The sequence below is a fragment of the Micromys minutus genome (assembly GCF_963924665.1).
Source record: "Micromys minutus genome assembly, chromosome: 21".
Lineage (NCBI taxonomy): Eukaryota > Metazoa > Chordata > Mammalia > Rodentia > Muridae > Micromys > Micromys minutus.
Genome location: NC_137956.1, coordinates 20665152 through 20737240, shown reverse-complemented (window position 1 = coordinate 20737240; position 72089 = coordinate 20665152). Strand labels below are relative to the sequence as shown.

General features: G+C 41.8%; 1 protein-coding gene and 1 pseudogene across 2 annotated transcripts; one reads left to right on the top strand and one right to left on the bottom strand.

Annotated features, from left to right (window-relative positions):
• Positions 1-29297: 29297 nt before the first annotated feature.
• Positions 29298-54669, top strand: TBX18 (T-box transcription factor 18; the record flags this gene model as incomplete). Its single annotated transcript, XM_080934754.1, has 8 exons — positions 29298-29607; positions 30469-30670; positions 32596-32697; positions 35552-35723; positions 44586-44753; positions 46437-46501; positions 52003-52097; positions 53945-54669. The coding sequence occupies 8 exons, from the start codon at positions 29298-29300 to the stop codon at positions 54667-54669; spliced, it is 1839 nt and encodes a 612-aa protein (XP_080790880.1).
• Positions 54670-66231: 11562 nt separating this feature from the next.
• On the bottom strand, positions 66232-71408 carry LOC308434206 (protein SET-like; annotated as a pseudogene). Its single transcript has 4 exons — positions 71353-71408; positions 70394-70461; positions 69707-69811; positions 66232-67074 (listed from the first exon to the last, which is right to left on the bottom strand). The product of its transcript is annotated as a protein SET-like (transcript).
• Positions 71409-72089: the final 681 nt, after the last annotated feature.

Genomic DNA, 72089 nt, shown 5'->3' with positions numbered 1-72089 from the left:
CCATAAGCTCTTTTATCTGGACTCAGAGTACTTACATTCTTGTTGTGGTTATTGAAATCTCAAGTTTCATTGTTTGTGCCATGATTTATTATTAAATTATAGATTCTTGCAAATCATACTTAATAGAACTGTTTTAAATAGCTCTTGAGGAAGAACGATATAGCTTTTGATTTTTGGACAGGAAACAAGTTTCTAGACATGGTATAGCTTTCAGGACTGTGGTCTTTCAATGAGAAAATTTCATGGTATCCTCAAAAATGATATACCACTGCTTGATACTCCTCAAGTTCTTCCTCATGCCTGTTTTTCTCTGTTTGTCTCCAAGATGCATTACAGTTTCTATTTAAAAATTCAAGGGTTGCTTTACCATGGCGCCTCTTTGATGCTATATGTATATACCAGGCTGATTCAGTGACGCTTGCTTACTGTTCCTCGAACATCCTCAGCAGTTTAGTACTTTACACTAGCAGGTCACCTTCTTGTATGACTGCCATTAACAAAGCTGTCTTCCTATTGGACTGTGAGGTTTTTTGAAGACTGTATCACATTTGTGTTTGACTCTCAATGGTTTAGCATAGCTCCTCATAGATGGTTGGCAGTTTAGAAATGATGAAATGGTAAATTTAAATATTGTGTTTTGCTATTGTGTACCAGATCTTTATGGATGATTTCTTCAAGAGCATATTAGATTTTTTTAAAGAATGTGTGTAGGCAATTCTCCAATTTGTCCTTTTGAACTAGCACAATGTCTCCTTCAGACCACACAGCAAGGACCAGTCCCCACGTTCACTGTCCTGTACCCAGACAGAAACACTAGCCTTCAGTCTCTTCCAGGTGGAATTCCCACCATGAACCATTGCTACACATGTGTAATCATAGAGGCAGAAGAGTTTTCAACAGTACTGAGCTACTGGCTGCCTTACAGAACAAGGGGTGGTAATGTCTAAGAACTTGAGCTCGGCTGGAGTCTGCTCTTGCCTCTCTTACTATAGAGGTACTGAGTTTGCAAAGAATCCCCTGAGATGACACAACTCTTCAGGACAGAGTACAGTGTCACTTTATCAGACTCCCTAGCATGGTGTGAGCCATATGTCCAGACAGAAGGTTCTGCCGTGGTATTATAGTCAGCCGCAGTCTAATCTGACCAGAAGTTATCTTGGGTCACCTCTTGCTTGATTTGTCAAGCCATGCAAACCTGATTTCATCATTTCAGATGCTGCTACCATCTGAGCTACAACTGGGATACGAGTACACAGTTAAAGGCAGCCAAGCACAACACCACAGCTGACCTAAGAGACTGAAGCTTCAAACGTCTGCCCATAGCAGCTGATAGTCAGCTTACTCTTTCTCGTTTGTCTTCACAGCCTGGTTTGTTTTTCCTATGCTTGATGCATAAAATTATAAGTAAATCCAGATAGACATCTTCACCAGAGAAGAAAGGAGTCAACACACATTAGACCAGACAACTTCAGCATTCCTTAAACAAATTGTTTCTTCTTAGGGGTGTGAGGAAAGGACTTGGAAACATTACCAATATTTGAAATGTCCTTCCCTAGATTCTCATTCTTTTCCCTTAATAAAATTGCTAGTCTTGGGAAAGCTGTTTCTTGTTATCAAGTCTGTTTCATTTGCAGGCAAAACTAAACTGAATAATCTGTTTAATTGTAATGTTTTTGTCTCTTCCAACATCTCATGTTCTTCTCACTTTGAGATGTCATCTAATACATCAAACCGAAGGAGAAAAAAAAAAAAGACAAAAACCCAACAGACAAATAACTAAAATACAACCTAAATTTTGCAGTTACTAAGAAATTTTAGGTCAGGTGTCTAGGAAATCAATACATATACAAGATTTAAAGAACAGTTTAAACCAATGTCTATCTCAGAGCTGATGGAGCATGGATCCATTCCGGAGCACTATGGGATAGCAATAACATTTATATTCAGTTTGGCCAAAAGTGTATGCTGGGTTACCTTCTGACCTTAGATTAATGGTTGTTCCTGAGAAATATCCTCCATACAACATGCCATCTGATATAAAAATAAGCCCATCACCCAGACCTGTGGCCTACAAAGCAATCTGCCTGCTCATGGACATGGATCACAAACTAAATCTTAACTGTTACTACCTACTACTGTTTTCTTCAGCTTCTTATCCATAGACTGGGCTAATTGTACACATCTCTCAAGATCTGTGAAGTGAAACTTGACAGCTGGTTCATTACAAACATCTCAAAAATAATCATCAGGTTGCTGCTTGTGCCCTCAGCGCTGTTGTTGCAGCAATGAATGAAAAACTCTACACACTCTTCAGGACTCATAATAAAGAACCATCCACAATGGCCTTTTTCTCTGTATACATGTATACTGGCTGATTTTGTGTCAACTTGGCACAAGCTGGAGTTATCATAGAGAAAGGAGCTTCAGTTGAGGAAATGCCTCCATGAGATCCAGCTGTAAGGCATTTTCTCAACTAGTGGTCAAGCAGGGAGGGCCCAGTCCATTGTGGGTGGTGCCATCCCTGGGCTGGTGGACCTGGGTTCTATAAGAAAGCAGGCTGAGCAAGCCAGGGGAAGCAAGCCAGTAGGTAACATCCCTCCATGGCTTCTGCATCAGCTCCTGCTTCCTGACCTGCTTGAGTTCCAGTCCTGACTTCCTTGGGTGATGAACAGCAATGTGGAAGTATAAGCTGAATAAACCCTTTCCTCCCCAACTTGCTTCTTGGTCATGATGTTTTGTGCAGGAATAGAAACCCTGACTAAAACAATATGACAGTTGGTAGAATTAGAATTCCTGGATGTTTTAAAGAGATGGCCAACTGCCTGTATTAACAAGAAGGCATGTTTCCCTTGCACCCAGAACATCATGTCTGTTCTAAAGTATTCCACAATGGTTTATTATTCTATTTTCTGAGTATGGGCACCTACAAAGACCATTGCAACATGTTTTAGTTTCACATCTCTCCAAGAATAATGTATACCAAGCCACACTGACAAGCCAACTCTGATGTCAGTTTTTGTTTTATATATATATATAATTTTGTAGAACTTAATAATAGAAGTAGTATTTGTTTCCAAAAATACCCTTTTCCCAGATGTGGGATGGGACCACTCATTACCTATGCATGGTTTTATATATATCAACCCATGCTGCACTTTATAGTATTTCTTCTGGCTTTGCTTCTGTTTTTCTCATTCCTCTCCAGAGTAAGTTATCAGACCTAATTTTGAAATATGAAAGCTATTATCCAAAATGTACCAATATTTCCAGGTGCAGTTTTATGGAACTGCACAGCGATTTCTCAGAAACATAAAACAGTTGTTGAAAAATGTTTTAAAGTGCCAACAAGTTAGAGGTCTTCCGAGTTGAGCAGGGTCACGCTCAGGCGAGAAGACCCTCAAAGTCTATTCCCCTTAGCATTTATTCATGACGAGTCTCACAGTCGGACTCTGGATGGCTTGTGGCAAAGAGAGAATTATGATAAGTTTTATTTTTGTGAGTTAAAAGCCTTCCTTTACTCCCTGTAAGCAACTGAAATTTACCCCAATTACTTTGGTTACATTTGGCCTTCCATTATTGCCTAGTGTACCGCAAACCTTAAAAAACAGCCCAGGCAGGCTCCCTCAAAACTATAGAAGACTTGGTGGAGAACAAAAAGCTTCAGACAGACTTGATTTTATAAAACACCTCATCTGTCAGAGCTTTACTGGGGAACATCATGATCATGCAACTCTCCACAGTCAGAAGGAAGGCTATGAGATGGATCTGCAACAAGGCCACAAGCCAACAATTCTATTAGAAGCTTCCACACCGGGTTCCATGCTTTTTCACTGAGGATGGGAAAGACCTCATGAACGTTTGCTTAGGGAATTTCATCATCATCAAAAAACAGTTTGCTGGTTTCCTTTTAGCTCTTTAGCAATAAATGATCGAATACCTAGAGTGTTCTGGGTAGTCAGGTGCCAGCCCAAAAAGAGTATGAAGTCAAACAAATCGCTCCAATGTACAGAGTGTTGACACTCTCCCAAACATTTGAAAAAGGCATTTTTTATTTTCATTTTACCTAGTTCTTATGAAAAGTCATAAATACAGACTCAGAAAGATAAATGTAACTTGCAGAGTTCTATATTGGTGTGCAACAGAAATAGGAATTAAGCCCAGTTAATATTCGGCAAGAGTCTGATACTTTGCATCATATTGGCTTTTGTTTGTCTGTTTGAGGATTGTTTTCTTCTCTTTTTTCTGACCCAGAGATTGGCTATATATGTTCTGGTTGACCTTGAACCACTGATCTTCCTGCCTTGGCCTCCCAAGTGCAGAGATAATAGGTGTCTTCCTCACACCTTGCCAATCTGCTTTTAATTTAATGCAGAAGTCAGAAAAATTGTCCACAACGTTCAAAATCTAGCCTCTAGTCAGCTTTTAGAAATAAAGTTTTATCAGAACACAACCATGTCTCTTTGTCTACACATTATGGTCTCTCTTACTGTACCAGTAGCATTCTTGCAAAGTTCCAACAGTCAACCACATGGCTTAAAAAAACCAAAAATTATGTATTATCTGACCTGCTCATAGATCAAGCTTTTTGAGCTCTGACATAAGACACGGTGTTTCCTCTTGAAAATATTAACCTAAGGTGGAAGAGACAGGAAAAAAATTAAAGCCTTCCTTTTTATACATTAGATAAGACTCAACACAAAACTTACTAAGACTATATTATTAAATACAATCCTCACAAAGCATGAACAAGAGAGAAGCCAGAATGAAGGAAGAAGGTGAATCCTAGGCAGTATGTTACAGAAATACAGATGTCTTTCTGCAGAAGACACATCTGACAATCAGTTGTGCCAGATAAGTACAAAGGTAAGGGAGATGGTTTAATCCGCAGCAACTAGAAAACAGAATGATCTTCATACCCGGGAAGAAACAGAGCAGTCAGGTTAGAAGACACATTCAAGGAAGTGATGGGAGTGGCAGGCTTGAAACTGCAGAGACAATCCACCACTGTGACCGCTCAGATTGGGAAACCAGACAGTAGCTGAGAATTGAGGGATAGAAAATGTCAAGCAACCCAGGCATGAGGAAAACACTAGTCCTTGGGACAGGACACCCGAGTTCATCTTTTACGGTAACTGATTTTACATGTGAACAAAAACTCTTCACTTGAATTGCCAACTCTGCTCACCCCACCCCACCCCTGCAACCTTCCCCAAACTCCAGGATAAGTGCACGTATCACAAGTCATTCTAGAATCCCCTTTTCCTTCCACAGTATTATGTTAATTTAGTGGAACTGAATAGATTGTCATTCCTAAAGGCACTGAGCCTCCAGCTTTGTAGTGCTAACCCAACAACAACATAGACTCCCCATTGTAATTAAGGTTAATTATTCCAGCTTTTGTTATTTCACTGAGTCAGGCAGACTATAAGAGCAGTTAAAACATAACTTGATCAGACCTGGAACCACCTAGAAGATAACTTTCCTGGCACCTATGACTGTTATCTAGATTAATTTGGCCTTTAAGTATACTTATAGATTTATAGTGGATTATTTTGAGTACATTAACATAGGTGAAAAAAAACCCACCCACCACTCCACATGACCTTTGGGCATTTTAGTTAGAGACTATAGTAGTTATTATGAAATTCCACTTCCCTCTTGATACTGGAGACATGAACTTCATGGTAAAATTTCTCCTTCCTAGCAATTTTCTTCAGAGAACAGTGCACGTTTTCCCAAAGATAAAAGGAGGAACTTTCACTGGGGTATTTCATACTAGGGTATTTATTATTCCTGTTAGAAAGGGAGGGGGAGTTTTGTTACCTCTCAGGATGCACAGGTAGCTGTTTCACATTCTTATTCCATCCTAAGATTCCCATCATGCTGAGCTTTCTAATGCCTATCCTAAAGGATTCTCTCAAAGTTCTGCCATCTGTGTCTCATGGGCATGGACAAGTTTTCAAGTTCTGTCTCATCACATTATTAAAATCAGCTATAGACATGCTTCCAGAACACTGAATTATTTGCATGATCCTACGAATTCTCTTACCCCACTCATATGCTGTAACTCACTTCCTCAAAGCCCATCCCACACATTCTCAGCTTGTATTTAAGTATGTGTTGTGTAACAAAGCTTTTCCTACAGCGTACACATCTACTAATCTTAAATAGGAAACACAGGACAGACCAAAGTACAGATACTACCCAGGACCAACTTGGGTGAGCCAGGGAGTTTTACTAAGAGGTTATATACAGAAATATGAGTGAGGGATTACTTAAAGGAGCAGAAATTAATTAAAGACAGCTGTGTTACTATTACCAAAGTCCACCCCACATGACTGACAGCTCAGAACCTGGAGCAGACTACACGGACTTCAGGCAGTTCAACAGACTGGAGAGTGTCTTTTTTTAGGTGCATCAGCTGCTCTAAACCTCTTTCAGGGAGCTTGACAGGTTTCTTCTTACAGCCAGCTGGTCTGGTCTCAGGGTCTTCTTGGCAGCTTTGCTTTACCCAATAGTCTGTTTTGCAGCTTGGCTTGTTTGAAAGTGACCCTCAATAGTCTTTATTGTTCACTTTGGGAGGGAGGGGCCTAGTGAATCTGTTCAGTTTCTGGGACTTCCTGGAGCTATTTTTGAATCATTCATCTTCTGGCTTAAAAAACTTCCCTGCAGGATGGAATGTCTTAGAGGAAGTTTGCTACATAACAATATGTCTTGGTTCTAAAAAGGTAATGTTTCTTATTTAGGCAGCTTTAAATTTCTCTGTTCAATCTGTGTAGAGATCTGAGGCAGGCTTATTGACTAGAAGCAATGAAAAGTGGCAAGGAAAAACCTTAATTCTCTATGTACAAGTTTCTGATCTCAAGTAAATGATGAGAACTTGTTCCTAATGATAAAGAGCTTCTAAGAAATTAAGGCTGAACGGTTCTCAGGTGCATTCTCCCAAAAAATCGGGTATCCTACATTTTGGTCTTTATCAGTGACTTCTAGATATGTTCCTAGATATTTCCCGTTTTTAGGCTCCCAGCTGATCTACTATCAGAAATCCTTATTTAGACAGAATTATTGAGTCTTCGTATCTGTTTTTCTTTTTTAGAATTGTCGTTATGATCAGATTAAACAGCTGCACTTAGACAAGAAACGTCAGAAAGGAAACACGGAGATCTGCCGGAGTAAAAGATAAGAATTAAAACAAAACAAAATATTAAGAGGTCAGCTCAGGTCTAACAGTAAAACAAAAGGAGTCTTAAATAAAAGAATAAAGAGTTAATATGGCAGGGAAAAATTGAGAAAGTTTTATATGCAAAGGACCTAAATTCATAAATTGAAAGAGCCTGTTTCATGTTTAGCAAAATAAGCAACACACAGATGTTCACCATCCACGTCGTCTTGATGTTTCAGAACACGTAGGACAAAGAAATAAGTGGATTTCTGTCAGCAGAGAGCTCTACATGCCCGACCTGAAGAGTCAGACTCACCTAAAACGACATGAAAACCAGAAGGAAGCCGATAATGAACATAAAGGCTTTTTAAAGGAACTCTATAGCAGCCAACCTTTCGATAAGACAGAAGAGTAAAAGAAACATACTTTCCAACGTTAAAGCTCTGAAAAGAGATCCTTTGCATGTGCACTTTAGCTGTGGAATAGAACTCCAGGCAGAAATGGGAAACTGAGTCCAGATGTCAAGAGATTGATACTGGGTAAGCAAAAGGAAACTTTCATGTGTCCTTCAGATCCCCGGACAGATGCCACTAAAGGACAACTGGGCATGAATACTCTAGGAATGTCTGTGTTTAGCTGGGCTGGAGGGTTGCCATTGATTGGTAAGCTTGCTCGCTGGCAGTAGCACTCAGGTGGCTGTAATAGCCGAAGCACTAGAGACAGTTCTGAAAGCATTGTAATTCAGTTTTTTTCTGAGGAGGGAAGATGGAAAGTGTGTGAGTGACGGTGAGGAAGAGGAGAAGGCAGGAAAAGCAAGAGCTATTCGTTCCTCTCCCACAATAAATGTCTCTTAAAACTAAACATATGAGACACATGCTTTATGCGGTATAAGCCTTCACTGTTGGTCTTTATAGCCTTAATTATGCTGCTATTAACTTTCTGGCATCATCTGGACCCACTTTTTATTAATCACTAGATTGGAGCATTTGAACAATAACTTATGTTTAATTACTCAAAATTCTGGCATACTTATCTCTCTTGTGGAGTTCAATTATTTAAATGAGGAGAGTCTTCACAAAATCCTTGTGTTTAATTGGGAATTCTGACAGTGCTAATTCCCATAAAGATCCTTAGAATGCATTCCCACTTTTTATTATTGGAAGCTTTTCATAGTGTTTCCTCAAACATGCTGTGATGATTTATATTCACTCACTCATCACACTCATGAAAGACATGTTAAAAGATTAATTAAATGTTTATTTTTTAAAAATGACCAGAGGGAAATACTTTGGGAGTCAGAACTGTCCTAAATGGCACATACTAAAAGCAGAAGAATGGGAAATTTTTTATAGAATTTGGTATTAGTTTCATTGTCTCCAAAAATGGCAAGCCTCTTTTATTGGCTTAATTTATAGTCTGTAGACAGCATTAGAATGACAGTCACAGAGCCATTTTTGGAGGGTTTTAGAGAGTTAGAAAAGTTAACCAAAGGCAATCATCATTGCTATCACTAAACAGATCAATTTGCTCAACCTATTTTGCTCTTATACAAATATGGCATGTGCTCAGATTCAGCAATTGTTTCTTTGAGCACCATGCTCTGACATGAATGCTGTCCCATCTCTGTCATATTTTTTCATTTCCTCCTAAGAACACTGTGTAGAAATAGGTTTTTTTAAAGTCACCGCTAAAGAAAAAGGAAATCCAAAGAGATTATAAGTCTAGGCAAAAATCCTTAGCTTCAAATTTTTCAAAATACCTACTCCATTCTGTTGCACACATCTTTCATATCACAGCTGGGTATAAAAGGCTTCAGTGGTGAGCAGAGGGTCCATCTTTTCCCTTTAGCTACCCTTGCTTTTAGTCCCATTTGACCCTTTTGTCCCTAAACAATCCTGCTATTTTCCAGCCTCCAGGTTCTCAAGTGGTGTGGTTCTCCAAGCCTGGAACAACAAGACTAGAATTACTTGGAAACTTGTCATTCTGAAGTTTGAGACTCTCCACTCTTATGTGGAAATTGCATCCTACAATTATTATTGTCAAGATCTTAATTCTGAAGTCGTTGGCCTGAGTCCCGGGATGGAACTTGCCTCTACAGTAACTAATACTTCATGATTTTGCCAGTTACTCCCTTCTGAAACTGTCTTTTGTTATTTTGTGGGACATGTTTTTATCTGATTACCACCCTGAGGTGCCTCCATTTATTCTCTCCTCTTACTACCTACTGTCCTGGTTATGTTTCTGTTGCTGTGATGAAAACACAGACCAAAAGCAACTAGAAAGGGAAAGGGTTTATTATATTTTACAGCTTATAGTCCATCATGAAGTAAAATCAAGGTAGGAACTCAAGGCAGGAACAGCAGCAGAGACCATGGAAGAGTGCTGCTTACAGGCTTGTTCTTCATGGCTGGTTCAGTCTGCTTTCTTATACAACCCAGGACACCTGCCCAGGGGTAGCAATGCCATAATGGGCTGGGACCTTTCATATTACTCATTATTAACAAAATTACTCACTGGGTTCCATACAGGTCAATCTGATGGAGATAATTTCTCAAGTGAGATGCCCTCTTGACTGGAGCTTGTGTAAAACTGACAGCAAAGCAAAACAAAAACAAAATGCAACTAACCAGCAAATCCACAGGAAGAAAATTCCTAAAATTTCTATGTTCCCACAGCCTTGAGCATCATGTGTGGACATCAGGGACTTCCAAGATCCTATTTTCTTCCCAGAAGGCTAAATTTATGATTTGCTACAAAGAAGTAGGCACAGTTAATCAGTAGGGTAGAAGTGGGGGGGGGGTGAGGGAGGGAGGAGGGGCAGTGTCTCTGAAGCCAGAAGAGAAATTTACAAATGCCTTTGGAGCATTAACCCTTCATGTTCAAGGGTGTTATCTAATGATGCCTTACTAAAGTCACCCTTCTTCCCTAAGTTGAGTGTCAAAGTATCATCATCATTAAAGCTATCGGGCTCTCCCCTTTTCCTTTATTCCTTTTGCTAAGAGATGGAACCTGCCCTCAAACCTTCATGTTTCTTTAATTGCATGCATCACCCATTCCTTGTGAGCATTGCTGTGGTGGACTCTGTTCTCAGAGATATGGTGGCAGACTGCAGAACATGCTCTAACTACTACGCTAAATAAAAACACTCTACCCGTTTCTTCTATTCCTCTCCTATCAAATACATCTGCTTGAAATCCCTCAGATAAATACCTGACTGGTCCCCAATTGCTCATAGAGATCAAACTCTACCCACAACACTTAAAGTCCTAAATGCATCTTTGAATTTAACTGCCCTCATTACAGCTTCCCGGGGGCTCCTTGCTGGGCCCTGTAGGATGATGTCATTATACAACAGGGCAGGCCCAGCCTTTCACTGGATGAGAAGGAAAAGTAGGCAGGGAAAAGTCTTAGAAGGAAGGAGCAAGAGGAGGAACAAGGAGATTCACAGAGTAGGAGTTAACATGCAAGCAGACATGGATGTTTTTCTCAGGGCATCTCTAAATGATAAAGGTTGTTATAATTATTTCTAAGGGTTTCTATGAGTCAGTTATCTAGATGGGCAGTTTATATCTTTGTCAACTGGCTGTAAGCTTATTGTGTAGAGGGATTGTGGATTGAGAATTTAACATATAAACCTGTTTGATAAGTTAATGATTGTTGAGTCGTGACTTTACTGGGCCCATAGAATGAGACATGTGAATACCAGGCTTGGGAACTAACCACTTAGGGGATTGAACTAACCACTTAGGGGATTGTACTTTGGCTCTGCACTGTAGCAGCTCTAGGGGAGTGAGACCACGGGGGCTGGTAACAATATAACAAAACTCTATTTAATAACTACTGCAACAGGGCCCCAGCATACTATGCTGTCTGGAGCTGTGTCTGGGGATGGAGGGAGACAAGTTCATAATACTTCTCCACCTGGAGCTGTCCCATATCTGGGCTAAGTTCTGATCTCTCCTTTCCCGTCTCTTTTAATGCGGCCTCAATTCCCTTCAGAAGCAACAGCTTTCTCCTTTGGGCTCCTAGACTATTGCGGTGATTTGAGTAATAAGCCCTGGTGTAGTTTACTCACCTTCAGAGGAATGTGTGTAACCTTCCAACTTGCCTGGAGAGCCCTGATAAAACACTTAATTCTTTGCACACCAATAGTTATTTAATAAACAGAGGTTGGATTTCTGGTTTAATCAGTTTGGTTTCTGGAGTGTGCAACTATCTGGAAGTACTGATTATTTAAAGAACAGTTAGGCATCCTAGACAGGCACATTGCAAGTCTGATGTAAAGCGGACATGGAGAATAGCTACAGATACCATTCTCCCTGGCACAGCATTTGGGGGAGCCAGGCTGTTGTCTACAGATCTTCGGGGTCAGGAAATGCTTGTTTACTTACTCACATTTACAACCCCCCTCCTTTTTTTGATTGAAGCAATGCCATGTTTTCTTAAATATTTTAATTAAATTTTTAAGGAATTTAAATTGGTATTTACAACATCTGCAACTGGTAAAGAAATTAGCACCAAGATAAATTGTTTTTAAAATAACAAGGAGCAAGTGAGGGTTATAGAGGTTAATGTGGTCAATGCACATGATACCCTGGAAGGAAGCTACAGTATAGAACTCATCACTTCTTGTGAACATACTCTAATACAAATCTTAAAACACACAAAAACACTGATTTTTTTAAATGAGATTTTTATTTGCTAGTCTGTTTTGTTTGTTTGTTTGTCTTTTGAGACAAGGTCTCTATAGCTCTGTCTGTCCTGGAACTCACTGTGTGGACTAGGCTGGTTTTAAACTCACAGAGATCTACCTCCCAAGCTCTCAGATTCATAGACTACCCATCCTGAAAAAAAAAAAGTGGAATCTTTTTATTCGTTAGACAGACTATGAGCCATAAACACACATGAAAAAATTCTGAGAATGAACATTTAAAATTTACAGAAGTTTCACATCTCTATGGCAGCCCAGGCCTTCCCCTGTGTATTGACCTTCCTGGACAAACTACAGAGCAGTACTGGTGTGATTTGATCTTCATGGTCAGTCATATGGTACACAAAAATATGAAGTCACCTTTACCTACAGGGACCGTGTGTCAGTCCAAAACAGAAAGGAAAAATTTAAGTTCTTTTTAAAACCATGTTTATTGTGCTTCCTCCCTCCCTCCCTCCCTCCCACCCTCCCTCCCTCCCTCTCCCTCCCTCCCTCCCTCCCTCCCTCCCTCTCTCTCCCTCCCTCCCTCCCTCCCACCCTCCCTCCCTCTCTCTCCCTCCCTCCCTCCCTCCCACCCTCCCTCCCTCTCTCTCCCTCCCTCCCTCCCTCCCTCCCTCCCTCTCTCTCCCTCCCTCCCTCCCTCCCACCCTCCCTCCCTCTCTCTCCCTCCCTCCCTCCCTCCCACCCTCCCTCCCTCTCTCTCCCTCCCTCCCTCCCTCCCACCCTCCCTCCCTCTCTCTCCCTCCCTCCCTCCCTCCCACCCTCCCTCCCTCTCTCTCCCTCCTTCCCTTCCTCCTTCCTTCCCTCCCTCTATATCTCTCCCTCCCTCCTGCCCCCTCTCTCCCCCTCCTTCTCTTCCCCCTCCCAATCCCCTGAGTGTGTGTGTGTGTGTGTGTGTGTGTGTGTGTGTGTGTGTGTGTGTTCGTCTGTCTGTCTGCACATGCATGTGCAGGTGCCTATAGAGACTAGAAGACATCAGATCTCCCCTAGAAGTGGAACAATAGGAGGTTAGGAGCTATCCTAGATGGGTGCTAGTAACCAAAGTCAGGTCCTCTGCAAGAGCAACAAGTACTCTTAACCACTGACCCAAATTAAATATATATACATATATATATGTATATATATACATATATATATATATATATATACACACATATATATGACATTTTATTTTCACAGAGCATTTGAGCCCCTTGTGATTACATCAAGTTAAGGAAAAAGCTAATGTCAGTAACTGAAGTTTCTGACGTCTGGGTCAGCCTCTGTTGCCTAGCTTCCAAACTGTGGCACTGAAGACTTCATCCTGCATCTCTGACCCCTTCTGAGCTCCAGAGCCACTCCTTGTCATAGCTAAATGGTTGCCTATGTCAGTCACTGTGGGGACTTCTGAAATCTCACCAGCTCTGGAGTGGTCGCAGGCCTTAGATAGGGCTCTGCACATTACAATGCGATGAGGCAGCACCTCCCGACATACACCTTCCCTTCTAGCTCTTAGCTGCGGTCTCATTCTGGACATTGCACTCTGTGTGCGCATGCGCGAGTGTGCCTGCACAGAGGAATTTGATTCATTCCACTTTCATCTGGACCATCAGAGCCAGGCATGGTGGCAGTGCAAGCCAGGAATTCCAAAAAGTGGGGGGAAGAGACAGAGGAATTAGGAGTTCAAAGCCAGCCTTGGCTGCACAGCAAGTTGTAGGTCAGCTTGGGTTACATGAAACCTTGTTTTAAATACATAGTGAGTTATTGGGTTTCAGACAAGCCTGCACTACAGAGGAAGACTATCCCAATCAATCAATCAATCATCAATCAATCAGTGTATGCTAGGTGTGGTAGTTGATGACTATCATTCCAGAACTCAAATTAATAAAACAAACAAAAAATGATACCTTTCATTTGACAGTCATTGTATAGTCAATTCACGGGATTGCCCTTTTCAAACATTTAGCTTCGATGGCACCCCATGTAAGCCTGCCAGCTGATTTGATGAGCAGCCCCGTGAGCTGACTCTCAGCTTCCTGTGTAGCTCACACCGCAGATGCTGCCGCTCTCTTCAAGGACTCTACATTCAAGACAGGAGTGGAAGGGCTTTTCCTTGATCACACTTTCACGTGGCTCTGCAAAAAAAAAAAAAAAAAAAAAAAAAAAAAAAAAAAAAAAAAAAAACTGCCATGTGCCCACGGACGTCCTACAGTTTATGCTTTGGCAAATGGCTTGTCAGAGAGATGCAGGGCCATCACCAAGTGACACCTCTCCTGTAATTAGATCATGTTTTTTCATCACAAAGAAATTGTGCCCGGCAAAGTTTGCAGAAGAAAACTGGTCTCTAATGAAATGACTATTATCACCTATCCTTATGATGCCAAAAAACATATTCCAAAGACCAAAAGACCTTTCCCTCCATTCGATGTGTTGTTTTCTGCTGGAGATTTTCCTTGTGTTCCAGTGAAGGACTCCAGCAGCTTGTGCCTAGATCTGAGTGTAGGGAAGGGAGGGGAAGAAGGAGAGAGAAGTCAGTGAGAGGATGGGGGCAAGGTGTCTGCCTTCGCCCTTACTCAGCACGTTCTCGTCTCAAAGCATTTTCAAGTGTGCAGTTTCTTGCTGTGTTCACCATTAGTTCATTCATTTTCAGGGCCCACTTATCACCACCACCATCCCCCCTTTTGATGAAAGAAATTAAGGCTTATAAAAGTTAAAGAACTTCCTGGAAGTCAGAGGCCAGAAGCAGTGAGCAAAAGAATGGGCCCAAGAAAACACTTCTCAGCTTGAGACCCTGACTCCTGCATGGTCACATTTGGACATTTTTGGCTGAAACAGTACTGGTCGAATAGTCTCACCCACATTTCCTTTAGGTAATGAGTTTGCTTCTAACCACAACTTCTCTGCTCTACTCACATAGTTAAATGGCCTTTTAAGTTTTTTCCATACAGCTCACTCGACTATAAAGTCTTAAAGGCAGAGGTCAGGTCCTCTTCATGTTCCATGCAGTTTATAACATGTGTCTTCTGGCACTTCCAAGATCTCCCCCCCCCCCCCATTTAATTCTTCCTTTGGCCAGAGGGGCTTCCTTTGAATGCTCTGAATACACCCAGAAAACACCAGCCAATCACACCAACCTGTTACACAGCTCTGAGGCTCTGGCTGAACTTCTTAGACCCATGCACAAGTTCCAGAATGAAAACATCGTCAGACTATTTAAATAACGAATGCAATCGTTCTAAGAAGAGGTAGCAGAGAGCTCCCTCTAGTCTTTTGGTCCTATCAAAGGCGGCTTGCAGTGCCCATTGTCTGCCTTAGAAGAAGGAGACAGCTTGTGTTTTCTGTTATACTTATTATCTGGAAAATTTGGCTGTAACCTGCTGAACCTGTGCTCAATGATATCACAAAACACTCTACAGCAAAAGAGGTAAAACTCAAGACTGTTGGAAAAACTTTAACAAGACGACTGCAATCACTTTATAAGTGTAAAACTCCTTCCATTGGGGAGCGGGGACCCTGAAATTTCTACCGAAACACATGAAAATGACATCAGTGGTCTGTTCTCCCCCTCATAAATGAACCAGAGCTAGGCAGAGGCATCTGAGCGATGTCCGTTCTTGTCAGACCAACAGAAAGTGTGACATCTGTTAAATCATTAAAGATACGAATAAAATGTTAACCAAGATGGAGGAGGAAAGGAAAGTGCCGGTGACATGTGTGGAGACTGAGAGTGACAGAGTGACTGGCCCGGGATGATTAGTTCCTGGATTTGGAAATACCACTAAGCACACTGCTAAACCTTCCCAAGTTCTACATCACTGGTAACACACTCAGTAAAGAGGCTTTGGGAATCTGTAATGGAAGTCTTGGGACTCTGACAGAGGAGGCTGTTTCCAGCACCAGTGGATATCATTTGGTCATTTTGTCCTCATCTTCTCTGAGGCAGCTTGTTTCAGCTCCATGGAGTATAATCTCCCTTGACCTCCAGAAGAACTTTGTCCTGGAAATCTCCCCATAGGAGCCTATATATTAAGGAGAAAGGATCGGCTTTCTGTAAGGGTAGGAATAGGCCCACAACCAAGAGTATATGGGCAGCACAGAATAGACTCAGTGGATTGTTAAAATGAAAAGAAAAGCAAACAAAAAATTAGGAAGAGGTGGGGAGTTGGGGGCTGATCTTGGAGGAGTTGGGGGGAATTGAGGGGTAAACATCAGACATTGCATGCATGTGTGAAATTTTCAAAGAATTAATAAAATATACTAAATGTTGAAAAAATAAATATCAAAGTATTGAGCACCACGCAAAACATGGGTCAGCATTTTGGAAGGAATTGGTATAAACATTGTTGCAGGCTTCACAGGCATATCTCTAATCACCATCCACCCCAAAGTTAATGTAGGGTGGGAGCATTACATACCTGAAAAGAAAGAACAAGGTGGGCACGGTGTCACATGTCAGTAATCTCAGCACTTGGATGACGATGACTGAGAGATCAGGAGTTCAAAGCCAGCTTAAGCTACAAAGTGAGTCTGAGATCATCCTGAGCTACATGAATCCCTGTCTCAAGAAAAGGGGGTTGTAAGATATCATGAGAAAATAGAAGACTATTAAGTGTCTAATTAGAAAGCATGTCGTGCAGGTCAATTCAGAAGAAAGCCTGACTTCTATCAGCTGAGAATTGAATTTAATAGCACAAGACGTTGGTGCTGCCTCTCCTTCCACTAAAATTATCTAAAGATATTCTGATTGCTTCTGGGGATCTCGGAGCCAGTGATAAACCAGCATTTCTTTGTGCTCCATTTGCTCATTCCAAGCCCTTCCCACTTGCCTATCCCATCACACGCCTCTGCCTGGAGCTACCTAGAGTGGAAACAAATTATCTGCTCTACTACATTCAGACATCGAGGCATACCTATCAGCAGGCTTCTGACCTCAGGGAGTTTACAGTCTAGCTGAAGGGGAAGTTGCACCTACATTCCTTTAAGCTGAAGGCTCAGTGACCTTGGAAAACAGACTGAAGTGTACCGGGTAGACGTGTAACCCATTCTTATTGCCGGAGGGGTGAGCATCAGTATTAGGTATGTGCTGAGCAGATGGAAGGGAGGAGAGAAGTAGAGGGAGAGAGGGAGGGAAGGAGGTTAGGGGGAAGAGAGGGAGACAGGGAAACATCGAGGGAGGGAAGAAAGGAAGGAAAGACACTTGAAGAGTGGACCTTCCCAGTCAGTCTGTGATCCAGTACTGAGAACTTGTCTTCATAAAACTCAACCTGTTTCTTGACTCAGCACTTCAAGGTGAGGAGACTGGTGAGAGAGAACAAGGGAAAAGAAAGTTTACCTTCTTCTTCCCCAGGCTCCAAGTCTTCCATCACTAGGGGAATACTGATGTTCCTGCAAAACCAGAGTGACACTGTACTTCCCGATACTCCTTGAACCACTGTTGGAACTCATACAGTACAGGGACCCAGACCACACCCCAGGCTGCCACACGGAGGCCAGGTGGACCCTCAGCCTCTGTACTGACAAGGCTTGGAGGCTAAATCTTGTCCTTACTTGATCTGGGGCACAGATATAGAAATGCCTTTAGAATCCAAAGCTGCCAGAAAGAAAGCTGGGAAGTAACAGTTGAGGTACATTGAGGACAGTCAAAAGGGCAGGGACAAGGCAATCCTTCTAAAGCTGTCGCTTCAGAGGCAAGGTGTGATTGTCCAGGCCTACAGTCCCAGAATGGGGGAAGGCTAGACTGAGTTTGAGGCCAGCCTGGGCTACAGGGAAGACCCTGATGGAGAGTTCTTAGGTGTCAGTCTCTGGAATGTTCTTTCAATAAACAAAATACCTCCATGTTGTAAACAGAATTAGGAGGAAGGGAGGCTGGGAGGGAGGCTGGGAGGGAGGGAAGGAGGCTAAGCACTTTGCCATGGTTTGTAGCCTGTATTGTGTTTGAACCCTAAGAAACCAGCGCTGAGTTCAAGACTAATTCCTAAGATCTCTAGATAAAGTGCATTCCTATAGAACTGCACCTTTGATTTATGTGCACTAAAGTAAAACCACAGCCCAGGAAGTGTTGGGTGAGACAGGGGCAGGTGATTCCACATTGGAGCATCATATAAGACATGATCCTCGATGAGGCAGCTGCTGCTGACTTCATCGCCTTTGTCACTTCAAGGACTACATTCCTTACTATAGAGAAATGACTTGATGTTTCCTTGTAGGATGGGAGGACCATGGTTTGTACTTCTTTCCCCTGCTGCTAGAAAGCTCAGAGGCAAATTGAAAGCTCTCCTTTAATGAACCGTCTGTTGTCCCGCCTGCACACCAGAGCTCTTGTTTTTTTCTCATCTTGGCTCTGGATTCCGATTTCAAGTTTTATGCAGCCTTGAGATTTTACACAGCGCTTACATGCTTGTTGTATGTCTTCTCACAAAGCGTCCCCAAACTTCTGCAGACTAAAGTAAAGCATGCGTGACATTAAAAAAATAATAATAATCATTTACCTGAGATGAGCTTTCATCTGTTGTACCATACAGAGTCTTCAGTGCTTTGAATTCTATTGCTTAAAAAAAAAAATCCGAAGAAAAATCAAGACACCATCTGGCTGTCTTTAGAAAGACAGAGGTAGTTTAGGTCTTTGATCTGCTCTGCACATGGGCTGAGAGAGGGAGAGAGGACCAATCTCCCTGACACAGACGATCGTTCGCTTTATTAAACAAGTGTCTTGTATTACACAGAGAGAGCATGCATTATGCGGATGCACACTGGCAAGTTAGAATGAGAAGTAGGTATTGAGGGCAGGGAGACTTGGGTTTGAAACATACCCATCCAGCTGTTTCCAATAAAGACCTCTAAATGCAAGCTTTCCACAAAATACACTAATGCAACTGAAACTGCCCCGAAATGTTTTATTCTTAAAAAAAAAAATACAAAGTATTAGGAGTAACTGTGCAATGGGAAGTCCGTAGTGGCAGGTCACCACCCGGCAGACAGGTCATTTCATGCTTTTACTCTGGTTGTTATCATTCAAGATCTAGGCTGTTTGTCACTGTTGACCTAGCAATAAAGTCCTATCTATGGAAAGAGAAGGAAAGGGGTTGGGGAGACAGAGAACCTCACTATTGAGAGGAGCCAACAAGGTCATTGGGGAATGCAAACTGAAATGTGTAGCGAATGTGTGGCAAAGGGCTCTTTCCAGCTCACTCTGGGCAAGTGGGAACTTCACCCTTCACCCGGAAGTATCTCTTACCTGGAGGGGACTGGGATCTTGGTCAGGATCAATTACTCCGGAGGTTAACCTTCACATCAGTGTGAGGAGCCTGTGTTTAGCATTTGTCCAGGTTCCCCCTCTGGTCACCTTTAAATTTTTCCGTCTTCCTTTGTCCATGGGGAAGCTTTCGTTTCAACATAACTCTACATTTTTGTTTTAAAAGCTGGGGGGGGGGTGGTTTCTCTTATTGGAGGTCAGATACAATAGAAGGGCAGGGCCTTCTCTGTCTGGGATGATTCTCCTGAGAACTAGGAGCCCTCTCCATCTTGGCAAAAGAGAACCACCTACAGAGCTTCACTTTCAGCGGGGCTTGAATTTTTGGGGTACCACGGGGCTTCAGCGGGCTGTGAAGTGAAGGGTTCTGCTCGCTGCTGGTACTGGACACAGGTAGAGCCTGGGTCTGCAGAGAGAGAGAGCCAGGCAAGCCTGCTTCCCGAGTAGGGTTTATGACTACACCACCAGCGGTCCCCAGAGGGCGCCCTGGGCCCGTACCCTGCTTTCAGGCCAGGCCCAACCGCTACCAGCAGTAAGGATGGTTGGGGACACCAGAGAGAAGAGGCCCCATTAGATCCGTCACTACTGCTGCAAGCCAAGGAGGACTGGAAACAGCCACCCAGAGAGATGGTTGACAGACTCTCCGTCACCACTTCCTTACCCCCCACCTGGATATATTGTCTCACCACCGCCCAGCCAGCCAGCCAGGCTGGGGTTATTATTTGGGCTGTATGGAGAGATTGTGGCTGGGACACCGTTGAGTCTTACCATAAACACTTTCCCAAATAACGAAGCACGCGGAGGACCGGGCACTGTCGCCCTCCTGCCGTCCAGAAATGCTCAGGATTCCTTGCCCTGTGCTAAGGCCCACAGGCCGAGATGTTTTTGCTTGTGTTAGGCCAGAGCGGGGGCGTGCAGTAGACAAGGGCTAAGGCGCCACATCCCTGGGCCGATCTGGAGCTGCCTAGCGAGGCCCAAGCTCTTCGGTCTCAGCCACAGACCTCCGTGGATGATCCTGTCCTGCGGACGCAGCACCAGAGAACTGGCAGAGCTGGCCGCACACCAGTGGCCATGTCATCTGGCCAGACCACTGGAACACTTCCTTTACGAGGCTGATTTTTCACTCAGTATTCTGAACCGATTTTTCATTTTTAGGGAATTCTCAGTTCAAATGTGCAAAGGGCTCAACGGGCCCCCCCAACCCCATCCCGCCCTGCGCTTCTTTCCCCCCCCCCCCCCGCTTTCCCAAGGTCACTGAGGCTGACCTAGGTGGAACCTGCAGCGGAATGCACACCAACCATGGCTCTGTTTATTAAGTCACCATCACCTCTTAGGGACACTCCGCTTCGCCCAGACCTTTCTGATGGTTTTGACGTGCGCCCTTAGCCATTGGGCTAGGAAGGCACAGACCCGCTGGGAAGTGTAACCCAGGGCTGGCTTTGCCACTCAGCGGGCAGATGTGCGCCGGTGACAGACGCCGAGAAGGACGAAGCCTATACCCACAGAGCCCACTGTGAGCTGCGCGCCAACACGGCCGCGGGTCCCTGCGGCCTCCAAGCGCAAGGACACCCTCTCAGGTTCCGGGGCCGGGCTCTCCAACAGGTGCGGGCAGGGTGGGGGATCGGGACCACCCTCGGACCCAGCGGGTCAAACACCCGAAAGGCCAGAGGCCAGCTTCTAGCTCTGGGAGAGGGGGTGCGGGCTAAGCGAGACTGGCTGCAGCGATGGGACACGTGCGTTATGGAGTGGTGGCTCCAGCAGACGGGAAAGGCCGTACCAAGCTCAGCTCTCCAGGTGGCCTCGCCTCCGCTCCCCCTCCGCCTACCCTAAAAGGGCTTACGGGCGGATTTCCCTTTCCAGAGACAAGGCCAGCAGAGGGATCCGTGGAAATTTCCGGCTTGCATTCCTTCAACGCTTCCCTCTCCTCCGCTCCCTTTCGAGCCCTTTTGGTTTTACTAACACCACCTGGGAGAACAGTTAATAGCGAATTAGTTAGGGGTCGCTTAGGCGTGGCGAGGAGTTTCTCCCCTCCCGGTCCCCGCGCATCACGCCCCTTCCACGGATGACTTGAACTCTGCATCCCGCGCGATCCCTTTTTGGGCCGCGGCTTCCGAGCCGCGCTCCAGCCGAGGCGCGCTCACCGCTCCAGGCGCCGCTACAAGTGGGCGCGCTGCGCGGACTCTGATTTATGAACCAGAGGCTCACGAGCACCCCGACGCTTTCTGGGTTAATTGTTGTCATTGTTCCTCATCGGGCTGAGATAGTTTGAAGTTGGAGGCGGGTTTTATTTTTCACCCCGCACATTTGAAATACAGTCGGACGTAAAAATAACCAACTCTGGAACTCTGGCGCAATATTGGAACCGTCGGGGAATAATTTGGCTAACTGACTTGGACGTTTCACCTTCTAAACAGAAATGCAGCTCTCAGTCAAACTGTAAATCAGAATGTCTTCAGCAGTGGCGGGGTGGAGGGAGGGAGGGGAGGCACCAAGACCAGAAAGGACAGAAATGAAAGAAAATGCAGATATTGACCCAAAGCAACTTAGGCTTCAGAAAGCGGGGCTGGATTTTTAATTTTCAGGTGTGGAACCTCATCGGAAATTTGAATTCTTAAATGTTTCGCCAGCGACATCGGTGTCCAGAGTTTTAGGATACCCCAGGAAATCAGACTTAAAAAAAACTTTTTGTCCGCTTTGTATCACTAACCACGCAATAATAGTTTAAACAAATGACAGTTTTAAAAGCAAACCAACAGAACACCCAGTTAAGCTTACGTTGCGTCTAAATTGAGACCCCTTGTAATTATAAATGGAAACAAAGAGGCAGGGGATAGCCTGAGGTAGGATTGGGCAGGGGATCTCAGGGAAGAGACTTACATTTTGATAAGGAGAAATTGCTCTTTCGAGATTCCCTTATTTCCAACTTGCACTGTGGATCTTGGGAATGGGAATCTGATGGGCGTTTCTGCGCTTCGAGAATTCCTCTCCTCTTCTATCTGCAAGTCCTCAACAGTAAATGCTCAATTGCTAACCGCCACATAGCAAGGAGTGATCAAGCGCCTCCTCAAAGCTGGGGCTGGCAAAGAACAGAAAACGGATCCAGGCTGCAACTCAACAACTGATCACAAAGGAAAATGCAAAATACAACCAAATACAACTTCCTGGAAAGGAAGCATGTGTTATTATTTTGCACGCGTCTCCCCTACTCCCTCACCCGCCAGGAAATGTCACTGGAGTTCCAGCCTGGACAGGGAGCCCACGCCAGACATTTCTATTCTGGAAAGGCAGCAATAGTCCCTGTAAGCACCTGTTCCACTTTTAAGACATTCAAACATGTAAATATTTGCTTAAGCTCATTTTAAAAACCAAAACCAAAATTATGAAATATCTACAAATAAACTGGAATGAGAAATCCATGACTCTTTTTTTATCCACACAATAAAATTTTAATTTAAAAGATAAGAGACTTCTGGTGTGTGTGGGGGGGGGGGCACAAATGATCGCTTTCAAGTAGCTTTGAAACTGTTAGAAGATCCCAGGGTAGTAGATGGTCCTTGGTGTCTGTCCATAGCATTTTATGTGCAATTTAAAAACTAATAAAATAATTGAGATTAAAACACATTTTGATAGGCTAAGCATTGGCAAGAAATTGGTTTCTGTTTCCCCCACAAGCAAATTGATATTGGTGCGGTTTTGTCCCTTGCAAGGCTGAGTTCTTAATCTGATTAAAAAAAAAAAAAAAAAAAAAAAAAAACAACAACAACAACCCCAACCTAGTGTTGCTCAAATTCATTAACCTGCTTTAGAACAGGAATGGCAGCTTCATTTACAGGGCAGGGTGGTTTTTTGTTTTTGTTTTTTGTTTTGTTTTTCGGTGTTGTGAATGATCTTTTGCCAGAGGATTGATGACCTGAAGTCCTTTTCAGGATAACCAGCTGGGAAATCAAACAAAAATCTTTGTCTTTCCATATATTTATTTTTGTTTGTTCAACTTTGCCTTCCTTTACCTCAACTGCTTCAAGAAAAAAATTTCTTTCTCTTAAAATTTCAAACCACAAATTAAAAAAAAAACATATATTTCAAGTCTTAAACCTACAGATGTAATACATACCGTGAACCCTATAAAATGCGTTTACAATGCTGACTTAAAAAAGAAATTTATAACTTTCATATGTACCTTCCTTGTGCAATAGGCGACCACCATATGTTTCCGACTTCCACGAGTCAGTTTTCTGGGGCATCTGAGCAGGTAGTGAAGGCTCCTTAAAGTACATTTTCTGTAATTCGAGAAGGAACCAAGCTGAAGACTAAAGGTGAACATTAAAAAAAAGTTTGTCTTTCTAGAAATGCTACTTCCTATGAGTGTGGCCTGAGATAAGTATTTCTGCCTCCTTTATTAATGAGACTTAATTTAGATTGTGACAGTTTAGAAACTGTCTCAGGAGGATGCTGGGGGTTCATCCCAATCACCTTAGAGCTGGTAGAGTTCCTATTGTTACCTACCCGCCACCGGTTAGCCTTTTGCATGAGCATTTTCATTGGCTCTGAAAATCCAGTTTGGGAGCTGGAAAATGGTTAGGCAGATCCCAGTACTGATGAAGACAGGCTTCTAACTTCATCTCCAGGGGACCCACAGCTCTTCCCTTGAGCACCTGCACTCATCAGTTCATACCCACTCTTGCAACTAAAAAGTAACTCTTAAAAATCTTTAAAAGAGAGACAATTCAGTTCAAACATTTCACATATATATATATATATATATATATATGTGTAAAATATGTATGTACGTACATACATATACATACATATATTTCAGTATGGGTGTTAGATGGTTTCAAATTTTTACAATGAAAATGGAGAGAATACAGTCTTGCTCTTCTTTATGTACTTGATTGTTCACGTACACTTCTTAAATAATAAAAGACTTTGTATAATTCAAAATGAACAAGGAAGGAAAGATTATATAGACAAGTCTTTGTTTTTAGTTCAGTTTCTGCCCTCTGCTGAAGAACAGAATCTATGCCCAGGGCTGCTTTTCAATGGCTTGATTTGTTTTCTACACAATCCTAATACTATTTTAAATTAATGTGTCAGAAGTCCTGTTGTTTATGTAAAGGTGAATGCCTTTTTGCCAATACAGAAGAGGAATAAGTTCCATTCACATTTTTTGTTGTTGTTGTTGGTACTTTCAATAGATTATATGGCTGTGCACAAACCCCAGGTCTAAGTAGAGCACATAATATTTATAGAAAGGCAAACCCTTGAAGCTGGTGGTCATAGTGTAGTGGCTGGAGCCTGAGCTTTCCTGTGAGATCATAAGGCAGGGAGATCACTTGGGATCAGGTATGGAGACCAGCTTGGACACATCCCCTCTATCTCCAAACAAAACAGCAAGCATAGATTCTTAAATGAGGCCTGTGTCTAGCTCTGTTTTTAATCCATTTGTTAGGCTGGCGGCCACAATGTTGATAACCTTTGCTTATAGGGAGAAATGAGACCAATGCCAAGCATATGAATTTATATTTTTTAAAAACGGTGAAACTGAGACTTTTTATAGCACAGACTACTGCCCCCTAACCAGAGAGTGTATATTATTTTTTAGGTTTCTTCGTCATCTTTGGTCCACATTATTTCTTCAGTGGTGTTAGCCATACCCTGGTGTTAACTGTATGAGTTCCATCAAACTGCAGTATTTTAGATCAGGTACAAAAGATACAGGTATTTCACATTGGGTAGCACTGTGTGAGGAGCATGGGCCAATAAATGAGATAGAACGGGGACCCCTTCCAAAAATGCTGACTGAGATAAAGCAGGTATATCTGGAAATGGCTTGAATGGGATGAGATGGGATGGTTACTTACTGGAGCCCGAATTTTCTTCTGGATATATATTGCAGGTCCATGGTCTTTTAGGGTGAGGGAGTGAAGAAGGGAGAGAGACTTGCTTTTATTTGACCCAGAAACCAAACCTCTGGAGCACAGAGAAGGCACAAGCCTGTGTTGAGAGATCGAGGTTGGAGATGAAACTTGACCAGAACCCTTCTGATCCCTGAGGGGTTCTGAATGTGTCCTCTGAGCAGAGCCAGTTCTTGGGTTCATGGGTTGGAGTCTTTGTCTTACCTAATCAGAACGGAGAGAAGACCCATTGTTAGGAGACAGTAACAGAGATGGGACTTGGTGTGGGATGGAGTCACTAACAGAAACCAGCTGAAAGGGACCCCAGTTTTGGCTTCTTCTGCTTCCTCTGGGTTTGCAGCTGCATGGTTGGAGGCTCTGATTGATTTACCCTTCGAACCCTTGGCGAATTTATGCCAGCTATGACTCGTTTTGCATTAATCCAGATTAGAGGGGGAAGCAAGGAAGCACGTGCCCAGAATGAAGAAAGGCCAAGAGTGAGAAGCTCACCCCATAATCTCTCCTGTTTCTGTGTTTCTCACTCCGTTCATCTTTCAGCTAATATTAAAATATCTGTTTTGTACACGTGTAGAAAGGTTCCAGAGACCACTGCAAATATCCCCGAGTTCAGCTGACTGCTCACTTTCTTGTATCAGCATATTAGGTTTCTAGTGCAAGAAACCAAACTAGTACAAGCAAGCAAACATAAAGGCTCGAATATTTTACAGTGACTGTGCAAACAGTGCAGACAGGCTGACTAGTGCATGGTAAAGTCTGGGCAGGTCAGTCTGCTCCTTCTAGGAAACAAACCATCAGCTGTTTATAAAAATGGGTGTCTTATCAACCAGATAAAATGAAACAGCAAGTCACACCCACCCACCCACACACACACACACACACACACACACACACACACAGAGGGAGGGAGGGGAGGGAAGAAGGGAGGGAGACAGAGACTAAAGAGCATCATGGAGACAGAGCGATGTCTTCATTTATTTTTGAAAGAAAACTGTTTCAGAACTGCACCAGGAAAGGCAGAGAGCAGATATCCTTCTTAAAAAGTAAACTATTTTCTTCAAGACCCTCTCCCCAACACACATCTTGGCTGATCTGTGGGATCCTGATACCAGCATACATCACCCCTCCCCCAGCAACGCCCCCATCCCCAATCTGGACCCTCCAGGATTTTCCTGCCTCTCTTTTAGATACTAGACTCAGAGTGACTTTCATTTAAAATAGTGTTTTGACAAGTGCAAGTGCGGGGGAGAGGCCGACTGCCAACTCTTTCCAGTTCTAATCCTTCTTCAAAGTAGGCAATACAACAGGAAAGGACGGGTTTTCTCTCCAGGAGTTATAGACACACTCCTATGTGTTCACGTGTGCTCAGGTGGACACGCACACAAACCAACACGTGTACTGGAGATCACAGGCGCCTACAGACCGATCCTTGCAAATGAGGATTTGGAAGTTCCGGTGGGGCCGGCAGAGCGCTGTGCATTTTCCTCACTCTCTTGATTCAGAACAGCAGGATTTGGCCTTTTCTTAAGCACACCCTTGCAGGCCGGTGGAGAAAGGCCTTGGGAGACTAAGGCTTCCCTGAAATCCCCTTCCTTGACTTCTTAGCCCACTGGGGTGTAGTTTCACTATCCAGCCCTGGGTGAGGTTCTCTGATAGTTTCCAAGTAACACAGGCCGTGCTCCGCTCCGTGTACCCAGTTTGCATCCCAATGGGGGAACCAGCTTATCCTGGGTACTGGAGCTGGAGCCTGATTCAAGCAGTCGGACATGTACTAAGGGGACCTAGCGCCCTCATTGTGCTTGAGAGCTCTGTGCCTGCTTGTTCGCATCGGGACTACTTTGGTTTTATTGAAATGTTTGTAATGTTGCCTTCTAGTTTGTTATATGAACCCAAGTCAAATTTTGTAGTCCGAGGCTCCAGCTGACAGGGGTATAGTTGGAAGAAGATGCAGAGGGTTTGGCGGAGAGGTTGGGACCCTGTGATCCTCAAGGCACCCTAAGGCCCGTTTAAACATCCAAACCAGTTCGAACTGCGAGGCATTTAAAGGGACAAGATCATAACTACAAAGTAGTCTTCCGGTCTGGAAATCCTGGCAGTTTCTTGCAACCAGTCGCTCAAACAGTCAGCTCCTGTGGGCTGGTCCAGTAGGTCAGAAACCTTGGAGTGATTCCACCCCGGGGTCGCAGAATTTATGAATCTCCTAAAGCGGGGCTTGCTTGGAGAACCACTCCACTGCAGGATCTATGAGAACTCAGGGCTGGGGCCGGCGCTCTTAGACAGAAGATAGCGTAGGGGTTTCACACAGGGCCAGCAGCTGCCTGTGTAAACTCCGAAAACATCTGAATCCCACTACATCCTAGACTCTCCCACCAACCCAAACTTTCCCTGCCAACTTTTCTGGTTGACTCCCCGCTTTAGGACAAACTTCACTAACCCGGCTGAATTTACTCTTTACATTATCCTGCACCCTGCTGAGTGCGAGTTTCTCCGACCACTCCAAGCCCATGACACAGGCTCCCAACCCCCCACATAAAACAATGTCTTCCAATTTCTCTGGCATTTAAAATTTGCATCCGCAGAAAGGGTATCACTAAGTTCTTTATGGCCCCGGGCCGGGCCGTGCACAAGCATCTAGGCACACCCTACTTGGTACCACCTCTTCCCAACAGTTCAGCCCTGAAGGAACTGCTGATTTCTCGATCTATGCTTTAAAAACAAAATACTGGTTCCAGGGGCGACGCCACTTTCAGAAGCCATTTTTTCTGAATGTTGAAGAGAAGCCAGAAGAAAGTTGAGGGTTGCAAGTTTAAATGAGCATCGGATAAGGGAGGAAAAACAAAGTGAAACAAAACAAATGGTCCCTGGAGTATTTCATATTTGTGTACATAGTGAATTTTATTCTACAAGAGATTTTCTTTATTCACATCAAACCCATATCCTCTTAATCCTAAGAAAATGTTGAGTTTAAACAACAGAATTGCATATACATGCTTGTGGTCATCCAATTTTAAAGTTTTGATTTCTTTTGAATTTATCTTAAAGAAACACATCGACTCTTAAACACCCAATATGAACATGAAGCTACTTGAACATACAGAAATTTTAAAAAGCATACAAAATTCATAAAACATGGTTTAATTTGTGAAGTTTTGAGATGAAGCCTGTATCATTAAAGACAAAACAGACTTAAAATCTCACGACCTACGTTTTAAAAAGAATTACTCCCAAATAAAAGGGCGTCTCTAGAAAGGAGATACCTTTCCTGGATAGTTTATATAAAGGACCGAGTGATAATATAATGATTAATTTTTTTAAATACAAAAAACCCAAACATGCTTAAACTCATCTAAACTAAGGAAATCCTCGGAGTAAGATTCAAGCCCATGGCCATTCTCTACACACACGATAGGCATCATTAAACGCAGGAATGTTTAAATGAGTAAAAACAAACATGTTGGCTGTGAGTTCTCGCCCCCTCCAAATGGACTTTGTAGCCCCGTGGATAGAAATATGGGATCGGAGACGTAAGGGTCCTTGAAATATCCTCTATATTGCTAATGGTGGTTCATTTTTCTCAGTTAAACCCCGAGGCACAGTCTTTCCCGGTCCTGATGAGAAAAGCCTGAGAGGCAGGGTCTGGGTTGGGTTGGTGGGTGTCAGCAAAAGAGGGTTCAGCTTTCTAGAGGCTGGCACAGAGGAGCCAGATGGCGGCGCATTTCTGTCTGAGATTTTCCGACCTTGTAAGGAAGTGGGCGCGGGCTGAGCAGAGTCAGATTCTTCTGATTGGTGAGCCGTCTCAGTGATGGACATCTCCAGAGGACCCGCCCCCGCCGCTTTATTGACACTAATGAGCAAGTTCTTCCCACCGCTCTCCTGCCTGGAAGTGCTGACAGATCAAGGCAACAAATTTCAATTACAATCCCTAATTTGTGTCCGCAGAGTGTTCCCCCCCCTCCGTGTTAGTCCTCTCGGGCGCATCAGTTGAGGCAGATCTTGGAGCAGCAGGAGGAGGTGGAGGGTTTGAGAGTCAAGAAGTCTATCCTTGAGTTCGAGGGTGAGACAGAGGGAAGGAAACTTGGCGGACGCATTCCTGCTTCCTCGGATCCCAACGGCGGAGAGAAAGAGGAAACGGCAATTTTGGTTTTGCCCGCAACTAGGAAGGGGACAGATCTCGGGAGGCATCGGGAGCTGCGGAGCGTTTGGTGGGGCCAGGAGGGCGAGCGCGTGCTTGCGCCCCAGCCGCGGGTATATGAGAGAGGGGCGGGCGGGCTCGGGGCGGCGGGGATGGCGGAGAAGCGGAGGGGCTCACCGTGCAGCATGCTAAGCCTCAAGGCGCACGCCTTCTCGGTGGAGGCGCTGATCGGCGCGGAGAAGCAGCAGCAGCTTCAAAAGAAGCGGAGGAAACTGGCCACCGAGGAGGCGGCGGGGGCGGTGGACGACGCAGGCTGCAGCCGTGGCGGAGGCGCGGGCGAGCACGGCTGCTCCGAGGCCGACGAGGACGCGGCTCCCCCGCCGCAGGCAGCCGGGGCGGCGACCGGGCCCGCGCGGAGCTGCTCGGACGCGGAGCGGAGCTGTGGCTCCCGCGGAGCGGAGGGTGAGTCGACCTCTTCCCGCCCCGAAGCGGCTTCCCGGCGCGTCCCCGCCCGGCTGCCGCGATCCTGAGCTTCGGCGAGGCTGCGCAAGCGCCGGGTACTCTCCGGCCTCCGCCGCGGAGTCCCCAGGGTGTGGGGGGGAGGTTGGGGGATCAGGCGCTGACCCGTCGGCTCCGCGCACCGTCCAGCCGGGGCTCTCAGCCGGGAGAGCCGCCGCCGTCCTCGCCTCTGCGCCGGGAAGGGACGAGCCCAGAGGTGCTGCTGCTTTCGGCTTCTCAAAGTTTTAGGAGCCCCCGTGGCGCGTGCGGGAGTGAGTGCGCGGGCTAAAGCGCGGAAACCCGATAGGACGCCCCAAAGCTGGGTGCGCCAACCCGGGAGGCGGCGGCGAGCTCGCCCACAGTCTTTGCCCTCCGGAATGCACACGGCGCCCCGGGGCTGACTTTTCGCCCCCTTCAACCCGCTGTGCCGCGGGGCCTGGAGAGCCAGCAGCCGTGAGGATCGGCTGGAGCGGGGTTTGGGGAAGTTTCCAGAAGGTGCCTCGCACGAGGCCCGGAGGCCCGGCGGCCGCCTGGGGAGTAGGGAGGAAGGGGTGACCCGAGCAGATCAGGGCGGCGGCATCTGCGCCCCGGAACGGTGCGCTCCGGACGAGTCTCAGACCGTAGCACAGGAGGGGCGCGTGGGGAGTCCGCGGACCTAACTCTGGGACTTAGGGACTCGGTGGGACCCTAGAGGCCTCAAGGCAGCTCTGATCGCCTCGCGCGGCAGGACTGCGGGTAACTGTCCTAGGGCCTGGCCCCGAAATGATCCCCCCCAGGCGGGCTCTCGCCCTCACTGCTTCCCTGTCTGTGCCCTCTGCTGTCCAGGCAGCTGTGAGGATGGCTTCCTGCAGGGCGCTTCCCCGCTGGCGTCCCCGGGAGGTTCTCCGAAAGGATCTCCTGTACCCGGTCTGACCCGGCCGGGGACCCCGCTGCCCGCGCAGGCCCCGAGAGTGGATCTGCAAGGAGCGGAGCTCTGGAAGCGCTTTCACGAAATAGGCACCGAGATGATCATCACCAAAGCCGGAAGGTAAGTTTGAGTCTCCGGGTGTCCCGGGACTCCGGCCTACCCCACCCTGTACTTGGCCACAGCCCCCCAGATAGTAGCGCCCTTTCTAAATCTTCACTGCTTTCTTTCCGGAAGCGCTGACAATGAAGGGTCCATCCCGGCCGGTCAAGATGGGTGCTACAGCATTAAGTTATCCATGATCCTTGCTCCGAGGGAGTGCGAGGCAGTTACAGTTAGGTTGTGTGTCTTTGCATTTATTTAGGCTCTAGATATCAGTTGTATTTTTTTTTAGCATACTCTGATTCCTTTTTTAAAATTCAAAACTTCCAGATTTGTCCCAGCACCATGAGCCCACGGTGTATTGTGCTATTCTGATATTAGGCTACCATGAAAAGTCACTATGGTCGTGTTTAATCATGTATTGTTATAAGAATCATTACTCTGATCTTTAAAACTGTAGACAACACACACACACACACACACACACACACACACACACACACACGCACACTCACGAGCTCATCCACACACAGAGACATGAAATCAGCCCACTACCTTAATTTACAGAATACAGAAACGTTCGGACAGAAGTTCACTTTTTTAGACTGTGTAAGTTATGTATGCCTCATTAATCAAACAAATGGATTTGTTGGCCACATCATATTAATTTGAAGTCGGTACAAGAAACTTGCACTTTCAAGTTCTGAGTTCCTTTACTGTAATGAAATCTAAGAATAATATGGTCCTTTTAAAGGATCTTTAAAAAAGCACACACAGCTCTTTCAGGGAGTACACATGGTAAAAACCTGGATAGCATAAAAGTATCCAAACTTATTAGAAATTACAAAAACATATTTTATTGAACCCATATGCTACCTTCTGCATTCTCGGGAAGTTTTTATTAATGATCCGAATGCGTTCTTCACCAACACAAAGCAACAGTTGTCTTATAAAGGATGTAGTTAAAGGCCTTTACTCCTTACCTTACAGGTGCACTGAAAGAACTCTAAACCAGCCAGCATATTAAACCACTCTCAAGTTTAGTTAATACTTATAGACTTTCCTTTCCCTGGCAGTGGTCTTTAATAGCACTGTTGTAGAAAAATCGGTAAATAAACTTGTGTTATAAGGTTAAATTAACAGAAATGAGATTAGTTGGAGGGTCCTAGACATAAATCATTAAAAGAAAGTTTTTTTTTCTAAGGGCAAACTGATGCTGTTTTTAATGCATGGTAATGCGCTGCTGTATTTCTTGCTTCTGTGCTCTTTTTAAAGGGATTACATGCGTTTACTTCAGCATCTCCTTTGATACACATATCTGGGTAGTCAAGAGAAAATGGAATTTTTGTATGCTTTAATTAGCAATAATTGTGATTAGACTAGAAAACATTTTGGGGGATTGTGGTGGGGGGAGGAAATTCATAAATATACTTTGTGTTTAGTTTCTGCTTCCAATAAAGAAGTTTTACTATACCTTTCAAACTGAGAGCGCCTTTCGCACTTCACCTTCCCAGGCTGCAGACAGGAAGTCCTGTCTCAATAAAGAACATATTGTTTGGTTATAACATGGCACATTGGCTCCTTGTGGGTTTTTTATAACCCCCTTTAAAATTTCACATTATAATATATTTTATCGCTTTCAGCAATTTCAAGTGTGTATCATTTGATGTATTTCATTATTTGCAGTAAGGTAAATAGGCTTATTGGTTTTGTTTCAAAAGCAACATTTTTTCCCATGTAAAAATCCTTTCATGTGTAAGTTATACTGATGTTTCAGTAAGCACGGTCCAACAGATCAGTTTTAAAGTTGCAGTGTTGATACATCCTATGTTCTGAAACCCAGGATTACCTTATCAAAGTGAAGTTGTAAGTTCATCTACATTAAAAATGGAAGTTTCAGTCATTCTTAATCACATGCAAAACCAAACCCTTCCCTTTGCAAACAGGCGCATGTTTCCAGCAATGCGAGTGAAGATCTCAGGTTTAGATCCTCACCAGCAATATTACATCGCCATGGATATTGTGCCGGTGGACAACAAAAGATACAGGTAGGACTGAGGGCTACAAGCAAAGCAATGTGACACTAGGGTTCTGCAGGGGTCTGCTTGTCGCATCCCACCACAGTGAGCTGTAAGAGTTCCCAGATCTGCGATCTAAACACCATAGGTTCTTTCCGCTCAGTTGGTGCCTTGTCCCCCAGCATATGTGGAAACTCAGTGTTTGTTTAGCTTTTAATAGATAAAGAGATGCCTTTGGTCACTGAAGCTTTGATCAGGGGACATTCCGGGATTGTTACATTGAATGTATTTTTAATGCCCTTCACAATTTCGACAGAATTTTGATAGGAAGTGTTTAATACTTAAGTTTGTAGATACACATTATAGTTAATGCTATATTTTTCCTATTTTGATCTTATGTTAATTTTCCTGTCATAGTAAAAGTCATATATATATGACTTTTGAAAAACATGTTTATAAGTTAGAAAAAATTCTCATAATTTATTGTGCCAAGAAATCATCTTTAAATTTGTAGTGAATTTAAAGGAAAAAAAAACTGGCTTGTTTTTCTGGTTGGGAATGGACAATTCTTTAATTTTGAAACAGAATACTTTTTTCTAGGCATCAAGTAAATTCAGAAAACATACAATTGTTTTTTAGTTTCAAACTGCCTTTGCTTTTATTCTTGCAAGAAAGAGAATTGGTGATTTTCAATGACAATGCCTTTTGTTTATCAGAACAGTTTAAAATGCTAAACTGTTTAAGGGGAAGCTTGGGGGCTTGGGAGATGTGAGGATCTCTGAAAGGTTTGTTGTTGTTGTTGTTGTTGCATTTTTGTTTGTCGTTTAGTATATGTCTAAATGAAATTCTTTGGTTTCCATCACTTTAAAAAACTTGAATGCTTGTTTTGCTGAACCAGTTTTTGATGTCAAAGGATCCAGCTTTAAATTTGTATATTAGCATGTGAAATACTGAAAGTGTTAAATATAATAGTTTTATTTATGGTTTCTATTTAAGTTGTGTTATTTATTTTAATTGCATAAGTCTTTAGGAGTCTTGCTAGCATTACCTACTGACCAGCAGAAAGCAGAAAGCATTAAACTTATTCACTAAGCACATATGACTTAAAGTTCATATACTAATTTGAGTTTTGTGCTGAGGAAGATAACATAATCCTTAATGAGTTCCTAAGTTACTCGCTCCTTTTACAAGTTTCTATTTTGTTCCTTCCTCCAGCTTTTCCCATATACTTTAGATTTATATATACAGTGACATAAAGAAATGAAACTTACATTTAACAGATCAAACTGCAAAACACAAGCTTGCTGTTGCCGTTGTTTCCTGGGATACATTTAGCTTTGGTAATTAGAATATTTTACAAGGAAAGTTTACATGTACAATTTATTTTCTTAGAGCATGTTGGATTTTGAACTATTTAATACACATAATTTTGCAAAGGTTTGATAGAACATTTTTATTTATTTTGGTACTAACCCAAGTCTTATCTGAAGTGCTGGTATTTTTTTTTCATGCACCTCTAAGGTTTCCATTTATTTTCCAACTTTTCTATCAGTATCAGAAATTAATTTTTGACTTATTCTCTGCCAAAGAGTGGTATTTCGTTTAAAACATTATGAAAAATTAATAATCACAAGAGCTCATAGGAATTTATTTATTCAAAGCATACCAGGGCAATTAACGTTTGAAATTTAATTCAAATGCCCTGCTTATGTATTTTGCTTCAAGGAAAGGAATTAAAATCTACAAGGGATATTGAGCTTAAAATGGAGCTCATGGAAATGTTTAACCTTAGCTGAGACAAAGAGCTTCAGCAGATACGGATGCAGGGAAAGCATCCGTGCTGTTTTGAAAGGATGTGCATTTGCCACACAGGTGTTTGTGCTTACCTGAGTGCTATCACCATAAATTCTCTGCAGTGTCTCCACATGTGTGCAGGACGCAACATCTATGTAACCTCAAGTCACCATTTCAATACCCCAACTTCCTACTGTTTTTAGATTCACACTGATAGGTAGTAATCTGAACTGTACAGTTGAATTTTAAAATTTTATTTATTTCTGGAAATTTTATTATTTGATTATTTTTAATGGCTGTGTCAATTTATTTTTGAATATTAAAGGAAACAGAATAGGCTATTCTGGTTCTTTTTTTTTTTTTTTATTGTGAAAATAACCTTAATTGGCAGGTCTATACAAGTGTGCTTTGCATGTTGAGTACCAATAGTCGGAAATTAGTATTTGCTAACTGAAGTGAGTTTCTTAGAAGGTCAAGAAAGAGAAGCGCAAAAGCTTAATGATAGTCTACATTTTATGATTCCTCAAAAAATTTAAATTATCCTTAATTAGTTTATTCTCTGCTTATAATGCTGACAAATTGGGGAAAAATTCTACATGTTAATAATGATGTGTTTTTCTGCCAAAAAACAATATAACAGTTTTGTCTCACCTCTTCATGTTTATCCCACAAGGGAAATTCTCTTTTAGGAAGTAGAAACCTTTAAAATAAGACACTGACATATTTAGGTTTACTCAGAGGTGAGAGTAACAGATTCACAGTGACTATGTGTCCATTAACTATTCAGACGGAAAATATCAGAATGTAAATTATGTCTATTGTAAGCGTAATGCATTAGAATCATGCTATGTGGTGTTCATGGAGGAGACAGCCTGTATATTTCCACTAAGCCACCAAAAAGATGTTTACTCTGAGCTATCCAAGGCCTCATAGTACAAACTCCAAAGGATACTTAAAGGTTTCTTTGGGGCACATAGAGAAATAAGTTTGTTTTAGATTTTTAGAAAAGGGTGCACATTTGCTATGAATTGTTAATTAATTCCAAGAAATATGTAGTCCACATTCTCATAGTCTTGTCTTTGCCCTGTAGGTACGTCTACCACAGCTCTAAATGGATGGTGGCAGGAAATGCTGATTCCCCGGTGCCCCCCAGAGTATACATTCATCCAGACTCACCGGCCTCTGGGGAGACTTGGATGAGGCAAGTGATCAGCTTCGACAAGCTGAAGCTTACCAACAATGAACTGGATGATCAAGGCCATGTAAGTAGACAGCCTCTCTGGCATGACCATCAGGTGACAGCCCAGAGCCTAGCTAAAAAAGTGCTAAGATTGTGACATTTCTTTCTGTTTGGTCAGTGTGTGGACAACATATGCCAAATCAATACATGTATTTATATCAGAGACCACGTGTATAGCCAAAGTGCTCCATAAAGCATTTATTAAGTTTAAACCAGATACTTGCTTTGTGTTAGAATGAAAGGAACTAAGGCAGAGAGACCAAAAAAAAAATTTATGTGAAATCCCATGAGGTGCTGATTATTATACTTGAACTGCATTTGGAAGTTTGGTAACAGGGATGATTTATTATGTCTTCTAAGCATCCAGCTCTTTTCCCAGATGAGGCTCACTGAAGTAATGACCTAGGCTCACTCTGTTTGTGTGTTCCATCTGCAAGCTCCCAATTGTTTTGCAATGGCATCTAATGTGTCGAAGTATGTTATAATCCCCTTTACTCTCAAAACTGCTGAAACTTGATATGCAGATCAAGTCCAGCCACTCCGAAAAGACAGTCATCGTTAGCAGCTTGCTGACTTTAGGAGGGTTCTGCATGGTTATTTTCATGCTCCCTAACTCTGAATGTCGCTGATTTCTGTTCAACGCTAGCATTTTTGTTAGGTGTACTGTGGTTAGAGCTTTGATTAAGAACTGAAGTGCCTTTTGAATAATCCACACAGGAAAGAAACACCAACTTCTTTATTTCCCAGCCAAAGAAGACACACAGGTCATTTATAAATAAGTCACTTACAATAAAACTGCAACCAACATTAATTCAGTGCTTGCGCTGTGGTTTGAAGCTGTCTAGATGTCTCATCACCTTGATGAGAATCTTGGGATGGTAACCTTTCTGTGACAAATGCAGTGTCTACCTTTTAAAGCAGGACAATGACATTACAATCTGTGGCCATCTTTATGATTTCAGAATGCATCGGAGAGAGTAGGCACTTGGTTTCCTTATCTATTTTAGTAGATAGCTTTCTTTTCTTTCTTTATTTTTATAAATCCACAATGAAATCCTTACAGCTGTTGGTCACTTGATCACAGCGCTGAAAAATGTCATTTTCCTCTGTCTGACTAAGCTATTGCTGGTACCTCCATCCTAGTGGGTCTGTTTTCTGCCTTTTAGTCGGGAATTTAAACTAGATGCTACTTGGTGCTGCTTTCTTTCAAAACCTAAAGTAAGTGTCCCTCTGAATTCTACAGTTTAAGAATATGTTTTAAAAGAGATAATTGTGCCCTAATCTATAAACTGATAAAGAATTATGTCAATATAACCATCCTACAGTTCTAATACTTTTTAGTTAAGAGTACTGGCTTTATATATAGTATGTGTCATAACCAAATCTTATATATAGATTTAGTAATCTGTGATTTCAGATTTCTAATTGTAGTAGTTTTATCTAAAAGAACAGTCCCCAGAAAATATAATATGTATTTATGTATAATATATGTGTATTATATGTGCAATATATAATACATATATATATATACAGGAAAACAATTATGGATTTGTATGTGAGAGAAAAGTAAAAGAGAAGAAAGAGTCTGAGGTAGGAGAGAGAGGAGTGGGGGGAGGAGAAAGAGATTAAACATGAATATTGGTTCCTGTGATTATGGGAGAGTCGGCCAATTCCATCTTTTGGAGACCTAGGGAGAATTGAAGTTATGACTTGAATCTGAAGCTCATCTCTTATCAGAATTTTCTCTTCTTCCCGGGACCTTACTCTGTTTTCTCTTAGGGCCTTCAACTGATTGGATGATGGCCACTTAACTGCTACAGAGACTAATCTGCTTTTCACATGTCTGCTGATTATTTATCTCCAAGCCATATTTTTGAAGCAATATCTTTGGCGCTATTTGGCTAAAAATATGGATACTGTGTCCCAGCCAAGTTAACAGATTAAAATTAACTACCACATAATATTTGTTCAAAGCCTAAAAGAATAGTTCCAAACTGAAGTTCAGTTACTTGGATCTAAATGCAGCAAAGAACAAAAAAAAAAAAAAAAATTAATGAAGCATTCTGGCTACTAGTGAACTGTTCTTTTAAAATTGTGACAAGATGGACTGTTTATTTAATCAAGGGAAGTAAAGAGTGTCTGCGGGGAGCAGGAGAGAACTGTGAACTCAAAGAGCAAGGGCATTCCATTGTGAATGTTAGTGTGCAGCTGACATTATTCATTGACCAAAAATAAAAAAAAAATGTGTTCTTGAAGATTGTTCAATGTGGTCAAGGACACTGAAGGCAGAAACTAGCTTTGTGAGTTTCTTGCCTCCAGGGGAGAGAAGGGGCCTGCACATTACTGCCCTATCTGCTGCTCCCAGAGGTACAGACATCCCAGCTCAGAAAGTCGAGGAAGAATACAGGAAGTCCTGTGCTGTGTGCACTCTCTTAGATGGGCCCAAGTGAAAGCAACTTAGAGCCGTGGAAAGTGTTTGTAATGGGTGCCGTTTGTGACCAGGATCTGTGCAGGCGGTGCTGTCATGGCGGGGCTTCAGCAGAGACCCTCAGGGACTTTAGCTTTTGGATGGAGCCTTTTTCTTTCTGTCATTCTCCCAATTCTAAAAGAAGTCATTGTCACCTCTAACTGTACAGGACAGAGTTTAATTTCCCCAAATTCCTTTCTGATGTTTTTAATCTCTCAGCCACCCACTGTTCAATTTACTGTGTTAAATTTGTGCACAGGCAACTTTGTGACTGGAGAACTCTGTGGTCTTGGGAGCATTGCTAGCTAAGTTAGCATAAAATGATCACAGGTAATCCAAGTCTTGTGGGCATGGACTAGACAGACTTGCTACCACAGGAGATGGTGTGATTTCCCCAAAGTAACTCTTTAGCTTCTCAGATTCCTTAGCTTCTTTACCAGACTTGGTTCAGAAAAGAAAATTTAGGGAGATTCGGAGTGGCAATGTCCCTTCGAACCACAGCTAATCCTTGAATGTTGGGATAACTTTGTTGATCCTTTTGTTTTTTTTTAATTTAGCTTTTTATTGGATATTCTCTGTATTTACATTTCAAATGTTATCTCCTTTTTCACCTCTTCCCCCTCCCTCCCCACTGGCTATCAAGAAGGTGTTCCCTCTCCCAACCACCTCTTCACCCTTGGCATTCCCCTACACTGGGAATACACACCTTCATTGGACCAAAGGCCTCTTCTCCCATTGATGCCAGACAATGCCGTCCTCTGCTGCATATACAACTGGAGCCATAGGTCTGTCCATGTTTGCTCAGTGGTTGGTGCTTTAGTTCCTGGGAGTTGTGGAGGGTTTGGTTGGTTAATATTGTTCTTCCCATGAGGTTACAAACCCTTTCAGGTCCTTCAGTCCTTTCTCTAGCTCTTTCATTGGGGTTGTCCTGTTCAGTTTGATATAGTTGTTGATTCTTTTGATCCTTGGGGATTCTGTGTAACCTTATGCTACAACCAAGGGTGGCTTTCGGCCTTCCCCTGGACAGGAAGTTCTAATACTTGGGTGATAGTTTCTCACCATATGCATGGTTCCTTGTTTTCCTAGAATCTGTCTTCTGAGAAAAGTATTTCCTTGAGCGTCTCTCTGAAGAGCAGAGGACATGTGATAGTACATCTTGAGCTGCCACAGCTTCAGACCTAGAGTGCTGGGGACACTTTGGAAATGGGCCCTGTCGGGCAGCTATAGTCATTGGTTTGTAGGAGGGTGTCTCCACTGCTGACAATTTCCTGACACACAGGCCTACACTCTCTTATGCCTTCTCTTTGAAACATCAGATGGGGAAACAAGATGGTGCAGGAGGGGCAGCTGAGCTTTCACACTAGGAAGGAAAGTAAAGTGGTTGGGAAGGGTACCACATCAGTGATTTCTGGCAAGTCTGATTCACTCCCCTGGCCTCGTTTTCTCATGGGTGGCATTGGAATTAGAGACACAAGGAAGCTGGGAGACTTTAAAGTATGTGCTTAAAGAGGGCTCAAAACACACTATCACATAACATCATTATCAACAACAACAGCAACAAACCCAATCCTACTTTGCCTGTGATTTACTGACAAAGTTTCAACACTACATCAACTGAGGCATAGCTGGCCTTCTAACACTGTTGGAAGGGGTAGAGGAAAGGGGAGGGAGTGGGGATGTAGGGAGGGGCATTGTTATCTGGTACTTTTAGGTCCTTGCTTGGCTTAGTCCAATCTTGAGAGTTTGTCATTTTTGAAAAAAAAAAAATTCCATTTATCAACAAGTTCTACTATCAAGCTGAAAAACTAGAAGCCCCATCTGTCAACCTATCAAGTTGTCAGATAAAGAAATATGCTTCTCCCTCATAGAAGTTGGGTTGGGGGGGGGAGGATATGGGATAGAAGGTTTACTGAGGGGAAACCAGGAAGCAGGGAATAACATTTGAAATGTAAATACATAAAATATCCAATAAAAATGAAAGAAAGAAGTATGCTTTTTATGCTACAAATCTATTTCATAATTAATTAATTAGCTAATTAATTAATTAGTAGTGTTAGAGCGTAAGGCCGGGGAAGTGCTTTACTACTGAGCCACATCCTCAGCCCCTTAAATCTAGTCTTTAAAGTAGAAAACATGTATAAGTCTGTAAGTGAGATCACTATGTCTGTGGTTATAGGTCTGTGTGCCTTTTCTAATATTATAGTTAGTCCCCTGCCCAAGTCCTGTCTAAACAGAACAGACAGTAGAGAAAGTACACATGAAGTATGATTTTTTAAGCTATAATTATGATATCATATTTTTAAAATAATGGCTGGTGGTCCCAGGTACTAAGTAGGAAAAACATTGTTGGCTTACTATTATTATGAATGGGACAATTGGTTATTTTTGTTTATTTATGGAAATGGGTGGTTGTGGGTCGCTGCCCTCACAAAAGCCTAGAGGTCAGTGTACACCTAGCAAAAGTCCAGTTCTCTCCTTTCAGCAGAGGCGGGGCTCAGGTGGTTCAGACTTGGCAGCGAGCACCGTCCTTACTGAGTCATCTTCCATTTAATAGCTCGTTAGGAAACAAATGGTGGTACTATTATAAAGAAGAACTGAGCTTGCCTAGTGTTCTCTCGAAACTTCCAGGGACACAATCTACTTCCTGTAGACATTTGAAATACCTTATCAGTTAACGTGTCATCATAGGCGTTTATTAATCATTTTTTGCACCCTATTTCAGTATGCCCCACCCAAATTTAGTTCTTAAAACGTGGTAAGGAGATAAGTAAACAAGATTAACATGTACAAAACGGAATGGAGAAATGTCTGTGAGAACAGTTTTCATAAAACAAGGCTGTAAGAGAGAGAGAGAGAGAGAGAGAGAGAGAGAGAGAGAGAGAGAGAGAGAGAGAGAGAGAGCCATTTACCACCTCCATTCCAAACCATTTTATTCCAACACTCTGAAACTGGCTGGTCGTGCACTTTTTGCTTAATTATATGAAATTTCGGTTTTGTCTCCTTTTTCCCCTTCTGCTCTGGAAACCACTTTTCTCTTGGAGTTTGTAGATGCTGCCATTTGTGTGCTGCTGGTGTGTTGATTTAAAAAAAAAATTACTTTATGTGTATTGGTGTCTTGCTTACATGTATGTGTGTATGAGGGTGTCAGAGCCCCTGAAACAGGAGTTACAAACAGTTGTGAGCTTCCATGTGGGTGCTGGGAATTGAACCTGGGTCTTCTGGAAGAGCAACCAGTGCTCTTAACTGCTGAGCCATCATTCCAGCCACTGATCTTTTAGTTCTTTGCTTAGAGAACAGGACAGTTGAAACTTTTCAACCCTAGAAGATACCTATTGCAAGACAATTGTCTAAAGAGAAAGTTAACTAAATAAAGGAGGGAAAAGTTGATTTGACATTAAAGTTATTACATTAAAAGTGACCAATTGTGAGCTTATGTTAACTTTGGAAAGAGTGTGCTATTGCAATAGTAAATCATAGGAGAAGGACCAGGGTAGGTCTGCAGGTGTGGACTGAGACACAAGCTGGGACTCAATTAGCTGCAGCTACAGGCTCAAAACCATTCGTGTGTGTTTCTTCTGTTGGGCCTAGCCCAGGGACTGTGTCTGCCCACGTAGTGTAAATTCATAATGAAGGCATGGAGACAGGAAAGGAAAACTGGCCTGGGGCCTAGGGACCTCTGAGGACTCAGAAGTCTGTAGGTTTTGTAGAACTTACTATTTAAAAACAATCTGTTGAGGTTTAGAAGAGTCTTGCAGAACCCAAAATATAAAACAGGCATGCTCCTCCATGGAAGTAAGAAAGCCGACCTCACATCAGCTGTTCTCCTTCCCCTAGTGAGGCTCAGAAGACAAAACAGACAAGAAAACAATGGCAGTAAGCAAACTCTGCAAGAGCAGAAACTTGACCAAAGATTAAAGCTTAGATTTGATATCTTTGAAAATCAAAATTAGTGGACTTGATCTAGTAATACGGAAATGAGCATGAGGCATTCCTCATCTACTGAAAATTTGTTTACCGGCCAGGTGGTGGTGGCACAGGCCGTTAATCCCAGAACTCAGGAGGCAAAATCAGACAGATTGAGGCCAGTTTGTTGTACAGAGTAATTTCCAGGACAGCCAGAACTACACAGAGGAACCTTGTCTCCAAAAAAAAAAAAAAAAAAAAAAAAAAAGTTTCACAGACTATGCTAGCAGTTAGACTCTTTGAATACAGTTTTATTTCTGTGTTCTTTTATCTTGATTTACAGCAAGGATTACCTCTCATATGATGACAGTGTACGCACCTACTTAAAACCAACTGAAACTAGTTTGAAAAAAAAAACAAACCACAGTATATATCACAGTATATATCACAGTATATATCACATCACAGTATATATCACAGTATATATCACAGTATATATCACATCACAGTATATATCACATCACAGTATATATCACAGTATATATCACAGTATATATCACATCACAGTATATATCACATCACAGTATATATCACATCACAGTATATATCACATCACAGTATATATCACATCACAGTATATATCACAGTATATATCACAGTATATATCACAGTATATATCACATCACAGTATATATCACATCACAGTATATATCACATCACAGTATATATCACAGCATATATCACAGTATATATCACATCACAGTATATATCACAGTATATATCACATCACAGTATATATCACAGTATATATCACAGTATATATCACAGTATATATCACATCACAGTATATATCACAGTATATATCTCTGGTACAGGCAGTATTTTGTTTACTACTGTGTTTTGTAGCTTCACTCATGTAAAAGTTTTCTGGTCAAAGATACTAATGGTTCACTCAAATTATTTCCTCTTCTTAGTTCTAGGAAGAGACCGTGCATTGCTGCCCGTGTTCTCTTGGGTGATGATGAGGGTCACTTCCCCCCTTTTGCAGTTTCTTGTATTCAACTGCCTCCCTCAAAGGCATGTGGAGTTGGCATGGTCCTTAGATCTACTTCCTTCTGTATATCTTCCATCAGCATACAGGAAAAACCTTAGAGAAAAAAACAAAACAAAAAACAAAACAAAACAAAACAAAACAAAACAAAACAAAAAAAAAAACCCAAAAAGAATCCCTGACTGCAGTATTGTCTATCCCAAGGGTAAAGGCTGCTCTTCTGACAGCAGGCACATCCTCTGAGTACAGGGCTGTTTGTGTGTGAGCTGACCAAAGGCTCTGAAGTTGGCGTATTAAACTGCCTGCATCTGGAACAACATGAAACCTGTCAAACACCACGTTTCCCATGACTTTCGTTTAGGTATTTGCCTTTTAGATTTATAATAACCAAGGCCCTGAGTTTCAAACTTAGAGTTCAGAAAATTTATGTACTCATCAGCTAAAATTATTTATGAATATAGAATAAAACCCAAGAAAAATGTAAAAATCTGCTGTTTATGAAAGAATTAAGATATAAGTCAAATGTAACCCCCTGTATGCACACAGACACGGCAGACAGACAGACACACACACACACACACACACACACACACTGACCTGTGATCCCATCTTCAGAGGTGATCATTGTTCATATCTCTTTATGAGCCACAGCACTCTTTTAATAAGCCATAAAACATATCTAAACAATTAGGTACAGTTTTATCATCTTAAAATTAAAAAGCAGCATTTTATCATATGACTAAAATTTGCCTAAACAGCACTAGCAACAGCTTTGTGATATCACATCTCAAGATGTAGCTGTTCCTTGGTGACTAATCTACTTATTGTTGGGCATGTAAGTGGCTTATAGTTCTTCCATGTTATAGATTATATGATGTCCATTTCTGTATATGAATTATCTTTCTGAGTCCGGAGCAATTCCTTAGGACAAATCTGAGTGGGATGTTGGCACTCACATGAGAGACTCTGGGTAGGGCAGGTTTTCCAGCCTTTAGTGTGAGGTTTGAACAGGGACATGGGCACTATACTATTCTGACAAACTACAGGTTTTGTAGAACAGACCGCATGTATCTTTTAGAAGATGGGTTTTGGAGCAAAGTAAATGATCATTCTGATCTCATTTTTAGTTTCATTGGTATTGACTCTGGGTTTATTCAATTCATCATATATAAAATCTTTATACATATATAATTGTATCTTTAGCAATAGAAATTTGGTGCTTATCTCATGTAGCTGTACTGAAGATTTCATTAAAGTGATTTGCATTTTTTATATAAATGTTACAGATGCCTTCCTAGCCCTACCATGTGGCTTTGCTGTATTTTGTTAAATTAACTTCAGAAATTATCTTTAAAAATGTGAATTTAGTGCAAAAAGTTATTTTCCACGTTACATATTTGTTCATACCACCAAACTGCAATAGAGCGGTTCCTACTTAATGTGACTTTCCTCCCTTGATCTAGATCATTCTTCATTCTATGCACAAATACCAACCACGTGTGCACATCATTCGTAAAGACTGTGGGGACGATCTGTCCCCCATCAAGCCTGTCCCATCGGGAGAGGGAGTGAAGGCATTCTCCTTTCCAGAAACCGTCTTCACGACTGTCACTGCCTATCAGAATCAGCAGGTATTGTTTTCAGTGGCCCTCTTGCTAGACTCCTTAGGTGTAAAGAGCAAGCCAGGTCTCTTTACTTTATAGACAAATTACTTTAAAGCATTTGCTGTATATGACACTTACAATATGCATGTGTGTACAGAGCAACATCTCCAGGACCACAGACTCCCAAGCAGAGCTATTGCAGTGATGACTTCAGCTGAGCATGTATCTTGCAATTGGCAGTGTATCTTTACTTTTCATCCTGAGATATTGAATCATAATGTCATAATTAGAATTAGTTGGTTTCCTAGAAACATAGACATGTAAAGTATGAAAAGGTAGTTGTATCTTAGAACATGATATTTGACTTTAAAACTACAGCCCATGAATTATAAGAAATATTTCAGAAGGATTTATCCCGTATGTTTTGTGGGTGTTTTTTAAAAGGACTTTTAAAAAACTATGATTTAAACAATTTTTTCAGGTCATTGATATGCATTATAGTCTAAAAGATCAGCAATTTTTAAATGATGCTTTTTTATAATGGCTTAAACAGTTTGAGAAATGAGATGTTTCACTTCTGTTTAGGCAAATGGTTGTTTCTTTAAGGTTGCTTTACACTGCATCAACAGTGTGAGAGTCAAGCCCTCTTATTGGTTGTCCAATGTAGAGTGATCAGTTCTGAAACCATTTGCACATAAACAACAAAAACTGGACTCAGAAGTTTGTGTGTGTGTGTGTATTTGTATATATACGTCTGTATAAATGCATGCGCATATATACATACATGAAACAGTATTGAGAGAAAAAGAGATTATCAACTTGAGGATGCACATGGGAGGAAAACATGGAGGGAAGAAATGATGTGATTCTATTTCAATTTAAAACACAAAGATGCCAGGAAAAAGACTCAACACTCTTGCTCAACACTTCTGTCTTCCAGCCGAAGGGGCCCAGCCTTTCCTGTTCCCATTGTCACTCTGGTACATATTAGGTTTTTAGGAAGAAATACACAAGTAACCTTTTGAAGGTCTAAAGACATTTAGGATTATTAAAATATGTTAGGGACAGAAAATGTTTCTTCTCCTTGGGAAAAATTAGTGCATGAAGAGAAAGCAGCATATGTTATAACAAACCCCAATTCATCCTTTTCACCTGTCTCTCTGTTACATACACAGAGATGCTCTGTGCCCTCCGACTTCCTCTCATGCCAATTGCTACTAGAGAGCAGGGCAATGACCCTCGGTCCCTAGCACTGTTACAAGATAATCAGTGCTAAACCACATCCTCAGTAGGAGAGAGTAACTTCAGCTGGAGAGGATGGTCAGCAAGGAAAAACCACCAGGGGGCTATTCAGTTTTCTTCTTCAGGAATATTCAAACCAAACCAACCCTTTATTCTCATTCTTATAAGGGAAATGGGTGGAGAACTGTGTCTTTCACAGAAGTTCTAGGTGATGTCTGAGACCTTTCAACCTTCACTATCGGGATATTGAAACACACAAGGAACACAATAGAATCCTCTGTTAATTTTTGGATGGTTTGTAGTTCTACAGTTACCTTTACTTTTAAATAATGTTCTTATTTAATATTATAATGTTTATATAAGTTATATAATTTTATGTAATATAAATTATATATAATATAAGTTATATAAGTTTATATAATTATAAAGTTATAGAAGATTTGACACGATTTCTTTTCTACACCACAGATTACTCGCCTTAAGATAGACAGGAATCCATTTGCCAAAGGTTTCCGAGACTCTGGAAGGAACAGGTAATTCCTAATAAAATCTTCTGGTTGTTCTAGTAGCTATATTTGAAGTTTAAATGGGATGTTTCGATTACAAACATAAAGGTTAACTTAACAAACGTAGCTAGGAATCACTTCTTATGACAGTTTAAATTGGTAAACGTCACTGTGTCTTGGACGTAGCTTAGGTACAGAATATATAGTTCTCTAGCCTGCCCTAAGATAAACTTTGTGCATGTGGTAGGGGTGAAGATATACGTAATTGCCAGGTAGATTGCATGCAATTTCTGGAGGAGCCATGGAGAATTCTGCCCTTATGACTCATGGGCTTCCATATTCCAAAAACATTGTTCTTTCTGCCTCCACTTTTGGTTTAGGATGTTCTTAGTGATAACAGGCTGTCGGATTCTCTCTGGAGAGTATGGTAGAGTCTCTTGCTAACTCAGATTTCCAACTGGAATATGAAACCATTTCCCAATGCCAAGAAACCCAGCTCTTCGGTTTCCAAATTTGTCTTGGCTCTACTGACAGTCACACACTTGTTTATTTTTTCTGTGCTGTGTTTTACAGTGTTTGCAGTAAAGGAAATGGCAGCAACAATTAATTCCACTCTATTACTGTTATCAAGGACAAGATCGTCCATTCTGTTTGCTGCAAATTTCTAAATTTATCGATAATGATTCTTTTCCACTACATCTCAGCGTTACATTAAAAAACAAAATTGTTGGTTGCGAGAGGGCAATAATAGAGAAACATTCTCTTAATGCCCTTTCGGGTAATGTTTTGCTACACTCTATCCCTAAAACATCTTATAGCAAGCAGCCTTTGAAATTCTTTATTATGTCACGTCCCAAACTATTCTGATATGTTTTGAAACTGGTATTAACTAGGTTTGTCTCAATGAAGTGAAAATACTCGATAATTGAGAGACGATTTCACCTGAAATTTTAGAAGGAAAAGAAGTCAGGGAATGGTCTACGTTTCTAGTGTTCTCAGCTGATGAAATGGTCAGGGTAGGTGACAGACAGGTCTTAAAAATGTGCTCAGTTGCTAAAGAAAATTGTTGCTATCCTTCTGTAGGCATCTCCTGAACAACACAGTTTAAATACTGAAAACAGTGAAGATCCAATGATAGAAGAGTAACCTTCCAATTAGTGTAGGAGGACCAACAAGATTAGCCAATGGGAGAGCTTCTTTTGAAGTTTAGCGTAGGAGGAGCCACAGGACTGGGCCAATAGGAGAGCTTCTTTTGAAGTGCTTCACTCCATGGGAAGGTTTGTAGGTACTAACACATTTACCTCCTGCAGTGAAACTGCTTTATGTTTTTAAAAATATGTTTTATGGTGAAAAGTTGTGCCTGGCGATTTTTCTTTTAATGCTCCTGATTATCTTGCTTTGCAGACATTTTGAAAACGGAAAAATCGTAGTTTAGTAGCTCTCAAATGAGAGGTGCAGAGGCTAAAGGGAACCTGTGGGGTGACTTTTTCTGCCTTGGCGAATGCTTGGCTGAACCCTTCTGTGGCTTAGGTTATATCAGAACATTTTAGAGTCTTGCAGTGGCTTCACTTTTTTTCTTAAGTAGGAAAACAATGTATAGGAACTCTGGATCTGTAGGAAGGCCGCACTGAGACGTTGAAAGTAAACACTAGAAACTATGCCCTCACTGCTGATTAGTTTGGGAAAGGCCTCATTGCTACCGACACTGGAGAGAAGTTCCTTTATGAGGCAATGATTTATGAATAGTCATAAAATATATTTTGGATAGAAAGTAATAGTGAATGAGCCTTTTATAAGAAACCAGATGATGGCTTCATAGGATAAATTTTGAGGAAGAATTCTAGATATGCCAGCACAATGAAAAGATTTGGTTATTTAAATAGTGTTATTGAAAATAATCAACATCACGGGTGAAAACTAAGCCCCCAACCTTGTTTGTTGAGTTTTGAGGGCACAGGCTGGTTCTCCCACTCCGTTTAGAAATATGTAGGCTTGGCATTAGATGGTGCTTTATGTTATTTCATTTGATTCTAATAAAACCTGTAATGTTTCAAGTCAACAGACAGAAATAATGAATTGTATCCTAACACTCTAAATCTTGTTAAAATTCAATATTCTTATGCTTCAAGTGACTGCCTGGATTCAACCTGTGGGTCCCAAACTGGGGTCAAATGACACTTTCTTAGGGGTTGCATATCAAATATTTACATTATGATCTGTACAGTAGCAAAATTAAAGTTTTGAAATAACAATGAAAGTTATAGAAAATCATTATGAAGTAACAATGAAAATTACTTTATAGTTGGGTTCACCACAACATGAAGTACTGTCTTCAAGGGTTACCGTGCTGGGAAGGTTGAGAACCTCTGCTCTAGAGCTTTCTGGTTAATAGAATAAAGTTTCCATCTTTTCTCATGAAATACTGCTCTATGTTTTTAAAAAAATCTGACCTTAACATTGTGAAAAAAAAATTGTCAACTTTAAACATTTCAAATTCATGTATTATTTCCCTGAAAACTCAAAACAAACCCATGTAATACGTGAGGATTTGTTGAGGGAGTAGAGCTTTGAGGGCACAGAGGGTCATAATACGTTTTTATATATTAATAAAGAGGAAAGTCCATGAAAAAGCCTGCAATATTCATTTATTATCCCAGGTTCTGCTGTGTGGTTTTACTGCTTTTTTAAAACAAAATTTTACTTTTATTTTTCTCACACATGAAATAAACAAGGTGATCAAGACACAAGATAAACACAGACATGTGATTGGTTCTATTTTATACAAATGATTCTGTTTAATTAAGACATGTCCTTCCCTGGCTACTTATGGCTCTGTAGCCTGTTTTATAGGAGTCAGTAGCTTCAGCCCTTGGAAGCCTCCTGCAGGCATTTGCTATGTGAGAGTGAATTTATGTGCTGAGAATAGCCCCATTCCGCAGTTAGGCCTTAGGTTTGACCCTATAAAAGTTTTTACTCAGGAAGGTACAAAAATTTCTTCTCTTAAATACTTCAGGAAAAACATAACCATCTTACTAAATAAACTCGGCCATTTGATAGCATAAATGAGGGCGCTGGTAAATGTGGAGGTTGTTCAAAGGCACCTTGTATAAATTATCGCCTTGGCTACTCTCCTGCAGGAGGGGCCTTTCATCTTTCCTTTAACTAGATGGGAAAAGTCTCCATTACTGGAGAAAATGAAGGCTTTTTAACAAAAGTCCAGATTCAACTAATAAATATTTTATAACTGTTTCCTGCAAAATATCTGAAATCCTTTGTGGAGTTGGCAGTGTGAAGCGGGAGCCCGGGGCAGCGTTGTCATAGTGACAACACCGGTAGCAGATATGTTTTCTCCGGCTTTCCGCACAGGGCTGTGCATTTGCTGTGCTCAGTAACTTCTCCCTACGAGTTTCATTTGTGGACTTGAGACGTAATCCAGGCTACATTGCTAAAGCACACGAAGCAGCAAAGCATATCTGTGAAGCTCTACAACCTCCTGATTTTAATAAAACGGTTCCACAGTGACATCGGCATCTTTAGTATCCAAACCTACCCTTATCAAAGTTCAGCTGTGTGAGATTTAAAAGGAGGTGGCTTGTTGTTGCTGCCTTGAAATAAAGGTGTGTACTAATATTCTTTAAAATAAGAGAAATCCTTTCTCTTGAAAGTAGTCAATATTTAGTATTGATTTAAACTAAATAGAGAGATACCATCAAAGCTTTATTTAACATTCATTAGTCCAGTATTAAATACAACTCACAGTAACCCAGTATTGAGACAGCTCGGGCCCCACAAATTATATAATAAACAAGCAAATAAAAACTAATAATAAACTAATAAATAAATAAATAACAGGAAGAAATATTTTTACCATATAGAAAATATTACCGGTTTACCAGGGACCTCAGGGATTTGGCTTGCAGTTTGGTCACAGGTATGATGTCTGATGTACAAAAACAATTAAGTAAAATAGAAAAAACAGGTAGAGTGAAGTGAATTATAGCTGCATATAATAGGGCTTCAAAACTGCAGTCCTCACGTCTCAGGAAACTGAATTCAGGGAGGTCAAGTCACACAGTTTGTTACTGTGTCTTATAGTCACTGGCTCTTCTGATCTAGGCTAGCATCTTTACCCAAAACAGTAGTACCCTGGGACAACAGTGATTCAGTCACAAGTCAGACTCCATTCTTCCCACCCACATAGCCCAGCAGAAACAGGTGGAGGTGTTCTCCCTGTGGCAGCCCGAGAGCATGGGTGTAGGTGTAGCTAGTGATGCCCCTCAAGAGCTTTCCTAGATCTGTCCTTTTCTGAGACTGAAGAGATATTCGAGGTCCCAATGCAAGCTCACCGCAGCAGGAGGTGTGAAACCTTAACCAGAAAGACAGCAATGTGAGATGTTGGAGAGGTCATATGACTGGCTGGCGGTTTTCTCTAGCCTTAGTTCTTAGTTCGTGATTTGTGGGTACCGGGATGCTGTCAGCTGAGTTGAAAATAGTAAGAAATATTACAGCCACAAGAGCCATCCAGGTTGTATCTAACCCTGAAGAAAGCGTTTCTCTTTCCGTAGTGCTCTAGATGAACCCAGTGCTTTGTGGAGGAGGGGTAAGCTTCCAAGGTACACTCTGGCCCCTGCAGTGCCATTCTTTTAGCAAATTGGTTGAGGATGAATAGCGAGGTCTCAGGCTGCCTTGAGAAGAGACAGTTGAGGGAAAGGCTCGACCTCAGATACCAGATTGTATTCTTTAGCCAGCTGACAGAAGAGGGAGGAAGACTGACTTATGGTAGGAAGTTATTTATGTTTGTGTTTACAGCTGTTGCTTTTGTTTCAAAATAAATAGATGTAATATAAATCGCCTGCAGCCAAGTTTGTCATGTTATACAGCTATCATTAAGTAGGGATGGCGAGGCTTTGTAATAACTTAAAACATCTCCACTAACTGTATAGAGAATAGATGGCTCTGTCTGGAGTTTTGTATAGAAAATAGATGACTTCTTACCTTCCTGTGCACTGTGAAAAGCTGGGAGAGCACTCAGTGCTGCCCCCTCCTGGCCTACCTTGGTTGGTAGTGCAGATTGTTCCCCAGATCAGAAGTTGGTTTTCTTTGAGTGGTTCTTCCTCCTGGGTACTGAATGATGAAAAGAAAGGTCCCTTAGAAAAGGGATCTTGAGATAAGGATGTTTTTTCAACCATCTCCTTCATCGTCAGAAGGCAAACTCCTAAGACAAGGGCAGAGCACCAAAGCACTTCAGAGTCCTGGACTCACAGGAGCTAGGATGGGCTCAACACTTTGGGTTCATGTGTTATCTTTAGGGTTCTAAGACTGTTGGCAGGCATTGTAGTTGGTTTCCATTCTCCTCCTACACCCTGTCCAAAACATTTGTCCTTGCCTGTGGCAATCTCCTAACACACCACTAAGTGTAGAAGAGATTGAGAATGGCCAATACCACATCATTCAGTCAAATACTTATTACTAGTGAAAACCCCAAGTGTTCCTCATTAGACTCCATTTGTCCCCACTCTACCATTTAGAATGGGATTGGAAGCCCTGGTGGAATCATATGCATTTTGGAGACCATCACTACGGACTCTCACCTTTGAAGATATCCCTGGAATTCCAAAGCAAGGTAATTCAGTCTCCTGGGTCATGCTTGTGGCCAGTCGCCAAGAAGAGGCAGATGTGGAAGAAAAGTACACTTTGTTATTTACAGTCCAATGCTAAGTTTATAACTAACAATGCCCTACTCCAGGACCCATTTCTTTTCCGTCCGACAGTTGGCAGGTCAGGAACCATGACCATCCTTTGGTGTTAGAGGTTAAATCTTGCATGCTTTGGCTGTTTATTTCATAATTCTGCCTTCCTCTGACATCTTACATGAGACTTGGGATGCTGGACTCAGAAGTCCATGAGAAGTTGCCCATGTCTGTTCCTCTTACCCCACTACCACCTCTTCACAAGTCTTCCTGATTAGGTCTGTGATATATCCAGACACACTGAATCAGACCATTTTTGGGCCTATTTCTCACAAGCGTGTGTCTCCTCCTCAAGTGGTAGATTCTTGGGCCGCCCATCTAGGCCGATTTTTTCCAACATCCTTTAGGTTCTTAGCATTGGTTGTTTTGGGCTTTTAGATTATTTAAAGAAGCAGAATGAAATACCATTGTTAGAATGATGAAGGTTTTACAGCCGGTCCAGCGCTTTGGAATTCTCCACCCCTTCTTAAGTTATGTCAAGTTTGCAAACATCAATCTGCCCGAAGATCCAGAGAAGGGGGTGGGAGACCATCATTGCTAGCCCTTGGCTGCAGAGTTAAGCAGCCCTCTCTGAGTTTCACAATGTCATTTATTTGTTAGACTTTTGCTCTTGTGTTGCCTGGGCTTTGCCATCCTGTTTCTAGCTGGATTTGAGATTTTTGAGGGACAAAGGATGGTGCAAGGGGACTTGAGTGGTGCACACACACCTCAGTGAGAAGCTACAGATGTATGGGAGGCAGGGCATCCTGGACCAGTTTGGTGCTTTCCTTCCAGTATTCTTTGTCCTCTGAAAGGAAGTGTACCAGCAGAAAGGGAAGACTGTCGAGAGAAAGGAAGTAACACAGATAAAAAGGACAGTTTATTACACTTTTGGGGCAAGAGGCAAAATTAGATGAAATTTAGTTTTATAAAATTTCTGGTAAGTTTTGCATTTATAATGTTTATTCTTATACATAAAAAATTTCAGAGAGTGGGCTGGAGAGATGGCTCAGTGGTTAAGAGCACTGACTACTCTTCCAGAGGTCCTGAGTTCAAATCCCACAACCACATAGTGGCTCACAACCATCTGTAATGAGATCTGATGCCTTCTTCTGGTGTGTCTGAACAGCTACACTGTCCTTACATATAATAAATAAATAAATTAAAAAAAAACAAAACAAATTTCAGAGAAAGCAAATTGAGATAAAACTTAAAATTTTATACATGTTAGAGTGTCTTACCATATGCTGTATTACAAAACTTCCTCATTACCAGGAGAGATAATTTGGCTTAAAAATATTCCTCTAAAATTCCATCACATTTATTTTATTTGTTATTATTATTATTATTATTATTATTATTATTATTATTATTATTATTATTATTTACTTGTGGGAATCGGTGTGTTTGCATGTGGGAACAGCACATGTATAGACGTCAGAGGATGACTTTTGGGGGGTTCATTTTTCTTCTTCTACCTTGTGGGTTCTAAGGGTTGGACTCAGGTTGTCAGGAGTGGTTGCTTATTGGAACCATTTTACCGGTCCTTGGTTTAACAACATCAAGCAAGTGTATGTTTGCTTAAGCTACTCGATCTAAATTCGGAATCCATTGAAAGCTAAGCACCTTTGTAATTCTCCCCTTTGTAAGTAACCTCATATTATTACCATACAACTTACCGAAATGTAAAGAAGGACAGGGTGGGTGAAGTCATTCTTTACACTGTAACCTTTTTTCATAGGCAACACAAGCTCTTCAGCTCTACTCCAAGGCACTGGGAACGGAGTTCCTGCTACACACCCTCACCTGCTGTCCGGCTCCTCTTGCTCCTCTCCCACCTTCCATCTGGGGCCGAACACCAGCCAACTGTGCAGCCTGGCTCCAGCTGACTATTCAGCCTGCGCCCGTTCAGGCCTTGCCCTCAACCGATACAGCACATCCTTGGCAGAGACCTACAACAGGCTCACCAACCAGAGCAGCGAGACCTTTGCCCCGCCCAGGACTCCTTCCTATGTGAGTGTGAGCAGCAGCCCCTCTGTGAACATGTCCATGGGCGGCACCGATGGGGACACCTTCAGCTGCCCACAGACCAGCCTGTCCATGCAGATTTCAGGAATGTCCCCTCAACTCCAGTACATCATGACTTCTCCCCCCAGCAATGCCTTTGCTGCTAACCAGACCCATCAGGGTTCCTACAACACCTTCCGGCTACACAGTCCCTGTGCCTTGTATGGGTATAACTTCTCCACATCCCCCAAACTGGCTGCCAGTCCTGAGAAAATTGTTTCTTCCCAAGGAAGTTTCTTGGGGTCCTCACCGAGTGGGACCATGACGGATCGGCAGATGTTGCCCCCCGTGGAAGGAGTGCACCTGCTCAGCAGTGGGGGCCAGCAGAGTTTCTTTGACTCCAGGACCCTAGGAAGCTTAACTCTGTCATCTTCTCAAGTGTCTGCACACATGGTCTGATGAAGCCTTTAAGTTTGAATATTATGGTTCTTCCTTTTTTTTTTTTAATTCTTCAGCAGTATGGGACAAAATGTACATATGGTAGAAAAGGAAAGCTCCCTGAGTATTTTTACTTTCTCATGGCAAGATTGTAATTGCGGGATATGTGTCTGCTGTAGATACATAGCATGTAGTATACTGAATGAAGCTTTCTCTCTGCCTCGTTTATTCAGTTCCATATAATATTGGTGACATGTACTGTGCTTATCCAGAGTGATCAGACGTTACACTCGCAAGTTGATAAGAATGCTACCAAAGACTTTTCTAAAGCCCACATGCAAAGCGATGGGGTTTTTTTTTACAGCAGTTCCAAACATACCTAACCAAAGACTTGTAACTTCATTTATCAGAAGAGCTCTCTGAGCAGTCTGTATTCAAACCCTGATAGCATTGTGCTCTCAAGTGCCAGTTAAATCTTAGTATATTTCTGAGGTATCTGTAGCAATGAAGGCTTAGCTTTACATTCCTCCTTTTTATTTTGTGGTTTTTGTTTGTTTGTTTTTGTTTGAGACAGGGTTCTCTGTCTAACAGCTGTGGCTGTCCTGAAAGTCACTCTGTGCACCAGGTTGGCCTCTGACACACAGTTATCAACCTGCTCCTGCCTCCTAAGTGCTGGGATTAAAGGAATGAGTCAGCACAACACAGCCATTCCTGTCTTTTCTTATTTACTGCAGACCTTGGGTCTATAAAAATCCATAGCGGTGCTGATGGTTATTTTCTGAAGGAAGGTGGAGGGCAGCCTTGTGATTCTTCACTTTCCAAATGAACAGAAAATCATCTTTCCTGCAAAAAAAAAAAAAAATTCACATCTCTGTTATTTTGAAATTGTCGCCCATTTTATTTAGCTTATCACGGAGGCCATTAAAACGCTCCTGGAAACATTTTAAAATCCAGTTTTCACTAGGAGAGGGGTTGGACTGTATAACACGAGGAATTGCAAAGGAAGAGAATAAGCGGACCTCTCAGATTCTTTTGTCCCAGCGAGTAATGTTTATTTATTTATTTTTAATTAGAGAAATAGTGCCAAGCACCCCTTAGGCCTTTGTGTGGCCTGGTTTCTTAGATTATACTTTTTCATCTTTGAGCTGCTTGACCCCCAGTCTGTGAGTTAGGAAAAGGCACTATGGCCACTTATTTATGTCTCATAACTCCTGCAAATTGATATGTTCCCCTCCCTTGCCTTATCTCCGTGTCTGACTCTTTTCCAAAACAGACAGGTCTTTCTTGCCTTTATGGTGCTAGCGCTGCAAGGAATTTCAGAGGGTTATCTCCCGCAATCTGTCTTGTGGTTGTAGTCAAAGGCCAGAGTCCGTCACCAGAAAGGCCTCCTAAGAGGACCACGGAGGAAGATACTCATTATGATAAGTGAGCTATAAAACTTTTAACCTCAACAGCATTTTAACTTTGGAAGTGAAGAAATGAAAGCAGGAGTGACTTCTAAAAGTGCCTAAAATGAATGCACGGCTTAGGGGTTCAGAAGAAGGAACGCTGATAGCAGATCATGAGATAAACAGGAACGAGGGAGACATGCAGGATGGGACAGCTCCTTCTGCTGGGACAATAAAAGGATGTGTCTGCCCATCTGTTCCGAACACACTTCACGTTTAACAAACAAAGAGAATGATTTCCCTTTGTTTATCCACAGAGCCGCTCTAACATGTCCCTGATCTGGGCCAGAAGGAGTCTCTCTCCCGCTTTCTTTACTGAACAGGACCATTGCTGGGTTATTTAGGGCAATGTTCTGTTTAGACAAAACACATACTGGATTTGCCTCTGTTTATAGATTCTGACAAATTTCCCTCATGGGTTCTGTAAGGAAGCCATCAAATCAATACCAGTTTTAAAATCCAAGATTAGTATGCAGAGGACATGAAATATTTCAATAGGTAGATCTAGCTAAGGTTTTGTGCATAGTGTTATTGATGGGACAGATTCGGGAAGAAGGCTTTAAGAATGAATCTAGCCTTGTGCCTTTCTGACCGAAGGAAGATGGCTTTCCATCCTGAGAGAGCATCCAATGGAGCATCGTCCTTTTTGCTGTTGGTAATTTGAGATGACACCGTGATGTGCGAAGACGTTTTTATTAATCATTTTGGTAAAAATCTAGCAATATTGTACAAATGCTCTTTCTTTGAAATTTTGCTGTAAATAATAATCACATGTCAGTCCAAAGACTAATAGCCTGGTTTTTGTTTTACTAAATGACATATATGCATTGATAATTATAATTATCTATCTGTATTTTATTAAGAACTGCTTAAGAAATTATATTAAAGTACATTATGGAACCCTTTTATGGTCTTGGAGGGTAATCATTTTAATTGTTTATATATATTTTTTAAAATAAAGACACTCATGCATACCCCAGACACAAATTCTGTACCTCTCAACTACAAAGCAGGAAGAAATTGGGGCTGATATTTATTGTTGTTGGTTTCAATCTAGTTTCTTGTTGTTATCAAGTCATTGAAGGTGAAGGCCCCCTGTGACAGTTTGACTGTGAGCTGGGAAGGTGGACTAGAATGCTTTGTTCAGGTCGAGAGAAAAAGGCAAGGATGTCGGAATGATCTGCTTGAGCTGTTAGGCAGTGATGACAGATCCCTTCTTGGCCTCTTGACTGGAAAACATTCCAGGACACATGGAGATGGGATGAGGGTGTTGTTATCAATACTGGTCACATTCTGAAAATTAATACTTGCTTCCATACGAGCCCCCTCCCAGAGGTCAACAGCTTTTCACAAGTGGGGCACACTGTGGCTGACCTCTGATTTCTGGAATGTAGGGGGTCAGGAGACCTTCATGCCTCTCAGAGGAGGCACAGTGCGGCCTGTATAAGGAAGGACTCACTCTTTCTGTTAGTTCATGGAAAGGTAAGAGATAGTGAAGCCATTTAAAATGCTAATAGGTCTTCCTTCCTTGCACCCTCCCCTACGCTTAAACATACAGACATTGTATTGGGTAACAAAGAGCAGCTTCTCAGGACATTTGATGAGAAGGGGGAAAAGGAGTAATTTTTGCAGCAGGTCCCTTCTGGAAAAATTTGAAGGAAGAAGAAGATACAAAAGAGATGCCTAGTGAAACCACTGATTTTCCTGAAGTCTAGGAGCCATTCCATGAGACTAGGGCATTGTGGCTGAGCTACTGAATGCTACACTGGGTCTAGCTTTCAATGTAAGCTTCCTTATAAGAACTTGCCGGTTCATCTACATGAAGGATGTCTCAAACTTTGCATTGGCAACGAGACTTTGATTAAATGACTAGCATATTGTATTTTAATCTCCTCATCCTTTCTGTAAAGAAATGATAAGTTGAGAATGGAGTTAAATACACAAGCAGTTAGGCTGCTGTGTCCATCATTTTGACAGGTTAAAATCAACATAGTCAGTGATAGACTTAAGATAACAGAAGTAATCTAAGTGTAGAAACCTCCTACTGATGTTAAGCTTGGTATTTTTGGTTTTGCAGGTATATTCGCAGGTTAAGGTTTTTATTTTTTTGGTGAAAACACAGTTGTCTTGGTGAATAGAGAAGTTGGTTGCACACCGTGGATTTCTCAATCAAGATTTTGTACAAAAAAAATCACTTTGAGACTCAGTTTGTTAGTGTTTATGAAGTATATAAAATGTCTTTCAAATTTGAATTCATATAACACCTATTTATTAACACCTAGCTTAATATTGTAACTTTATTCTTTTGAATAAGATATATTCAATAATAAGAATGTTAGATACACATACACACACACGTGTGTGTATATATCTATCTGTATATATCTTACAAAAAACATAGCAGTATCAGAATTATTTTCAGTGTACTGGTTTAATTAAATACGACTTTAAAAATAGAATGGAACTTTGCTTAGTTACAAAATATATGACAAATTTTAGTGCTTTTATATTTGAATGAAACTATATTTAGTAATTTATTTGGTACCGCATAGTGTACATAAAATATTCTAATAAAATTTCCCTTTCATATTGCTCTTGATTGCATGGCACAGTCATTGGGTGGGACAAGTATAGAAATCTTGTAAAGCATCTAGACATCTTTCTAAGTTCGTTCAGATCCTTGAGAAGATGCTTAAATTTATCTTTCCGAAGTTTCATTCATGCCAAGACTCAGGTGTGATATTATCAAGCAATTTGTAAACTGTGCTGTTGAATGAATTTGTACAAGAGCTCCAGAGATAGTTGCACAACATGAAACAAGATTTCATACTACTGATTTGCATGTTTTAAAACATATGCGACAGTAAATTTTGAGGTATGTGCACATATTACAATAAAAAGTATGATATCATATAAAAGGGCAATACAAGCATAAATAATCTGACATAAGGGCTAGAGAGATGGCTCAGTGGTCACGGGCACTGTCTGCTCTTCCAGAGGACCCAGGTTTGAGTCCTAGTACCACAGTTCACAGTCCTCTGGAACTCCAGTTCCAGGGAATGTTATGTTCTCTTATTATGTTGTGGCCTCCATGAACACAAGATACACAACTGGTGCACAGATAAACACGAAGGCAACACATCCATACACACTAAATGATAAATAAACAAATAGGATTGCAAGTATAATAAATCAGCCATAGGTATGGCCACTAAGGATTTCCAAAATCCACTCATACTTAATTTGCATTATTGACTATAGTTCCCACATCATACAAGTTATCTTTCAGAAGTGAACAATTCAAGGGCTTCTGTGTTCACAGAACTGTAAAATTCTCACCACCATCACTTCTCAAGCAAACTTGGAATAATACCGTGTCTACCTCTGCAAAGGGCTAACATTGCAGAGGTGAACTAACGTGCTCAGCCAGTTTATACGTTTAGCTATCATGAATAGTGCTGCTGCGAACACTGTAGATATCACTGTGAAGACAAGAACAAGACACCTTTGTGTCTCTTGGGTCTATACCTGGGACTGAGGCTTTGTGATGATGACGATAAAATACTCCTTTACTGTCTTCAAAAGCCCTATTTCTCCTACTTGTCAGCAACGGGAGGCTATGATCTCTCCATAGCTTCTCTGGCCTTGTTTTTATAAGCCTTTCTGCAATGCCACCTTACTGTGGTTGGATTTGCATTTCTTTCATGTCAAGAACGATACTGAACATCTTTTGTCTTTGCTTTCTTGGCCATTTGTGTATCTTCTTTTGGGAAATAACCATACATATTACTTGCTCACTTTTTAACCAGGTTGTCTTTTAAAATTATTGTTATGGTGTACATTTCCTTTGTATATAAACTAAGTCCATGCCCCTTCTAAGATATATGATCTGCAAATATTTTCTCCCATTTTGTGTGCCATCTTTCGGCTTTCTTAATGGTGTTTTCTGCAGCCCAAAAACCTTAATTTTGGGGAGGTTCTGTTTATTTTTCTTTGCTTGATAGTGCTTTTGATGTGAAAACCAAGATATTTTGATAAACTCTTTTAATCTAATGTTTTATATTATTATTATTAGTGCTATCATCATCCTTAATAGCATCGGTAGTGATAACTGATATGCATTTTAAAAGTGCTTTTAGAGTATGTAAATTTAATAGCACTTGACAAGTTGCCTCTCCTCCCAACAGGTCTGAAATGTTCTTAAGGAAATAAATCATCCCTTCAGTATCTTCATAAAAGGATCTCAAAGCATCATGAACTCTTTATTACCATAGAAAATGGTCAACACTTTCAATATGTATTCAGTTAGTGACTATTTATTAAGCTTTAACTATTTGCCTGGCATCACTTTAGACACGGGCAGCAATGGATGACACACCATTGGTGCCTTCAGTGCCTTGTAAAAATGGTTTCCGAAGAAAACAAAACCTCATCAGAAAGCAATCTGTCACAGCTGGCAGGAAAACTGTATTGCCCCTTGACTTTCCCATGAGTTGATGTCCTCATATTATGACGTCACATGTCCCAGATGGCTGCTGCAAACTTCTTGTTCATGTGCCAAGGTACAAGCGGGATGCATTATCACCTAGCTCCGAGTTTGTTTTGTGGTTTTCTTTGGAAATCCTAGCATCGTTTGAAATTCGTTTTCCCAATTGACTTTATTTACAGAATAGTAATAAGATATTTCTCCATTATTAGCAGGAAAGGAAAAAAAGTGCTTATTTGGGGTTTGGAAAACTGTACATTTTCCTCAAAGGTATTTGGTGAAATGGATTGCAGGGATTTACAGATTCGTTTTTCTTAGTTTGCCCAATTGAGTTTCAAGGAGAAATGAGTTGGACCACACGTCTTCACACAGAATAGAAGCTCTCACTGTGCAGCCGGAAAGGCATTCTTTAAAGAGGCTGCTGCAGAGAAATGCCAAGTGCCAGGAGGCCTTGCAATGAGTGAATTTATCTTGTAACCCTCTTAAACTTTTGCCCATTTGTTTTCCTAAGTTTGATAACCTTGGTTTGTGGGACTATGATGTAGTTTATGTCTGAATGTTTGCTGCTATTTAGATTTACCTTGAGGTCACTGAGAGGGCAAGAAAAACTCAAAAGTTCTTGTTTGGAAGGCCCTTAGAGATCCAATAAGAGGGAGACAGAGATGCACGGTGGATCGCTGCTACAAATACTAGAATACTATTGATGAACCAAATCTCCTTGATAGTGTCTGTCTTCGTTAGGGTTCTCATAGCTGTGAAGGGACACCATGACGGAGGCAGCACTTATAAGGAAATAATTTAATTGGGGCTGGCTTATAGTTTCGGAAGTTCAGGCCATTATTATCACAGCAGGAAGCACGGCAGTGTGCAGGCAGACATGGTGCTGGAGAAGTTGAGAGTACTACATCTTTTTTAAAAAATCACTTGGTTTTTAACTTTCTTTTCCTTTCTTCCTTCCTTCCTTCCTTTCTTCCTCTCTCTCTCTCAGTCTCTCTCTCTCTCTCTCTCTCTCTCTCTCTCTCTCTCTCTCTCTCTCTCTCCTTTTCACCCTCCCTCCCTCCCTTCCTTCCTTCCTTCCTTTCTTCCTTTCTCTCTCTCTCTCTCTCTCTCTCTCTCTCTCTCTCTCTCTCTCTCTCTCCCTTCCTCCCTCTCTCCCTCCCTTTCTTTCATTCTTCCTTCCTTTCTCTCTTTCTCCCTTCCTCCATTCCTCCCTTTCTCCCTCCTCTCTTTCCTTTAATCATTTCTTTTGTTTACATTTCAAATAATACCGACCTTCCCAGTTAACTCTCTATAACCCCTCCACCCCTTTTACCCTCTTCCTCCTCCCCTTTGCTTCTATGAGAGGGCTCCCCCATACCCACTCCTGCCCCACTGCTACAGCACCCCCCTACACTGGGGCATCAAACTTCCATGGGACCAAGGGTCCTCGCTCTATTGATGTCAGACAAGGCTATCCTCTGCAAAGCAATCCCCACTGCTCCTCCAGTTCTTCTTCGAACTCCCAAACCAGAGTGTCCGAGCTCGGTCTGATGGTTGGCTATGAGGTTCTCTGTGTTCTGAAAGTCCTTCCACATCTGCCTTTTCAGTTTAATGCACTTCCTCAGGGACTTCTTTTCTCAGTAGTCTTCCCAATTTCTATTCCTTCCAAAAAGAGACACCATAAGCCTTTTTAACTCAGTGTTGCAACAGCACTCTGCCTGCCTCCCTCTGTGGATTTTACTAACTCTGTGTTTGGGGACTTATGTGTAGGTTAGAAGGTGACTTTAAGGAATGTGTTCTATCTTCCTCCTTCCACGGGTAGGTTTCAGGAATTGAACTCAAGCTGCACGAGAAGGGGCAAGCAGCGTGTAGAATCTCCCAAGTACACACTTGGATACTGGACACAATGAGGTGCTCCTACCATAGCTAGGGAACCAGTGACCTCCCAAGTCCTTTTTCCGGAAGAAAAAGACATTGGTGATCATGTTCTACCCGTCAGACATTCCTATAATTCCAGCACTCAAGACTGAGATGGTTCAAGAGCTCACAATCAAACTGGAGTATGTAGCCTCACCTCATCTCAAGAAGAAAGCAATAACTAAAAAGAAAGGGTGAGAAATATTTTTTATGTGAACCTAAGAAACATGTTATCAAATACAATTGAGATTTCCTTCTTTTTCTGTTGGATCTCATCTGGTACCGAGCTGCTGTTTTATAAAAAAATGTACAATGTACGCCACTCCTTCCTCTATAACCATCAGCTTCACTACTGTCAATGTCAAGCCCTACCATCCTCTTCCGATGTTTCCTTTTCCCACGTGCACAAGTCTTTGTTTCTGTGCTATGTCCTCGTGTAAACTTTTTTATTTGTTAACTTCAGCTTTTGCGTCCACAGTACAAAGGAATCAATAAAAGTTGAAGCTGCACGCTGTCCATCCCACAGTGTTTGGGAGCTGAGGTCTCTAAGACACATTTCTGTTTGGGACATTTTTGTTTTGCTCTTTTAACTGTGGGGAAAAAAAAAGGAAAACTCTACATAGCTGCAGACCTTTGAACTTTGGCACATTATAAGTTGCTTGAAATGTTTTATGGAATACTTGTGGAAAGTCGTATCGTGATTGAAAGCTAAGTGTCAATGAAATTAATGTGCTGTCTGGTCCCACGCTGGTCCACCTCCACGCTCCTCTCAGACTTTTCTTTCCTGAGGGAGCAGAGGTCTGGAAGGCACCTCTGAGGCGTTGTCATGAACTTAAACCTGGTGTCCAGATTCTTGGCTAGGCTCAGCTAGAGACACCTCAATAAATACTGAGCGGCTTTTCTTCCACCCGATCTGTGGACACTTGGCAGAAGCGTTGATGACAGTTGCAAGAACATGATACACAGCAGTGTTCTTTACAGCCATTTAATCTATGTCACCAGATCCCCAGCAACCATGATTAATAGCAGCACTTGAGTTCATCCTCAAGTTGTATATTTGGCAATGGTGAACTTTGATCTGCGTCTTCACTTTAAAGCATCATTTTGACACAAACTTTTCCTATAGTCCTTCTGTCTCATCAAGGCCCTCACAGACACCAAAGTGGAGGATATTTCGTACCCTGTCTGCTGTCTCTGTGTTTATCGCACCATTTTAATCCCTTTGGTAAGGGGTGGGGAGCACATCTTGTCCAGACAGTGAGCAATGAGTCTCTCAGAGTACAATCTCATCCTGGAGGTTGCCAGTGTAGGCTTCCCAAGGTCAGTTTTGATGAAGGAGGGATGAAAGACTAGATCTATGGGGAATTAAGAATCTGAGGTTTAGTCTTGAGTGAGATGACTCTTCTGTCATCTAGGTGACTGGGTTAAGTGATTATTTTCTTATTTTTAGCATTCTCTGTACTTTACATTTCAATATAAAGAATATGTTATTTTCTTCTTTCAATTCTCTCTCTAGAGTATTATTACTCACCTGTTGTAGGAAATGAACCACACATAATTTTACGTTTCCTGATGGCCATATTAATAAAAGAAAGAGATGAAATAAATTTTAACAATGTACTTAGTCAAGTATATTCAAATTTAATTAGTTTAAAGCGTATTAATGAGAGATTTTTACATAGTTTCGCTTTTTTTACTGAAAAAATAAATTGTAGTTTGAACTCCAGGGACATTTGTAGCATATTCAGTTTGAATAATAGATTTTCAACATAGTTCTTTTTAACCAGTAAAGTTGTGTTTATTAAGAGAAACAATGTATATTATCAGTTCTTTAAATTTCAAATTAAATTTAATTAAGATTGAGTAAAAGTAAGAATCCAACTCAACACATTTTTAAGTACCCAGTAGCCAAATGGCTGCTATGTTGGGCAACACAGCAATAGGGTCTAGCCTTCACCTTCTGGGAGGCAACCAAGGGAAAAGGCAATAGTTCATATGTTTTGGGGGGAGGGTCTTTTGGATTCTTCCAATCAACAACTTGTAAGGACTGGAGCAAAAGAATTCTCACAAGACTTCATCCATAGAAGAAGAGTTACAGGCAATTAATGGTTGTAGAGAAAGAAAAAAAAAAAATCAGACTTCTCCAGGAACGAGCTCCTTAATAGGCTAACCAATCCCCCAAAGTCAGCAAGTCAGCAACACTAAATGATCTCAGCAGATGAGAGGGTATGTGTGTGAGAGTGTGCATGTGTGTGGGGGGCACACATGTGTGCTTGTGTGTATGTGTGTGTGAGAGAGAGAGACAGAGAGAGAGAGAGAGAGGATGATGATGATGATGATGTGTGTATGTGTGTGTGAGAGAGAGAGACAGAGAGAGAGACAGAGAGAGACAGACAGAGAGAGAGAGGATGATGATGATGATGTGTGTGTATGTGTGTGTGTGTGTGTGTGTGTGTGTGTGTGTGTGTGAGAGAGAGAGAGAGAGAGAGAGAGAGAGAGAGAGAGAGAGAGAGGATGATGATGTATGTGTGTGTGTGTGTGAAAAATAACAGGTCATGAATTTGAAAGGGACATTGCAGAAATTGGAGTGAAGAGAAGGAAGGAGAGAATGATTTTAATACATTGAGCATGTATGAAATTTTCAAAAATTAAATTAAAAAAATGTAAAAAAAAAAAACCTGGAAAATGATTTCATTGGGCACTCTTCAAAACTATGAGCCATTGTTTGTGAGCTTGCTTACCTCTGTTAATGATGAGAGTATCAGAACCTTGAAGGCTTTGGCTATAATCATATCTTATGTCTAGTATAGCAGTGGAATAGTATATAATCTAAAATAAAAACAAATTTATTTATCCATTTACATGGCAAATAGTTGTGACTCAGGGTGGGTTTTTTTTAAATAAAGATAACCCTTGAATTCAAGAAAAGAACATTTCTTTTGTGTGTGTGTACACATTGATTTTATTGTAACAAAGCAACTTGTACACTTCAACATTTAAAATGAGCACCATTTTCCTTTCAGTAAAAACAAAAAAAATGGAAAATATTGAAGATAAAATTTACAACAGAAAATGCCAACTCCACATAAAACCCTACAGGTTCTGCTGATTCTCCCATTGAATGATGAGGCCCAAGTCATCATCAGGAGAGAATTTTATTTTCAGTGCCACCTTAAATCGTAAGGATGTCTGTTAAACATCACAATTAACCATTGCATAGTAGAAGCTGTGTTCTCAGTGCCCACCTACCCCGACACCACAAACCCATGCTTGCTCACTGTCTATACCCCCTTTTTCTCTTTTTATCAAACAAGAGAAAGTAGAAAAATCCATGTCGGTAAATGCTAACTGTTTGTATTCACTACAGTGTAGTCTCTGAGCCCAATATACAGAGAAAAGAATAAAACTATACAGGGGCCCAGCACCCTCCATCCTCCAGCAGAGGCAAGAGCATGGGAGGGCTTTGCTTTTACCCACAGAACACAGTGGAGGTATTGAATTCACAGTTTTTGAGACAAGAAAGGATAAAAGTGAATTTGGAACAGAAAATGTGGAGATTCTTTTCCTGTTGTATTTTGCTCAAGATATTTTCCCCCAAATTCATTAAGAACCTTGATGCTGAGACCATAAAAAGAGAGGGACCCAGCACAGAGGAACAGGAAGGACAGGGTGCAACTTGCTCCCAAGGACCGGAGAAATTTAAAAAAATAAAAAGAAAGTAAAGAATAAGGTTGGATCCATCAGTCTTCTGTGCTAGTCATCCTCACCTTCATCCTCCTCCCCTTCCTCCCCTTCATCCTCATCATCACCTTCTTCACCTTCATCCTCATCTCCTTCTTCATCCATATCTTCCAACCCTTCTTCCTCTTCATCGTCATCATCATCATCCTCTGCCTCTCCTTCATCATCCATATCCAGAAACAAATAGTACTGCAGGGGATTTGGCTGAATATCATCACTGCTGTCCTCTCCTCACTCATCAGCACCCGCGTCAGAATGGTCAGTAGATCAGGTGAAGAAGCTCTCCGGCTCTCTGTGCTGCCTCTTCTTTCTGGCTTTGTTCTGCGTTTGACTTGAGCATTTTGTCAAATCCATCTCAGTGGACTTTGAAGACGGTCACCACTCTCATTCGGATGAAGTTCTTTGGAGAGAACTTTATTTTCAAAGTAAGGACTTGCATCAAAATAACGATCTACTCTGTAACCAGATTTACTGTCTTCAAATTCTGTCACTTCTGCTCTGGTCTAACAATGCAGGGCCTCCTCGTCTTCCTCCCTAAGCACTGCAGACACCCGTGGATGGCCGACAAAGGTTGTTATTCAAAAGTTTGGGATTTTTGGCAATCAATTCTGACCTCTGCTGAAAAAGTGGTTGGTGGAGTTTGTTATATTTTGGTTCTACTTTCAAATTTTCCTCACTGGATTGTTCATTAAGTCTATTTTATTTTCTACTTCATCAATATGTTCAATGGCTTCTTGCTGTTTTTTTTTTTCTCCTTTTGGCAGGCCAGGATATGCTGACATGTCTACAGCTTCAGGGTGGCAGCGGGTCTGGGTTTCATGTACTGAGGCAGGATCGGACATTGCCGCTTAGGGCCTATGGTGTGAGGGATGTGGCCAGGAGGCAGAGGCCAGAGCCACAATGTTCACATCAGGAAGAAACTCACAGGAACTCAGAACATTTCTGTCACATCCCATGGGAGTAATAATTTTGGTTTAGAATTATTAGTGTCTTTAGAAGTATTAGGTCTAGCTAAACCTTATAGTATACATATTACATATATGAAGAAGGGCATCCTTGACTTCAAAGTTTGGATATATTAAGCATGCAATAGAAGTTTTGGCTGGAAAGAGCTGGGGAGGTGGTTCGCAGCAAGTGAAATTGCTCAGAAACATGCCAGGAATTAGTGCTGTGACTAGTGGATTGATTGTAGCACCTCTGATTTTCCAGTATGTGGTTGGTTCCTGGAGACTGACACTTCAGTCTCAGCCTGAGTCTTCTCTTAATGGCTTCCTTTTGGTTTTTCTTTTGCCACATGGTTTTAGATGCAATCCAGGCTCTGCAAGAAAGCCCCATACCAAGGATTCTAGACAAGTGGACAAGACAATTTTTAATGGAAATATGTCTCGCTTGCATGATGCAATGATTTAATTAATGATGTTCAAAGTACTACACTACCACAAGCTCTAACAGTTACAGGAACTGAGACTCCATGAAGAGAATTGAAGTAATGGAAATCCAATAAAAAACAAAGTCGAGTTGGCTTAGATAGGGGGAAAGGAGAGATATCAAAGAGAAGGCTGGGTTTGTCTGTTTAGTTGACCATAAACTTCAAGAAAAAAATCTGCTGGGCCCCAACACCATCTTTCATCCTGAATCGAAAATAGGCTGGATGAGGAAGATTATCACTGTGGCTTCTAGAGACCATGATTTGTTTCTGCTGTTCCTGAGTTTATAAAAGGAAAGCTGTATGCTCCCAAATGACTCATTTACCGACTTCCACATTGGGCCTCTTCTCTAAGATTTTATAGCATGTGAATGTAAAATGTCCCATCAGGATGACTGTCACTTTTAGGGGCTGAGTAAAATGTACTACCTCATGAAGATCAATAACTGAAGTTATTTTTTGACACCCTTTATTCTGTTGGTTTATTTAGCTGCATTTTTAGGTACAGAGGTTATTGATATGAAAAATGAGTAGTTTTTTTTTCTATAAGTTATTTGGAGTTTGGTGTTTACTCTAGCTCTCTCATAGACAAGTGTCCATCCTGAATGAACAGCCTGAGGCTTCTTGCTGACCAATTAGAAATGAGGGTAGACACTTGGAGACAGTTAAGCATCCATGGATAGAACTGGGAAAATGTCACAGAGCTGGGAGGTCCTCTCGCTTCCTTCTTGGGGTTATAGAAAAAAGCCTCCCCCATCCCCCTATCCCTAGATTTGAGCAGAGGCTGTGACTCAGCCGAGTGCTCATGCACAGGTTCCACCTTGTTTTATAGGGCAGTAGAAGAGGAAGGGGGGATGGAAATGGAGTGGAGTTATGAGGCCTGGTTTCTCCTGTCATGGTTGTGATTTGTCAAAACTCCTATATGAGAGGCATGTGACAGTTAATGGGCAAGTCACTGAGAGTCTAAAAATGCCTGCCACCCTCTACCACCAATATTTTCTATTCAGAGTGGTTTCTCCATACCTTCATTTCTGAGGATTAAATCCAGAGCCCCATGGATGCTAGGCAAACCTTCTACCACAAACCTTCACCCCTGGTCCTTTCTCTCTCTTTCCCTAAGTCATGGGATCTACAGCAGCACTTTCTGTTGGGTGCTGCTCTGTGACATGTTTTGGAGATATACAAACTTAATAAATGTACAAAAATGAAAATAAAGAATAGTTTTATTCGTTAAGACACAACAAAACTTTTGGATAAACAAAAGAACCAGGAAATCCAGGAGAGAGTTTGGCTGAGTGAAGGGGCAGGGCAATTAAAGACTATAAAGTAAAAGAGGGAAATTTGTTTTCAAATTATGATGGCTTGGGTTGTGAGATAAACACCTTTCATACAAAAACGGCTTCAAAAAAAATAAATATAAAACTTCGTGTCAGGAACAATTCTAAAGGTATCACCTGACAGACACTTTTCCCCCCAAAAGCCTCTAAAATGGATTCTATTGTTTTAGTACTTGTCATCTGGGTGCGGGCACTGACCCTCACAAGAGATTAAGGTGCCTAAGGTTACGGAACCAACAAAGAGCAAAGTCGAGATTCTCACCCAAGGGTCTGACATCAGAGTCCAAGCACCTTGTCATCACCCTTCTGACCTATGACCTTCACCATGTTATAAGGTTCTGGGGCTCCAGAGCCTGTCAGCAGTCAGTGTGACTCAGTAGTGGGTAGGCTGCGGTGCCCTATCCTTTATCTGTCCTGGATACTTTCTACTGTGTGTCACAGAAGAATCTGTTCATTTATGTATTCAATTAAAGAAAACTTAAGAGAGGAGGGAGACAGGGAGCCACTTGAGCACTGTGTGGTATATAGCTCTCCCCCTATCCATCCCTCCCTCCCTCCCTCCCTCCCTCTCTCTCTCTCTCCCCCAAACTGATGGACCTTCCTTAATTTCTTAGGGACATACATTCCTTGGGAACTTCTTGCTGGGAGAAGGCACGCACAGTTTTCACAGCTTTATGCCGACGTTCCTTATTTTATAATCTTAGCAGCAACTGCCTACTCAGACCTTGGCACGACCCCACAGAGACAGCCCTGTGCATCCTACGGATCCAGAAAGACTGTCCGAGAATGTCCATCCAACTCTGCTGCTGAGCGCGGCCCTCCACAGTCACTGAGGAGCAAGCGTATGAGCCAAAACACATGCACTCTTGAGTGCGCAGCCCGTTTCCCCCCTGCTTCAGCTCTGTGAAATCAAAGTTTGAGGCACCACGGGAGCTCTTTTAAAATGTCCTGGCCAGCTTTGCTGCAGCCCAGATGTTGTTCCAGTCCCAGGCTGCAAGCTCACATCATCTCATGACCCGACCGCGCGCGCGCCTGCAGATCCGCCCTCTCCACTGGCACGACTCTGTCGATGTTGCAGATGCCACAGCTCATTTCTTTGAAGTCTGTATGTTTTTTTAAAAAACACCCCTTTCGACAGTTTTGGCCCAGCTTCTTATTATATAAGCTGATCTGCTGGAACATCTGTCACTGTGTGGCTTCAGCTCCCATCCTGCACTGAAGTGTAATAACTTGACGTTAATAAATAATGAGGCAGCAGCAAGTTTAACACACATATCATGAAGCATTGAGGCTAAAATGGCAGACTTTCATCTTCCAGGAAGACCAACTTAGATTAAACAAACTCGGGGAATACAGCTAGGGCCCAGATGAGCGCTTGTAGCCATTGCTCGCTTGCGAAACTTTAACGTACCTGACATAAGTGATTGTCTCTGTGCACAGCTTTTCATAGCATCAGTGAGAAAGGCTGAGGCTTCGTAGCTGAAGAGGCAGTGACACAATGATTCTCATTCTATACTTTCTGGGCTACCAGTTCTTTGAACCCAGCCTCTCTTTCAGGGAAACTACTTTCCTAGTAGTGTCTCGTTGCCTCCTTCATGAAGAATAAACACGGCCATAATGTTATATACTTCAGTAGCTGGCACCTGAGATTCTCCCTGGCATAGCCACTATTGGCACATCCTTCTTCTGTACAGTTGCTGTGAGTATCCGGTATGTGGATAGGCTTGGCTGGATGCTAGTGAATGCCCTTTGGGAAAATAGAAAGACAGGTAGAATCTGGTTATTTCTTGGAATGAAACCCAGTATTTTTAAAATTCAAATTTATTTTCATTTATTTGTCTCCAAGGGTAATCTAAAATCAAGGCAAACACACCCAGAGAAATGGCAAATGGAATGTGTTCCTGGCTCTTGTTCTTCAGACACAAAGGTTTGCACACTCTTGCCCTTACTTATGCGCCCTAGGCTGCCCATCTTTCTCATCATAAATGCTCTCTTAGGTTAGGGACAGCTCGGTCTTGTTTAGCCTGCACAATCCAGCTTTGTGTCATCTATCCTGAAGCTTAATAAGTATTTAATGGCAGAGGGAACAGTGCTGGAAGTGAGGTCGGCTGATATCATTTCCCATTCAGAAATGAGGGAGGGAAAGAAGAGAGTTAGCTGCCCGAAGTCTGTTGAAGGCTAAGTTGGTGAACTGTGCCTGCTTCCTTCGGCTTAGAAAGTGGGACTCAGCTACCGACTTCTGGCAGCCTAAACTTTGAGGTGAAGATGGTATAAAAGTCAAAAGTAATAATTAAAAAATGAGAAGATCAGCCTGAGTCAGTGGGTACTTGTGGCGAAGTGAGAAATGGCAGTGGGGGTTTGCTTCTCTACAGGGGGTCCAGCTCAGCGACTGCTCTGCTGGTCCCTTTAGGGAGTGTTTCTGCCATGGTCCGTATGAGTTATGGGAAAACTCACTTTCGACCCCTTGGCCACAGTTCTACACATTCTGGCAAGTTCTCAGATATAAAGACTATGATGTGTCACAGGCTTGATCACAACAAGTTCTCCTGCCCACTCTCATCTCTGACCTGTGTGAATGTCTTTATCCCCATAGAGATAACCTACCTGCATTTCTTTACACTTTTCCATGTGGGACCTTACATAGACACTGGTTTGTTTTGACTGTAATCCTTTCTATTAACACTATTATATTGTGCAAATGTTGATGTAATCTCCCCCTGATTCTATATATGTATTAGTTAACTTAACATGCCCATATGCAGACAACTAAAATACTGGATAATGTTCATATTTATTCTTATCCTTGGAGTATGCTAAATGCTCTCAATGAGGATGAATCATTGAGTTGCAGATACATTGGTAATTTAGCCCATTCATTTTGTCAAAATTCTGTTACCAATTCATGACATAATAACTCATAAATAAGAGGAAAAAGGTTGCAAAATATTAATATATTCATTTAGTTATTTGTATGTTTTCCTCCTTTTTTTTCTGCTAGAACTGGAGGCTTCTTTTGGGAATTGTTTGTTTTTGCGGATGACTTCATAGCGCTCAACAATCATGGGTACACTTTTAGCTCCTAAGGGAGCAGAACCTTGGTGTGTTTT